Source organism: Solanum lycopersicum, chromosome 10 (assembly GCF_036512215.1).
Source record: "Solanum lycopersicum chromosome 10, SLM_r2.1".
Lineage (NCBI taxonomy): Eukaryota > Viridiplantae > Streptophyta > Magnoliopsida > Solanales > Solanaceae > Solanum > Solanum lycopersicum.
Window position 1 is genome coordinate 34,233,927 of NC_090809.1, and position 72,089 is coordinate 34,306,015.

The 72,089-nt window shown below is 34.3% G+C and overlaps 2 protein-coding genes across 2 annotated transcripts; both read left to right on the forward strand.

Moving 5' to 3' along the window:
• Positions 1–26,738: 26,738 nt before the first annotated feature.
• LOC104649786 (uncharacterized) lies at positions 26,739–27,266 on the forward strand. Its single transcript, XM_010329329.1, has 2 exons — positions 26,739–27,035; positions 27,144–27,266. Exons 1-2 carry the CDS (start codon positions 26,739–26,741, stop codon positions 27,264–27,266), a joined length of 420 nt encoding a protein of 139 aa, XP_010327631.1.
• A 911-nt stretch (positions 27,267–28,177) lies between these two features.
• Positions 28,178–28,910, forward strand: LOC138338805 (uncharacterized). Its single transcript, XM_069289891.1, has 2 exons — positions 28,178–28,511; positions 28,726–28,910. The coding sequence occupies exons 1-2, from the start codon at positions 28,178–28,180 to the stop codon at positions 28,908–28,910; spliced, it is 519 nt and encodes a 172-aa protein (XP_069145992.1).
• Positions 28,911–72,089: the final 43,179 nt, after the last annotated feature.

Genomic DNA, 72,089 nt, shown 5'->3' on the forward strand with positions numbered 1-72,089 from the left:
AAACATGCTCAAGCATGAATTTGAGGGAATCCTTTTAGAGAACAACTCTAAAGAATGAAAAAAGTGTAAAAGAAGTGAGATAAGTCGTAAATTTTGCAGCCTCCTAATTATATATGTGGCATGATTCACAATGATAACTAGGACTCTTAATCCACAACTTTACAGACTCTTTAGGAAACCTAATCACTGTGCTATGATACAAAGTTTGCCATGCCTAGATCTACACCCTGGACGTGGCCGAACCTCGAACATCATTGCTGGCCGCGAGTGGACCCTTGGTATCGCTTACTTACTTAGCAGAAGACTTTAAAATAAAATTATATAACTCAAGAAATATTTCAAAATTTAATAACTTAGCCAAAATGGAATCTTATGTTTTAAACATATACATTTGAAATGAATAAGACAAAAGAAATACTACTATATGTCAATGAATCCTCTAAAATAAAGATGGATGTTGGGATATGGCCTCATCCTAAAAACATAAATCTAAACAAAAGAATGATAAAAGAAGCCCTTGGGAATTAAAGGACACTCACTAACTTCTTCGATGCTAATCCTTTGATCAACGGTCTGCCGAATGTAAATCCTAGTTACATGCATCTAAATCAGGAGAAGATACATGCCATGTTTCATGAATACATTGAATGTACGGGTGTGTTAGTTAGAATTCTAAAAAAACTTAAGCTTTAATTGGAGTAAGAAGGAAACACTTATATTGATTTTTCTCAACTCATGGTAACTCAACTCAATATAAAGAAGTAAGACAAATGCGGTGTGTATATATATATATACATACAAAATATTAAAGCAACTTAAATCAATCTTGGTTCATTTATCATAAAGCAATAACAAACTTAAGTTTACTTATTAAAAGAATCGTAACTTCTGTGAGACATTCTCTGAACGTCAACCACAATTATGAGCCAAAAAAAATGATACAACGTTTTACCTCACGCTGTTGAGGCCCATTCTATACCTTTATATTGGTATAGGACCATTCTTAACTTCATGGATCCACTAGCTTAACCGAAGTCATTATCTTAAAAGTATGATCCTTTAATTCCCATAAGGACCATACGGTTAAAGGAGACTTGATGAACTCACATCTGAATATCGGTGGTCAATAGTAGCCCGAAAAATGCTTAGCACATATGTATTAAAAACAACTTCTATCTCTAGGTTAAAATAATTTCTTAACAATCAACAATATAAGCTCTTTAGTAATGAATATGCCCTTTTCTTGCTTTAATATCTTTTGGGAAATCATAGTTTCCTCTTATCTTAAAAGTGGAAAACATTTATAAATTCCTAGGAAATACTTAGTGCCCTTAAAGATTTTGAGAAATAAACTCAACTCTTTGTTCTTTACTTAGGTTGAAACTTAAGTGTTAAAACAACTTTTAGGGAATCCGTAGTTCCCTTATAAAATTTTCAAAAACGAACTCAACTTTTTGTTCTTTACATAAGTTGACACTTGAATCATAAAACAACTCTAAGGGAAACCTTATAACTTTTGAGAAATGAACCAAACACTTTGCTCTTTACTTAATTTAGTAGTTTACTCTGAAAAAAAAAGTTGAAACGTTGATAAAGACTCCTTAAAACTTTTAAGAACTTCGCTCTTATTGCTTCTTAACCTCTAGATTTGACTCTTAAGTTCCTTTACTTTGATAATAAAATTACATTAATTTTTTTATAGATTAAAAGTTCATGATCTCGTGTTTATGAATGAATTCATGATGTTTCGATGTACTTGATAGTGTTGGAATTAACAAAGAAACATAGGTTTATCACTTATGAACTACTACAAAAAGGTGAGGGAAGAATGTAAAGAACTAGCGTCCCTGGCATTGAAAAAGGCACGGGCGCCAACCCTCAAAGTTCTGATAAATTTCTTTGGCACTTTGGATGGCCCAACTTGCCAGAGGCCACAACTAAGAGGAAATTTTGTGGTGCTCTAGCAGCTTCGGCTCCTTAGATCATTCCCAGAAAATCATATGCATATTTGTTCGTTTTTCGTTTATAGACCCTCTAAACTTCCAATGTTCATACCTAAAAAATATAGTATAGCTAGTAATATCAATGCCCAATACATTTAACTTGAAAGCCAAGAAAAAAATACGAATAAAAATCAACACTAGGCATTAGACAACTCAACCAACATGAATTCGACAATGTTCTTCGAAACATCACATATAAATATGTAAACAACTCACCAATAAATGAATTAGAACAATTTTGGTTCTTGGGTGAACAGAACCAACACTAAAATATCTCAAATACCATTACAGGGATCACCCCCCACCAATTCAACATTCAAAGCATCACTTTTTCTGCAAATACTTCAATTGTCTCTACCTTCCTCTTGTTTTTTCTCTTCTCCAAGCCCTAAAAGTATTACTTACCTTTTGAAACTGAACTCAAATTTGTTTTTACCCCAATAAATCCCTAAAAAATGAATTACTTAAATTAGGTTAGGGAAATATAACTCTTCCCTTCCCAAATCCTGATTGATCTTTCCCTACTCTAACAACCAACTTTAAGAAGAAATACCCACTAATATGATATCAATATCACACAAAATCGGCAGCTCGGAAAGATTATTATATGGGATTTACAACCATATCTCAAACTACTCCGAACTCATTCTGATCTAGGATCTATGGTCGTTTGCAGATGACAAAAATTCACTCTCCTAACTTAGACAACATTCCAATTTTTTTTTATTCTTTCTAAAAAAAAATATTTCCAGAATTTAACCTATTTTCTAGTAGTTTGTAGTTGCGAGATGTTAAATTATAGAAGATACACGTGATAATTGTTCTGTTAAATAAAAGAAGTCATATGTGTTCAATTCCTTATAAAAAGACTTTAGTAGAAGTAGAAATTTTAAAGGACTGATGGAAACGTTAGATTTAATAAAAGAGTTCGAGCTAGACAAGATATAGATTGTACTTAGTCTCAACATAGTGTATATGTTGAAGATTTTGGACCAAACTCTCTCTTTTCAATTTATGCTAGCTAGTCTTTTTCCATTGAGGCGTCTTCTTGTGTTCAGCTAATGGGACTTGCATTTGTTCACAATAGAAAACATGGTACTTGTGACTTCTAGGTTATGATATTGTTTCCCTTCTACGTAGTTCTAATCAGCAACGAACTACTTTATAAACATTCATCAAATTGTTCATAGGTAAATTTTATAATAATTTGTGAATAAATACTATTAGAAATGGATTTTATTGTTTAGCAAAAAAATTTATTGATCGCTAATTTCAAATTTTATGTGTTATTATGTGAAATAGAAATTAGAAGAGACTGAAGTTGCTGCAATAGATGGTTTGCACTTGGCCAAATTACTTTTTAATGTACCTTGATTAGTGTCAGCACTATGATGCAACACAATGTAATATAGATCATGTCAAACTAGTTTTCCTTTTCCTCCACCAGTCCTTTTGCTAGCTCTGTTTCTGCTGAAGTTTTTTCTATAAACATGGAGACCTTGGTTTCTTTTATTTTTTACAGTGTTATATATCAGAACTCTCTTCTATAATACATCGGGAAAGGTTGTGTCTTATAATTCTAGGATTTACTCCATTTCCTTTTAGGGAGTCTTTAGTGTCACATCCAAAGAATAACTTTCTGAATTTTAGAAAAGTCAAATCGTTCAATAAATCAATCTTTTGGTTCTTAAATTTATATATATCATTAACCTTTACTTATCCACGGTATTATAAGATGGTGGTCCCAGTTGGATTTTCATCGCAAGTGACATCGTCTCTCCAACACATTTTAATTTTAAAACTATCAAAATTCATCTCACTTAAGTTCCACATCATGGAATTTTTTGTACATGCAAAACATGTAACACAAAGTTAAGTGAAATCCAATGAGTTTATCAAGTTCAAAATATGATAGATTAAGATGTAACCCAATCAAAACATTTCTCAAGTGATCTTATCTTCTAATTTTTCTTACATATTTGCTTTTCTAAGTTTGAGATACTTGGCAGGACCACAAGTTGATGGTAATTTCTATCAGTCAGAGAATTAGTAGTTGTTGAGATATAAAATATTAACCATATCTTAATATGTAATATTTATTGTAGAATAAATATTTAATCAGTTTTAATAGATCATATATTCTTTTATGGTGTCTATTTACTTTTATCGTACATGATTTAGTATAACACCTCTACAAAAAAATAGATTAAACTAGAGCCTAATATGAGTTTCATGATGTTTTAAAGTTCTAGATTTTTTTATAGAAGTGTTTATGGGCAGTATTTAATGTTTTGTGAGGTTTGGAGATTAAATGTCCAAGAACGTCCATGACATTTGAAGGTTTTTCCTATTAACGTGCTTTTGTTTCAAAGTTTGTCTTGGCATGTTTTATGTGTTGTTTTGTGTTAAAATTAATGTGAGAGGTTTTTAACATATAAACGAGAGTATTTGAGGTTGAAATGTCCGGGAGAAAATCCCCGAGGACGTAACACAGTGTCCTTGATGATGACACAAGCCTTGGGCTAGCATGCTGCCGAGCCAGCCCCGTTTTTGTTCACGAATCAAGTAGGTCCACGTCACGGACTGGGGTTTACAAGGTACTAAAATTACTCCACGTCGCATGGATAATGCAGACTCTACTGTCTTTTAATTTATTATTTGAAATATTATTGGAGCAGTTCCGCGTTGTGGACTTGTTTCACTGTGGTAATTAAAAAAATTTAAGTTTAGTCTGACTTGGTTAAAGTGTCCTCAAAGTTAGGGGTCTTTTGGTATTTTAGGGTTTAGTTATTGGCGGTTATTAGACATTTTAACCCCAATTCTCTCTTCAAATATAAACCCTCAAGTCCGAAACAAACCCTCTCCATATCTTCTTTACAAAAACCTCTAATGATGAAGCTTTGAAGCTCCAAGGAAGAACACAATTTTGTGTATGTTTTTCTCCATCAATCTTGTGGGGTTTTAATAGTTATAATTATGGATTTTTATCCTTATATTTTCTTCCATTCAAGGAGTCAATTTCAATGATTTAGAAAATGAGTTCTTCTATAAAATATTTTTAACCAATGAATTATGATTGAATTTATTTTATTTGAATATTTTGGATTAAAAATGCATGATCCCTTGAAAATCATGATTTCCTTATTTTGCCTATATTATGACATATTTTATAAGGTCGGAATTATATCAATTTCTTATGTAAGTTGTATTGGTCTATTGAATTATGAAAGAATTATGTTAGAATAGAGTGTAGGCTGTCCTTAATTGATGAATTTGTATTGTATTAATTTGGTTTCATTGTTTATTGAGGTTACTGGGTTATATTAGTGATCAGGCTATGGGTAAGAGCCTTGGTATTTTATGTCGATTGATTTGCTATGGACTGAAGTTGTGTGTTTGGGTTGGTGGTATGTTCACCTAACTCTCTCTATATTGTGTAGTATATATCTTTAATTAAAATGATTATTGGTATGGTCCACTTTTAGTGGCAGTAATTATGTTCTATACTTGTGAATTATCTGGCCTCGCCGACATTACTCTATGAATTATGATATTATAATATGATAACTTAATTAAGTGAAGAGTGTTAAGGTCTTCACAACTTATGTCTATATGTTAAATCAAAGCATGAGTTCTTTTAAAGGGTGCCATATGATCATGCTATGCTAGACTGTGGCATTGTATGTATATGTTAGTTGTTTAGGAGTGACTGCGCTTAGTCGACTATATGAACGTTATGATGAGTCTAGTTAATGATTCTATAGAAGTGTGTAGGATGAATTTCAAAAATATTTAGTTCTTCATATCTGCTTCTTGAATGAGATACTATATGTGATAATGTAAAGTGAAGTGTGTCTTGTCTAGGTAGACCTATGTCCCTTACTTAACACATGAATGAATATGAATTCTTCACATAGTAGGTTCGAAAACCCTTTGTAATGAAATTTTTGTACGAAATGAATATTATCATGAATATAAAAAAGAAGAGTATTTTTGTGGAACCTCTTAGAATGAAGTTTATGATATCTTTGAAGTTGAAAGTCGTAATGGTATCTTTCTTATGTGAATGATGGACTTAGGAATGGTTGACTGGAAAGGCATGAAATCATACTGAGGGATGTCATTGAGCTATCCTATCGTAAGGCAACCCTAGGGTATCACATTGGTAGGGTGTAATGTGATTTTTTTAAAACTAGATATCGAACCTTTTCATATACTCCTTTATTGAATTATTCTATGAGAACAAAGACTAGCACCAAATGAGTATGGTTTGGGGAGTACCTATATTTAAACGTGAGGGTGGAATTTAAAGAAATCCTTCATATTCCTTAACCATGTGCTTACATGGGATATGTCTTCGTTCTACAATTGGCAAGTTGAACACCCTCTATCAGAGGAGGTTTATGACTCCGAATTCCTTGATTAACTAACAATGTCTATGTCGTTTATTGCCTAATCTCATCATGTGGGAAACATGCTACTGTCGGATAAAACCTATGACGTCTATGTAGTTTAATGGAACGATATCTAGACATTGCACGACTAGGATTTGAAGACATTAGCGTGCAAGTGCCCTAGGTCTTCTTAAAGACCATTATATGAATGTCCTTATGTTTTGAATGTTTTATAAATATCTTAAGTAAAGGACTTGAAAAGGTATCTATCTATTGTAGCTTTAAGGATATTTTAGGAAGGCTTGGAGAGGGTGTACGGAAGTTCTCCTTATGTCTTACTTAGGAAAATCTTACAGTAATTCTAGGTAGGGTGTTTGATTAATGAAATGGGAAAAATATTATCTTAGGTAGTCAAAAGGATTTTTTTGGTGTGTGTGAAGGGATTGTATAGGTTTGCTTCATTACTCACCTATGTGAACGTTATAATCACCTTTGGTAGGAGGGTCTCATGTTAAATATTTTTATGTATTCTTGATGTTCTCTTGTGATATGTGGCTTTTATGTGTCGTTGGTGTGATATGTGGTTCTTATATATTAGGATATGAAGTTTTATTTGAAAAAGCATATTTGAAACAAATATATGTTTCGTATGATTTTATACATTATGTCATACCTAGTACATGTATTTGCATTAATTCCATACTTTTTGTCCATCTCTAAAGGTGTGTATGTAATGTGAGAGGTATTTTGCATCAAGCTTCGAATCTATTAATCGTTCAAGCAAAGTTGAAGTATGTTCTAAGTAAAAGACTAAGTAATTCTATATTTCGTATTGTATAGGCCATGTCCTATTGTTTTATGAAAGACATTTAATGATATTTACTATGAAAATTATTAATTCGTTACTTGTTTTCATACATATATGCAATGAATTATGTCTAAGGTCTTGTACAAGACTTTCGAGAGGTCAACTACGCCCTGTATCGACTTAAGAGTGCAATAACTTCTAAGGGTTACTTTGGGTCGTTACAAACTTTGTATTAGAGCATAGGTTATGAATGTTTTCTTAGAAATCAAAATATCTCATAAAACTTTTTTTAGTAGAGTCTTGTTCATCTACATGACTTGCGACACATGTATGGGCGAGAGGCTATTAGACGATACAGTTTCCCTTCTTCATCTACTATTGTGTTGTGCCATAGAGTAAATGTTATCAGTGTCCTTTGAAATTCTTTTCTTTGACTTCATAGTAGGATGAATACTAGTAGGATAGCCACTAGAATGATTGAAAATGGAATGGTGAATGAGGAAACTCGTCTCGAAGTTGAAGATGTTAAGCATGTTTTTCATGGTGTTGAAGGTGCTCATGGTGTTCAAGACTGTAATGGAGGTTAATGTAATGCGGTTCCTGTGGTTTCCCCGGAAATGACTAATGAGGAGATTAGATAGGCTCTACTTTTTTTAGCCCAAGCCGTCACTACTCCTGTTATTAGAGGTGTTGAACCTTGAGTAAATGTTAGGGAGAGTACCATGATATCTAGGTTGATACATTTTGTGAGGATGAATCCTCCTATCTTACTTGTCTCAAAGGTGGGAGAGAATCCCCAAGAGTTTTCAAATGGCGTCTATGAGGTGTTGAGTTCCATGGAGGTGACTTCTAGGGAGAAGACAAAGTAAGATTCGAACCAATTGAGGGAGATTTCTCAATTATGGTACACTCAGTTGAAAGATAATAGGCTTGTTGAGTCTGATCCAATAGAGTGGAAGAAGTTTAAGGAGGGTTTTTTAGGAAAGTACTGTCCCTATGAGAGTAGGAAGGTAAAGGTTGAAGAATTCATTAATCTCAAGCAAGACAATATAGTTTTAAGGAGTACTCCTTGAAGTTCACTATGTTGTCGGTATGCTCCATCATTGAATTCTAACACTAGGGATGAGATGAGTACGTGTGTGACCGGTGTTTTTGACCTTGCGAATAAAGAGTGTCACAAAACCATGCTCCGTAATGACATGAACCTGTCTAGGCTCATGGTGTATTCTCAATATATTGAGGAATCCAAACATAGTAGGATATCATGGAATTTGAAGAGGAGTGGATTCAATGAGAAAAACCAATCTAGGTTCAAGAAGACGGCTCCAAACAATAATGGAACTAGTTCTCCTAAGGTCAAGGGTGAAGGTGGTAGTAATTTTGAGGTGTTAAGCCTACTTGTGTTACTTGTGGGAAGAAGCACCTTGGGATAAGTGTCTAGTTTGTACCGAAAATTGCTTTGGTTGCGGGAAGGATGGACATAAGGTGAGGGATTTCCCTAATTTTGCATCTAGAGGTTTACAAGCTAAGCAAGATCCTCCTAGTGCTCCAGAAGATGGTGCTCCAAAGAGGAATCTTTTTTTTGCACTCCGTGCTAGAGGATCAAATCCTGATGATTATGATCATGTTAGTAATTTCATGTATTTTTCTCTTTAAGTTTTATGAGGTCATTTTAAGTGTGGTAGTATGGTTATTAGTAGGGTATTATTGTTGTCTCTTCTGTTCTATTCAACTCAAGCTTGACAGTTAGAAAGTCATAGTATGTTGCATGGTGTGTAGGAGTCTTGTTTGAATTGAATTTAATTGATTCCCTTTCTTTGTGTATGTAATAAAACTATAATTATGTTGTAAATTGAGTTCATGTGGTTTTATCTATCATATTATCATACTTTCATCAATAAATTCCTAAAAGTTACATTTTAAAAAAATGAGTCTAAATTCACTGTAGGTTGGTAGATTATTGTCAAGAATTTCCAATTTTTGCTAAATTGTGCTCTTCATGAAAATAGTTATACTGTTTATGCAATTTATGTATATAATCTTGATAATGAATGTAGGAGGAGTTCTTGATACATGAAATGAAGAATTTGAATCGTATTGCCTAATGAGTAGTAAAATTATTTCTATCCTCTTGTTGTGTTTTGTATCTTTTAAATTATGTGGAATAGGTTTTCTTCCAAGTTGTGTGATATGTATGGTGTGTTATGGTTATGTGTTTTTAGTATTGAGTTTCTTATCTCATGAAAGTGCCTAAACGTTAGCAAGTGTCATTCGATGACTAATGTTGTCCAAGTGGGGAGATTATAACGTCTCTAAAACCAAACTAGGTTAAATTAGAGCATAACATGTTTTTAATGATGTTTTAAAGTTATAAAATTTTTAATAATATTATTTATATGCAGTAAATAAATTTTTGTGAAGTTTGGAGATCGAAACGTCCATGACGTTCGCATGTTTTGCCTTTAAATGTGCTTGTGAGTCCTAGTGTGTCATGGCATGTTATAGTATTTTTTTAGTTCAAATAGAAGTGAAATGTTTCTAACATGCATAACAGAGTAAATATGGTAGAAACGTTTGGGCATAACTCCCCCAGAACCTACAAAAGGATCCATGACGAGGACCCAAGCATTGGGATAGCAAGCATCCCAAGGCAGCCACATTTTAGTTCATGGATCAAGTTGGTTTGCGTCGTGGACATGAGGTGTTCAAGAGACAAAATTTGCTCCGCTTTGCATACACAACGTGGACACTAGTGTCTAAGAATTTATTTTTGGACATAGACGGGAGCAGCTCCGTGCGCAGAGTTATTTTTCCGACGGTAATTTCTGACATTTAAGTTGAGTTTAACTTGGTTAAAGGGTCATATAAGTTTAGGGGTATATCGGGTATTTTAGAGATTCATTAATGGTGGTTATTAGACTTTTATAAACCCCAATTTACCCTTCAACCAAAAGCCTCAAATCCAAAATAGAACCTCTCCATCTCTACTCTCCAAAAACCTCTATTCGTAAAGCTTTGATGCTCCAAGGAAGAAGACAATTTTATTCAATTTTTTTCTCAATCAATGTTGTGTTCTTTTTATAACAATTAAGGTATCGCCTTTCATAGATGGTTTCTTTTCCATTTAAGGGGTATATTTCAATGATTACAAAAATGATCAAAAAGATGAATTATCTTTTTTTGTGATCTAGACATGGGTTCTTCCATAAAATATTTTTAATCAATAAATTATGATTCAATTGATTTTAATTTGATGATTTTTGATCAAAAAATCCATTAAACTATGTAAATCATGATTTCCTTATTTTTACAATAATTTGGGTGATTTGATCATGTCTCAATCGTATTGATTTCTTATTTAGATTGTAATGGGCTATTAAATTATGAAAGAATTATGTTTGAATATTGTGTAGACTCTCCTTAATTGATGAATTTGTATTTTATTACTTTTTATTCATTGTATATAGAGATTGTTGGGTTGAACTGGCGATCATGACAATGGGTAACAACCTTGGTATATTTAGTTGATTAATTTGGATATGGATTGAAGTTGTGAGATTGGATTGGTGGTAAGTTAACATTACTTTATTTATATTGTGTACCAAAGGTCTTGAATTATGATAAAAATTATTATGGTCCACTCATGGTTGCAATGCTTATGTGCTATACTTTTGAATTTTATGGCCTCGTTGACATTACTTTATGAACTATGATATTATCATGTATACACATGAATATGTTAGTAGTGTGGATGACCTATGTGTATATGTGAAGTCAAATCATGAATTCTTTTAAAGGATATTATGTGATCATGATAGGCTCTATTATGTGCTTGTATGTATATGTTGTATGTTCAGGTATCAATCCTCTTAGTTGACAATATGAACATTATGATGAGTCAGTTCATGGTTTTATAGAAGTGTGTAGGATGAGTTGCAAGTATATGTAGTTGTTCCTATGTGATTCTTGAATGAGATACTATATGTGATAATGTAATGTGTAGTTTGTCTTGTCTAAGTAGACATATTACCCTTACTTGATAGATGAATGAACATGAATCCATGACTTTGAAGGTTAGAAAACCCAAGGTGATGAATGTGTATGTACCGAATGAGTATGATCTTTAATATAACAAAAAAAGTCATAATGTGGAACCTTTTAGAATTAAGGTTATGATATCCTTGAATTTTTGAAGTCCTAATGGTATCCTTATTGACTGAATGATGGACATAGGGCTGGTTAAATGAAACAACATGAAATTATATTTAGGGATGCCATTGAGCTATCCTATTAATCATTGTAAACCAACCCTAGGGTACAACTTTTGTGAGGTGTAATGTAATTGTTATGAACAAGATATGAAACCTATTCATATACTCCTTTATTGAATAAAGCCACAAGAACATAGGCTAGCACCGAGTGAGTATTGTTTGGGGAGTAGCTCTACTTAAAGGAGAGGCTAGAGTACAAAGAAACCCTTCATATTCCTTAACCACGTGCCTTCATGGGATGTGTCTTAGTTCTACCATAGGAAAGTAGAACACCCTCACTCGTAGATGGTTTATGACATTGGAATCGATGATTAGCTAACATGGTCTATGTCGTTTATATCCTATTATCATCATCTGGGATACATGCTAGTGTCGGATAAGTACTATGAAGTTTTGGTAGTAGAATGGGAAGCTATCTACACATTGACCGACTAGGCTTTGAACACATTAGTGTGTGAGTGACCTAGGTCTTATTCAAGACCATTATGTGAATTTCCTTAAGTGTTGAATGTCTTATAAATGACTTAATAAATTTGATGACTTATGTAAAGGTAAGTTAATTTAAAAAGTATCTATCTAGGGTAGATTTGAGGATGTCAAGGTAGGCTTGGAGAGGGTGTATGGGAGCTCTCTTCTTGTCTTACTTAGTTGAGTCTTAAAGTAATTCTTGGTAGGGACTTTTACTAATGAAATAGGAATAATATTATCATAGGTAGTCAAAAGGATCTTTTTGGTGTGTGTGAAGGAATTGTATGGGCTGCTGATTCATAACTCACCAAAGTGAAATTTGGAATCACCTTTGGTAGTAGGGTCTCATGTGATATGTTTTGATGTGTTCTTGAAATTCTCTTTTGATATGTCTCTTGCATTAGATGTTCGTGTGATATGTGGTTCTTATATATTAGGATATGAAGTTTTACTCAAAAAGAGCATATTTTATACAATTGTCTGTGTCTCATGATTTTTGGAATTATGTCATACCTTGTACTTGTGTTTGTACTAATTCCATACCTTTTGTCTCTCTCTAAATGTGTTACTAGTAGGTGAGAGGTGTTTTCAAGAAAACATGGTATCTAGTAAATGTTTAAGCAAAGTTGAAATATGTCCTCACTAGACTCGAGGGCATAACTATTTTGGAGTTCTTTTATTACAATAATTCTACTAAACTAAGTAATTCTATTCTTTGTATTGTATGAGCCGTGTCCCAAGTATTCTTGAGTCTAATATTGGTATATGTTGAGAGTTAGTATTTTGCTATGGTTTTATATGAAAGGCGCTTTAAGATATTTACCGTGCAATGTTTTAATTTTGCACTACTTTTCATACATATATAAATTATGTCTAAGGACTTATACAAGACCTTCGTGAGGTCAAGTACGACGTGTATCGATACAAGAGTGCAATAATTTCTAGGGGGTAGTTTGGGTACATTATTTAATAGAGTTTTAGCTTATACGCAGAGGATTAAATCTTGTCCTATAAGTATGAAGTTCTATGTTCGCAATATAGGAAATATTATGCATGCAAGCAGTTCGACTGTAGCACAAGATTATATATAATATCTAGACAATAGGAAAGGAATTGTTCCAACATTATGTGCAGGAGCATTTTTTTATGTATTGAATAGGAAAAACTAGAGATAGTTGTTTTAAGATGACTTACTAAATCATTTTCTCTAAACTTTAGCTATTTTGCAGGCCCACTAGTTATTGGCCATTTTATCAGTCAGAGAATCAGTAGTTTTTGGTATATAGTGTGTAGAGTTTTAGATTATACATAAAGAGTTAAATCATCGGTTCTTTAATGTGTAAAGTTTTTGTTCACAATAAAGGATTGAAATATAGTTGAAACTTCTTGTTCTAGCGCATTTTGTATGTATTGAGCGGTATATAGTGGCGATAGATGTTTTAAACTGATTGACAAAAACATATTATCTATATTATTCTAAGTCCTTATATTCTTAATCCTGATATAACTAGATGATCAATATGTGTGTGTATGTGTGTGCGCGCATATATATACAAATATGGATGTATGTATATAATTATAATTTAGATTTGTTAAAAAAAGAGTGATTCTGAGACTTGTAAATATCCATGATAGATAGGATGATAATAATTTATATTAGTCAATTGTCGATGAAATTCATGTTTTATAATAGAGATCAATAGATTTGTAATTTTTAGAAGCATATAAGTTGTTATCAAGTCAAACTTTTCCATACGATTAATGCTTTATAGAAAATTAATCGTTTAATTAAATTTGTCAGTAATTTAATGTAGTGATTACTTTGTTTAATCATAACATGGAGTATAACATATGTATTTAATGGAGAATTTAAAAATATAAAATAGTGGAGTGAAATTACGATTGTGAAATGATTTGTTATTTATAATGGTAAGAATAATTCATAATAATTATTTGGATTTAGATCGATATTGGGAAGCCTCGATAAATTTAATATGGGGTCTATACAATGCCCATATTTAACTAGAACTCACAATCCAATTTCTATGGAGAAAAAAGGAGTCTAGCATGTGTGTTTCTCTCAAAAAGAAAACAATCGTGTATATTTCTAGTGGAAGAAAATAGACTTTATTTTGTTTTCCTTTTTTATTAGGGAAGAAATCTCTGAAGGTATGGTTTTTTTTAACCTAAAAATATTGAATATTTTTAATCGTATTTGCCAACCCAATTATTGAAAGGATGAATGTGAATTTGAGATCATTGTAGAAGCTAACATAGCCGTCGTGTATCTTGTGGATTCACTTGATGATTTGTCTAACTTTGGAATTCACTTGAAGGAAGATTTATTTAACTGGAGAATTCACATGAATATATCTGTTCACTTTTCAAGTGGTATTTCTTAAATGTAATTTCAACAAGTTTATGTGTTCTAGAATAATAGTATATGATGTAGCAAAAATGATTTTTTTAATCTATTATTTATTTACTCAGTAAGATTGGGTTATCCTTCCGCTGTGCATGTGATTTTCTCACAATTGACATCAAGAGGATAGTTTTAATCTAAATATATAACCTTATGTAATGACTCATCATTTTATAATTTAAATTAAGTATAAACATAAGAGGGAAGGATCTAGCGTTTTGGAGAGGTTAGTGAAAGACCCCGGAATTTCCTATATCTTACCTTAGAAGCCCCTAAAATGCCTTTGAATTCTCTAGACTAAAAGAGAGTTCTGGAAGAGTGACTAGATATTTTCTTCGAAAGCCATAGAATTCTCTTGACTAGAACGTGGACAAAAGTGAAAATAAGTAGGGACTTCTAAATTAAATACTATTTATTCTTTAGCCATTAGGAAGTATTATATATAGAAGGGCATATCATTCGTTAATCGTCACTCAACATGTAAAGCTTTCTTCAAGTTTTACAAATCCTTCTTCAAAACTTCTCAAATCATTCTAAGTATCTCTTTGTATTCATTTAGTGATCTAAGTGTTAAAGGCTTGCTTTAGGTTACATGTTTATGTGAAAATGGTAAGTTGTCAAGCACCGTATAGAGCATTAGTAAATACTCTATGTCTTTGACAATTTGGTATCAGAGTGAGGGTTTGTACTATGGGAGTGACTAACACAGGAGACGTAAGTGTTTCTACAACCACCAATGTCACGTTGGATGGTTGAAAGAAGAACTGCAATTGAAAAATCACCAAGAGCGCAATGATGAAATGTGGCTCGACCCCATGCCAAGAGAGGCTCTAACATCTCATCAATCTTTAACCACTATAGTAAGTGATGCTAAACTTAAAAGGGAAGACATTGACATCACCGGTAGAGAGTATTGAGTTCAAGGATTGATGTGTTAGGTAGGCCATGAAAATATTAGGTTGGCGCTTTAATGTGGCCTAGTAAAAGAGAAAGACTCTTGAATACATTATCTTGAAGGATACCGACAACATACGCAAAGAGTTGGAGGGACACCAACGGGCTGAGTTTTAGATGAATGAGGCCATAAATTCATTGGTTTTTTCCGTCATGGACGCATTGAGAATAGTCAATACCATGAAGGCTAAGATGAAAACACTCAAGAAGGGTGTTAAAGTTTTAGGATCGTCGTCGTTCCATCGAGAAAGGGAGGCCAAGGTCAAGGCTCCAAAGACACCTATGTTCAAAGGCGTTGATGACACAAATGAGTTGGAGAACTTCTTATGCCAATTGGAGAATTAATTCAAGTGTAAGAGAGTGAGGAGAAATGAAAACATGATTAACACTGCTTTGTTGTATAATTCAAATGTTGTCATGCGATAGTGTAGGTATAAGTAGTCGTAAATGGGAAAGGGGGTTTGGATAATAAGCACATAGGAGCTATTCTAAGAGGAGTTATAGAAGTGTTTTCTTCTCAAACAACGTCATCTATGCGGTAAAGCACAAGTTTAGAGAATTGAATCAAATAGGAAGCAAACACACAAAGGAAGAAGTGTTTACCACCCTCACGCTTCAAATTTCTCCGCTCAAGACTTGGACGGAGTTGGAACGGAGACATGTAAGGTGTAACAATGAATTCATCAAGCAGGGCGAATCATTGAATGGATTTAGATATGAGAAGACCGAGAGAGCAAGAGGAGAAGACAAGAGAAGTAGTCGTGCCCATGGAAGGGAAGATCGTGCAATGTCAAGGAGTATTAAATACATCCAAAGAAGAATGATAGTGACATTCAAAACAAGTTGGAAGACATAGTATACAAAGAAAAATAGTTTCTACATATCAAGTAGGGAGCTTGGCTATATAAGGTGCCCTGATAAAAATATCATTAGTTCATTCATGTCGGAGACGAACGTGTAAGATGCATAAGATCAAGGAAAATACGTATTGATGAAAAAATTTGGCTTATTAAGACTTCACGGAGCAATAAAAAAAACTAGGGAAATCAAAAAAATGTGACATGCGATATGTTGACATCAAGAATAATACACGTTATGGAAGACACTAGTGCAAAGGCCAATATGATGAACAAGGCAACAACGAAAAGTTGGGGCTAAGTTACAGTCTATGTATAACTAACCTAAGGAAGGTCAAATTCATCACTGAGTCGTGTGAGCGGATTCATTCATTGAGTAATGTTACATCGCGCAACTAGAAATGACTAGAAAAGAGTTAAAATCAGAAAATACTTGTTTGTTGAAATAATAAGAAAAAATGGAATATTTTTCAAATTTTAAAATGCAATTTCAGTTAAATATAATTACATATATCATTAAAAAGCATTTAGAATTATCTTTTCAATGTCGCAAAGTTTGCGTGATTCCGATTTGGAATGAGTGAGTTATTCCATTAGAAAGTTGGGCTATTGGATTAAGGAAATATCCAATCTCGGGATTTTAAAGGATATTTTAGTATTTTCACTACACTTTTAATTTAATACATTTTTAGAAGTTTAGTAACAGTAAAGAGTGAATTAATTAAGTTATTAAAGCTGGAATTTTTTCACGCTTGTGCTAAGTAGAAACGAGAGGAGAAGAGAAGAGAAGAAAAAAAAGGGCAAGGTTCGCCAAGGTCGTTGAACTTAACTGGTCGATTTCGTAGGGGTGATACCTAAAAAGTTATGTGGGTCTATCTCAACGTTGGGTTTAGTCAACCATGTGCCAAACATGTTTTATTCAACGATAGTTTGTTCTAAAAGCATCGAATTTTAAATGTTCTTTAATATAATCTCATGAATTGCTTTCATTCTTGAACATTAGTTGAGATTTAGGTGTAATTTGATCATATAAGTGTTGTTATTGGATTAATTGAGTTAGATCCTTGTATAGAAGATGTGGGTACCTGAAATCTAAGTGAAATTGAGAAAAACAAACTATAATTAACAATTTATTGTTAGAAAAAGAGTTGTGAAATTCGCCTAGTGTAACTTGCGCATAGTCAGGCATGCTGCACCACATCTACGCAAAAGGGCCTGGGGTGGCATGACTACAGTGCTTCAGAATATAACCTCAAAATTTGAGGCCAAGCGCTGGGGCGCCCAGGACGCACCCGAATTGATGGTTTTCCCTAGTTATTGTAATTTAGTACGATTTAGACTTTCTAAAGTGTTTAAGAGTTTCTTATGATTCTGAATACTCTCATTGACTTCTAATCATATATAAATTATCCAGAAACATGATTACAACATTTAAATTAAATTAAACGAAATTTAAGAGCCATGTAATAATGTTTCTTGAGGCCATTAATGAAGACTTGTCCAAATACTTTAAAAATTTATTTTAAGACTCAAAGATTAGGTAGAGTAAAGATTAAAGAGAAGAACAAAGATCATTTAACGTTTCATAAGTTTTTCAAAAATGTTTAATGTTCTCTTAGAACTTATGTTTGAGTTCATTTCAAAATAAAGTGAAGTACTTTCTTCAAAATAGTATGTGGGGACTATGCATTGATGTACTGTCATTTATGGAAATTTAAATGAATTTTACTTGAGAGTTGTGTGTGTCTATAGCCTTTTTGTAGTAGTTCTAACAAGTTTTATGTTTTGTTTTGCATGAAAGATGTCCATGTTGAAAATGCATAAGGTAATTGAAAATAATGCAGAATGTGATGTTTGAAGGTTATCGGCAGCCCGTCGTCTAATCGATGGAACGTAGGTGGTGACCGTTGATGTTCCAGCGTGGAACAACGAGCATAAACACGGAAGAGCACCAATAGTCTGTAGAATGTTCGACACACAGTACTACTGGCCCATCATTTTACTTGAGAGAAGGTGCTATCTAGTGGACAAAATTAATTCAAAACGTGGATTGATGAAGATAGCCGACGGTCCATTTTGTGTGTTCGTCGATTCAAGACCCATTTCTGGACAAAACGTTCCTTATTTCAATTTCTCTATCTTTAGGAATATGTTTTTTATAAATAGGTGATTAAAACCTTATTTTTTGGGTTAAATTAGCTACTCTTGTTATTTTTCTATTTTTTTGGATATTGGGTTGTTGCAAACTTGGGCAATTAATCAATTTCTGTATATTGTTTGAAGCTATTTTATTGCAATTTCAAGTAAAATTTGTGGTTACTTCTTATTCTTGAGTAAGTTCATGATTTCTTTATTCAATATTATGAATTGTTATCTTGCTACCATGGTTATCTAAATTTACAACTAGGGTTGTAGGTACCATGGCTAATTAACATAGTAATCCAACAAATTAAGTGATTCTTAAGTAGTGATTTTTGCATGTATTGGTAATTATATCGCTTAGAAGTCTTTTGAACGATTGCACGCGTTAGAAGTCACCTTGATTCTACTAGTCAGACCAAGGAGGTTGGAAATGAAAAAATAATTATCAACATAGATTTAAGTGACACGATCTAATAGGTTAGTGTCGATTGGTGTGAAGTAAATAACTAAGGTATATGTTGATTATGAGGTAAAGGTAAGGGTTAAAAGATTATACACATGTACTAGATGTCATACCAAGGATTTAGAGATACATAACTTACAACTTTACATTTAAAACACTAGGAAAAAATAGCTATTTCAAGGAATACGACGTTATGAACCTGTGGGTAACAAATAAACCCTAGTTATTCTCATAACTTCATAAAAACTCAACATCTACTTTCATTCACTTAGTAACATAGAATTTTTAAGAAACTTGGTTCATAACCCCCACTTTAATTACAAATAGACGTAATTGTGAATTAAAGTTAAATCTAGTCCATTTCCCTCGTGGGATCAGCCCCAACCTACTCGTTAGGTTCTCTACTTTATTACGACCGCTTATAGTTCATTAAGGAGGTTCAATATGAGTGTATCAAATGTTTGCGCCAGTGCCATGGAATCTTTCTTTTAGATTAACTTTAGTTACTTTATTGAAATTTAGTCAACAATTTCCTGATTTTACTTTTTATTTTTGTTTTTATTTCTTTCAGGCCTAGCTCTAGTGTATGCCAAGTATACAGAGATGTGTAGTAGAACTCATTCCATTTGATCCCTAAATTAAATAAACATTTAGAAGAATGGAAAATCAAGAGGCGCCAGCCAACCCTAGCAAAGGAATTCAAGGTGATGGGGTAATCATCAACCTCCATTCCCGGTTGAAGAACACAACCAAGTTCGTGTTGATAATCAATTGGATAATGCTTTGAGGATGTAGCCTCAATCCCAACAGTTTTAGGATAACTATAAGGGTAATGCGAACGTTGCAGATTCTTATGGACATCTTACTCTACCCCTTCTGCCACCTAGACACACATTCGGGGTGACGAGTATCTTGATGTAGATGCTCAGCACTAGGGGTTTATTCTTGAGACATCAATTACAAGACCCACATGCTCATATAGCAAAAATGAGGTCTTTGTGCAAAAGTTGTGTGGGTAGAAAAGACATAGATATGGACATCATTGGGTTTCATGTGTTTCCTTTATCACTCACAGGATATTTCGCTACATGGTTCATCCAACAACCGAATAACTCTTTTCATACTTGGGATCAGTTGAGAGATATGTTCTTTGCAAGGTACTATCAACTGTCCAAGAAGAACAACGACAAATATAAGTGTCAAATCCCGAAAATACACCCTAGAAAATAGGGGAATCTCGGATTCCAACAAGCGTACTTAATCTCTCAAAGTTCTTGTACAATCCCTTACATATAATTCATCGGATAAACATATTGTAAAGTAGTGGAGAATTAAAACTTTTTACAAACACACTTCATAGTCTTTAAAATCACATTCATATAATGTCATAGGAAATACTAAGTCTCAATCTCATCATCTTAAGACACAAGAATACATGGGACACGGATCATACACAATACGTAAGTAGAAATACTTAGTCTATTACAATACTTAAAAAAGAAATATAAAAGACATATATGCCCTCGAGTCAATTGAGAACATACTTAAACATGTCTTGAACGGTTTTATGGTTGAAGTCTTAACTTCCCAAAAACTCCTCACCTGCCAAGAAATATAGAGATAGATAAAAGCATTGTTTTGTACAGTCACATGTATTAATTATTACATAATGCATATAAATCATCAAAACAAACTTTTATTATTACAAATATGAATCTTTTATTTTAAAAATCATATTATAATCATAAGAACATAATTTAACAACATAGAAACACATAAAAAAGCATTTAAATCAAATATAATCATTTTAAATGATACTTACTTCACTGCTACAGTGAAACGTTCACTGTACAGTGAAGTTAGTTGTCATAAGCTTAGACACATTCTAATGTGTAATCATTCACTTAAAGTTTAAGTAAGAACCATTTAATCAACTCAAAGAGAGACCCCCTATACAACCTCTCTAGGCATGCCTAAATTATCCTCAAGACTATTTATAATGAGTCACGTACGCATTTACAAGACATCAAAGCATAAATTTAAGATTCTTTTACAAAATGTAACTTCAACTCTCACTTCAGTGAGTTGTGACGTGACTGCACATACAATCCATTAGATACACACTCAGGAGTTCCTATACACTACCTATGACAGGGTCATTCTCACCATGTGTATCAACATATAGGTAGTATGAAATTCTCCTTCCAAAGGCTATAAAAAGACCTACTTAACTAAATCATGAATGTAACGTCCATGATTGACCTCTTGAAGATTACATACCTAATCCTTAAGAGTACATTTGATTACATCATGTCCATAAAATAAACCAACTTCCCTAACTGAAGTCATCCTAAAGGTTTTAATAGATAAGACATGAAGAGATCATCCCTTATGCCCTCTTCTTGCATTAGATAAGGAATCCTTACGTTACTTTTGATTAGGAACACATTCATTTAGATATTCATAACATTATTCATTATTTCATTAAGAGTCTCCTACATCACATAATGGTCAATAAATTAATAGTCTTTGACAAGATCTAGGAACTCCATGAAACAACTTCAAAGACTATTGTAAAATATGTAGATAGCATCCCATACCACCACCTAAGCCTCATAAACTTCTCTAATGCTAATAGGTATTCCGTATGATGGAATAGACCATAACCAACATAGACCATGGTAGAAAGACATGGAAATCCAAAGATCTCGTCTACTCCAAAGACGTTGTTCAACTTGCTAATGGTAAAACATAAACACATGCCATGTAGGCACATGCTTAAGGAATTTAAAGGGCATGCTTTGTAATCTACTCTTACTCTTTAACTACAACTACTTTTTTTACCATACTCACTTGGTGCTAGCCTTTGTTCTCATAGAGTAATTAATGCATAAGGTTCACATAAAAGGGTTCCATAACATGTTAATAACCCAATCACATAAACTTCTCTAATGCTAATAGGTATTCCGCATGATGGAATAGACCATAACCAACATAGACCATGGTAGAAAGACATAAAAATCCAAAGATCTCTTCTACTCCAAAGAGGTTGTTCAACTTGCCAATGGTAAAACATAAACACATGCCATGTAGGCACATGCTTAAGGAATTTGAAGGGCATGCTTTGTAATATACTCTTACTCTTTAACTACAAGTAATTTCCTTACCGTACTCACTCGGTACTAGCCTTTGTTCTCATAGAGTAATTAATATATAAGGTTCACACAAAAGGGTTCCATAACAAGTTCATTACCCAATTACATTAACCTATAAAGAATGTTCCCCTAGGGCTACCTCACAATGGTGACATGAAGATCATGATTACATTCTTAAGGATTAATACGATGTCATTCCAGCAAATTAAAGTCTTTCTTTACTTTCAAGGATACCATTACTGCTTAGAACTTCATCATTCACAACCTTACCACTAGGTTCAAATTTTCACATAAATGACCTTATTAACATCATTTAAGGTGACATGTCATTAATAAATTAATTACTAAGAAACTTTAGCATCCTAAGTCAATACATCACATATTGATAATCATACATACATTAAGTAAATGAGACAATTCAACCAAGACAACGTACAACATACTTCACTTTAACTCATAATACATGTCATTCTAAAAACACATAAACATAACCATATCACTTTCAAGTAATCTTATCCACTATCATACTATCAACAGTGTGACCAATACAAACTCATATAGTCAATTATGAATTACCAAGGATCAACCCTAAGACTATACATATAAGCCACATTAAAGTCTAACATGATCCCCTACAGAAAATCAATAAAACACATATACATCCATATTACTTAACATGTTGATAGATTTCATCATACATCACATAATCAAATACAGGATTAATCACATTACTTCAAGTATTTCCCACAAGGCCATGATAATCCTATTCCATAAAGTAACTCCGACAAGGCCACGACAATTACAAGTAAAACACATAACATTGCCACCATAAGTGGACCATACCAATCAAATCATAGTTTAAGTATAAACAACAACAAAATAAAGGAAATAGACAAGCCTACCACCACTAAATCCTTAAAACCTCAATTCGATGCTAAATCATCCAATTCAATCATCCATGAACATAAGTTCAACATAAAGAATATAATTATCTATGAATTAGGTTAATTTAATGTAAATTAATCAATCTAATACAATCCAGAATTCAATTTACTACTATTATTACATAAACAAATAGACCACATAAAACTACAAAAGAATTCATACACATTAGAACATTATCAAGTTCCCCACAACTTAGTTAAAAACTAGAGTTCATCAACTTTATGGGTTCATAGGTAATCGAGGTAAAAATAATCAATACAATAACAATTTTATACATAATAAATGTTTAAAAACAATTGATGAATGAACCCATGGTAGAATCATGAAAATGGACAATTCAACTTTGAAAACTTTAGAAAACACCTTGAGAATTAGGATACTTGATGAAGAGTGTCTGAAGCATCAAAATACATACCTTGATGAAGCTAATACTTCACCTTTATTAAGAATTTCCACTAAATTCATCACATAAAGCTCTTCTTTGACTTTAGACTTCAATGGAGTCTTGGGAAATTTCTAAGAGATTTGGGGTTTTGATTTGTTAGAATGAAATCTTAAATGTGTTAAAGACTTACATACACACTTAAAACACCATAAATACCCCTAAAAAAGGGGAAATACTCTTATTTGTAAGTGCGGTGAAATTATCATTTTACCTCTCACTTAACGGTGATGCTGCATGTAAGGACCAACAGACCGTCCTGTTTATCCGTTGTCTGGGATATAGGCTGGTTGTTGACCTTCTCTATCCCATGTCTATGTCTCAATCAATTACACCCTACCAACGGGTCGTCGACTGAACCACCCGGCGTCGATTGCAAACCGTTGGTTGGTAGTCTTTGACTGCCTTTGGATCAATTTTGTGTCCTTCCGCAAGGACACTTGGATGGTCCTTGGGGATGTATTCCCGGACGTTTCCAACCCAAATATGACATTATACGAGTTTTTAACACCAATGACATGAATTTTATCTAAAACAAACACGTAAAACCCGACGAATGATGCCCTGACTCAAAAGGTTATTTGAAGGAAACACTTTAGAACGTCACTGACGTTCTGGGACGTTTGACCTCCAAACTTCATAAAACTCGACATACTTCCTACCCATCCTATTATAACTCATTTAAGTACCTTAAAACTTCAATAATCACATATAAACCCATAGAACCACATATTATCGACATTGTTGGCATAGTCGTTGAACGTCTTGGTCGTCCTTTGACTTTTCTTTATCAAATAAACTGAACTCTTCGACACTGCCTCATTATCACATCATATACCTATTTAGGAGCTTTAAAAATCACAACGAACATGCTAGGATATAACCTAAGTCATTTTTGAGATCATACAATAAGGTGAATAACTTTTTGGCACTACTAGGAAAGTCAAAAGTAGCTCTTTTGACCAATTTACTGTATTTATGACAGGCATTCCAAACCATTGTATTGTTGAGAGTCATGGAAAAATTACTTATACAAGGTGAATGATGACAACAACAAAGCAGTACTCGATACTATTATGGGTGGCTCCAATGGGGAATGTATCTATGCTGAGATTCAAGATAAGTTGGAGAAGATATCTCTCTACAACAAGGCTTGGAGAACTAGAATGTCAAAGAATAGGATAAACACCTTTTCTCTACTAGCTACAAACAACCCAACAAAAAGATAAGATTCATGAAGAGTTCGCACTCATAATACCGGAGCTTCGGTTGGTCTTGAAACATGTAAGCCGAGGTGTAGAGAAGTTTAATGCGACAAAATATTTGACTAATAAAACACCTCCAGTAGATGATTTCTATTATGATGAGGATGCCTATGTAGTGAATAATTAGACGGTGGTTTCCGATCTAACCCCCAAAGCTCCAATTAAGAAAATGTGTCAAGGTCAAGATAAACAAGGTCAAAACTATGGTAACTACAACTGACAGAGTCAATATATCCGATATGGGAACTACAACCAGCGAAAAAAAACTTCAACCATAAAAATATGGTAACATGAATGATAGAAGTGGGCTATATGTTCCCCCACAAAATAAGGAAATTGCTCCAATGGATAGTGGAAGTAGTGTGGCGCGAAATAACGATATGCAGTAGAAGATGATGAGGACATTCGATGTGAGATATCATAATGTCAATGATATGAGAGGTGACATATATAAAATTAGACAAAAGGTAAATATACATGCGGTCTCGATAAAAGATCTTGAGCTACAGATGGCTGAGTTGTATATTAGAGGATACTCATAAAGTGGTCGACATACTTAGACCTTCACTACATTTCCCTTAGAGATTAGGGAAGAAGATAGAAGATGGTAAATACCGATGATTTATCACTATCATTAAATAACTTTTCATCAATGTCCCTTAGAAAGAAGCTTTGGTACATATGCTCGGTTATGCTATGTTTATGAAGGACATGATTATGATGAAGAGACATGTGAGCTTTAAACATGATTATAGAATGCAACGTTGTAGTGTTATATCTACAAGATTTCTTGTGCAGAAGAATGAACATACTCGCGCCTTAACTATTTCATATAGGATGGGGTTGCTACACATTGCTAAGGAACTATCTGATCTTTGGTGAGAGTATAAGTCCCGTTTCTCTATCCATTAATAAGAAGTTAGGCTTGGGTGAACCAAAGCCTACTATGATGCGGTTTCTTATAGGCGATTGAACTGTGAAGAGGCCCATCGCTATACTCCGTAATATGCTTTTCAAAGCGGAGTCATTCATATTTCAGAACAATTTTGTGATTATTGACATTGAAGTTGCCTTTGACTTCCCCATTATTCTAGGAAGACCATTACTTGCAAGTGGGCATGCATTAGTAGACATGGAAAACGGGCTGATGAAATTTAGGTTGAACAATGAATAATCAATATTCAATATATGTAGGTCCGTGAAGTAGATTCAAATGGAATCTACTATATCCTATACTTTTTAGAGTGTATCTAAGGTACAAATTGAAGAGAGACTAGGTGTGAAGGCACTAGCGGCAATTATCATGAACTTTAACGCTGATGGTATCGAATAGATGGGTTTTTTGTGGCTTTACTTGAACGAAATGAATATCGGTCAAAGTTGAAAAAATTGGAGTTGGATAAGAAACATTGCGAGGCTCCACCTACAAAACAATCTATTTAAAAGGCACCAAAATTAGTCCATAGGTTTGTACCACCTCATCATAGGTATATGTTGTTTGGTAGAGGTAACACTTTGATGGTGAAAATTGAAGAAAATTTAAATTGACAACAATTCAAGTGCTTAGTTGCAGTATTGAAGAGGTGCAAAGAAGGCATTTGTTGGACAATTCACGACATCATTGGGATTCCCACCGATATTTGTTCCCGCGAAATACAACTCATGCCCGATCAGAAACAAAGTATTTATCATTAATGAAAGTTTAATACACCTATTCAAGATCTACTGAAAGAGGATATCGTCAAGCTGTTTGATGTTAGGGTTATCTATCTTATTACGAACAACAGTTGGGTGTGTCCTAGTCAGTACATGCCTAAAAAGGGTGGGATGACAATAGTACCTATTTAGAGGAACGAGCTTGTTCCCAAAAGGGACAATGATTGGATGAAGAGTTTGCATGAACAACTGGAAGTTGAATGCGTGGACAAAAAAGGACAATTTTTCCATGCTCTTCATGGATCAGACTCTAGAAAGACTCATTGGCAAAGGTTTGTACTGCTTTCTTCATGGGTATTCGGTCTACAATTAGATTTCTATCGCTCCATAAGATCAATTCAAGACAACCATCACTTTTTATTACAGGACCTCAGCATTAAAAAAGATGTCATTAGGGTTATGTCATGTATCGGCGACCTTCCAGCGTTTTATGATGTCGATATTCACTGATAAGGTGGAGGTCACTATTGAAGTGTTCATGGAGGATTTTTCTCTCATTGAAAATTCTTTTGATGTGTGTTTGATTAATTTCGTTGAGGAACTCAAAAGATATGAGTATTTAAATGTTGTGCTAAATTGGGAGAAATGTAACTTTATGGTGAAAGAAGGCATCGTGTTGGACCATCGCATCTCCAAGAAATTTATAGAGGTTTATCGAGCAAAATTTGAAGTAATTGAGAGGCTTCCTCCACCAAACTTTGTCAAGGGTGTGAGAAGTTTTCTTGGGGATGTTTGTTTTTATAGAAGGTGTAATAAGGATTTTTAAAAAATTACACATCCATTGTGGAAACTTGTTGAGAAAGAATGTAAGTTCTATTTCGATGAATCCTTTTTGAAGACATTTGGAGAGTTGAAAGAGAAGTTAGTATCTGCAACCATCAGTATTTCACCAAATTGGAGTGAGCCTTTTGAACTGATGTGTGATTCAAGTGGTGTTGCACTTGGTGTGTTATTGGGATAGAGAAGGGATAAAATCCTTCACCACATCTACTATGCCGTAAAGACCTGAACGACGCATAAAAGAACTACACGTTAACTGAAGAAGAACTTGTTGCAGTAATATTTGTATTCGAGAAATTTCACTCCTATTATCATTGAATGATGGTCATAATGCATAACGACCATTCTACCTTGCGTATCTAGTTCGCGAGAAAGAATGCTAAGCCAAGGCTTATAAGATGGGTACTATTGCTGCGATAACATGATTTTGAGATTAAAGATATAAAGGGGAATGATAATAAAGTTCCCAACCTTTTGTTAGATTTTACGATGAACCTATGTGTTAATTGGGAGAAAAGGATGAAATTGATTATGAATTACCATATGAACATTCATTGGTCGCGTCTCAGGATTTAATGTAGTTGTTCGCAAACATTCTGAATTATCTCGCTAGTGATGTAGTTCAGTAAGACTTGACCTTCCAGCAAAATGTTCATGCATGATGGGAATTAGTTCTTCTTGGATGAGCCTTACTTATACCGGAGTTGTTTTGATGGGATTATTTAGTCATTGTGTACCTCAGGTTAAGATGCTGAGTGTTTTTGATGCATGTCACTCCTCTCCTGTGGGTGGGCACAATAGTTGTATCCGGAATGCACATATGATATTACATTGTGGGTATTACTAGACAACCATTCACATAAATGTTCACGATTTTTCCTTATCAATTGATCAGTGCCAACGAGATGGAGAAATTTTGAAATGAAAAAAACTACCCTTGAATCCTATTATTGTGATTGATCTATGTGATGTATGGGGAATTGACTTTATAGGGCCATTTGTGAGTTCTCATTGGATGAAGTACATTCTGGTGGCGGTGTACGATTTCTCGAAATGGGTAGAAGAAGTTGTGCATTCTAAGAATGAAAGAAAATGTGTCACCGCATTCTTGAAAATGAATATCTTCTCCTTATTTGTCCACCTAGGGACATTATTACTGATGGTGGGTCTCGCTTGTGTAAAAAAAATTTCAAAGGGCTACTAGAGAAATATGGTGTTTTCCATGATGTTGATAGTCCTTACCATCCAACGACTTGCGGGCAAGTTGAGGTGTCCAATCATGAGATGAAGCAAATTCTGGCAAAAACGGTGAATGCTTATAGAACGGATTGGTCAAGTAGGCTACATGATGATCTTCAAGACTACGACACTAGTATATGGAAAGGTTTGACACTTGCTAATCGAGCTAGAGCACAAGGCGATATTGGCAATGAAAAAATAGAAGTTTGATTGGACTAAAGCGGCAGAAAAAAAACTAATTAGGTGGAATGACATTGATGACATTCTCCTAAAGGCCTACAAAAGTTCATCAATCTACACATAGAAGATGAAGAATTATCACGACCAAAGGATTGAAAGGCGAAAATTTGTAGTAGGTGATTTTGTGCTTCTATTCAACTCTAGGATATGCTTGTTTGCAGTAAATTTGACGTCCAAGTGGACAGGTACATTCCTTATCACTAATGTATTCCCACAAGGATTGGATGAGTTGGAGAATAAGGAAGGTGAAAAGTTCACCGTTAATGGGCAAGGAATAAAGATCAATATGGGCCATGCGAAGAGTGTGCATGAAGTTATTGAGGCCTATATTCTTGATGAAGTCTGATTAGTCAGGGCCCTGTGTCGTGCCGCAATGTTAAATCAAGTGATTCTTGGAATTCAATTGAAGGTGTACCCTCTAGCCAACGATAGGTTTTTATTTTCCTTGTAGAAATAGTCATAGTTTTTATCCCTTTTCTTTTCATCATTTCATTGATTTTTATGCGTTAATATTCTCTAGAGACTAGAATAGGGTCCATTTTACAAAATATTCCAGCGAAAAACAAAAAGAATGGCCTAATTGGTGTAACATGTGCAGAAGGCAAAAGATAAAATCTTTTTTAGAAAAATGGTCTTGTGCAGAAGTCGACGGACCGTGGATTGTGTGTGTAGATCCTCGGTATATTCCCAATTTGTCCTATGTCTTGAATTGATCGACAGTCCAATAGATGAACAATCGACAAGGTCTCCTAGGTTAAAACATGCTAGTGACCCGACCCGACCAGGATAGTAATATTCAATGACATAATTTTTCAAATTCACTCCCTCTTCCATTTTCATTAAAGTTTGGTTACATAATTAATTATTTTCTTTATTTCCTTCCTATTTCATTCATAATCAATCTCTTCAAAACTCAAATCACCCCATAGGCGTATCTAACATCGTCGTCCTCTTAGAGGACTTAGAATAGTCTCTTAGCTTACATCATTATATTCATAGGTCAAAATGCAGAAAATTCAAAACATTTCATTACATCTACTTTGAGGCTTACATAGACCTCTACATACCCATAATATTCATATATGGTCTACATAGACACTTCATACAGTAAGATTACATAGTCTTCTACTTTTATTTCACATAGATATAAAAAATATAACATAGTCTAAAATGGATGTCTCATATCATAAACATCCAACAATAGTATAACAATTTGGGCCTAGCCCATACATAAATGTAATACAACCGCATATAGGCTATACAATGTTTAGTATCCAAATAAAGACGAAAGAACATAAGACTTTTAAAAACTAGAACAACTTTATAAACTTGATAGTGGCATTACCCTCAAAAAGAAAGGACCTACCAAAATCGGAAGATTGAGAGTTCCAGGTCTTCTTCCAAGTCGTCTCAAAGTGCTTTCAACAACTAGAAGCTAATTTTTTAGGAAAAAGGGAGAAAATAGGGTTATTACAGCACTTGTACTAAGTATGAAACCATATATACACATATCATGAAATAATGCTAAAAAGACCATTTCATTAAAATATGCTATTTCACCTTTAAAAAGCCTTATGCACATTCAAGACGGTCATACAATTCAATAAAACATATTCATTAATTCTAAGGCATGTGTCTCATAAGAGAAACAAATAATGATTCTAATCAAGTCAACATGTATATAACATAATTGAACACATAGTAAAAGCAACTCTATCAAAAGTTATATTAGCAACAACAATTAATTAGAGTTCATCACAACATACGAAAAGTAAGAGATTATCCAGGAACCTCTATTAAGTTAACAAGTAAAATGAGTAAGAAAAGCCCCATAAGTTTTCTCAATCAAGTAACTCAAGAAGACCCATAACCAATGTCAAACTTAACATATTATGTCATTAAAAGTACATATCATCATACTTAATAAATAGAGAACAACACATGTTCATAAGTTAAACCAATAATCATGTAGAATAATCTATGTGCAACATTATCATGTACAAAATACGTACAATAATAAGCATATTCATATATAAGAACCTTCTAAAACTTCCTTCAAGGCAAACTAGTTAAAGGTATAGGTAGAGTCACATACCCTTTCCTAAGCAATGTCAAACCTCTTAAGTCACCTTAGTTTGTTTGAACTTAATTACTTCATTTTAGTTTAAGGAACACGTGCCTTAACCAACATAGACCACCAGAGAAAAATGTGGAATCCGATGTTGTAAAACCTTACACAGATGAAAGGTTGTCTACCGGCCAAAGTAAAACCAAACATTAATGTAGCTTTCTACGTGGATTCACTAGCTAGTCTTCCTATGGGGCAATATAGTTCAAGAACTAACAGATAGGTATGAACACTCTACATTAAACTTGGTAATTTGAGCCTCATCTCATGGGAATCCATACGATGAGTATCCCGCATAGGGGAGTCAATACCTCATGTTAAACTATTGGGTGAATCTTCCTCTACGGAAAGTCAACACCTCCCATTCTCAAGTTCACTAGGTGCTAAGCAAAGATCCTTTTGAAATGCCTTTAATCTGTTAAATAATACTTATTTTTTAATGTAGGTCATAGGGTCTATAACTTGTATAATCTACACCATCATTATAGACCAATAATAATTGTATGAGGATACCTTTCATTACAAATCAATATAGATGAGGTTAGAAAATTTACATAATCATATCCTGATAACGAACATTCTTAAGTTATCACAATCATTATAGCAATTACATCTTAGCCAACACCACAAAAATAAAAGTCTAGATATTTAAATTCAATATTATACCAATGATATCAATCGTAATACAAGGTATACTTTATCATCACTTATATCATAATTAACCACAATTGAAGTAAAGTCTAGGGATCACAAGACTTAAAATCTCTCCATCATAATACATAATCAAGGTCTTACCATCAACCTTTCACTAGGGTGTAATATAAACATACAACAATAACCAATTATAATAACAAAATCAATTGAAACAATACATCACAATCCACCACTTACTCATAGCTTATTACAAGAGACTTAGGTAAAAGTCATAATCATGATCAATTATTCAAGAACTATAATGATACGACTATAATCCATCCAAATATATTCATAACTATCATAATTACATGATATAGTAGTAATTAAACCAGTAACAAATTCAATTGAACCAACATTACAAATTTATATCAAGAAAACAATCTAAGGTTAAGGGGAATAGGTCACTTTCTACAAACTAAACCAATCCATCAAGAAATAACAAAATTGAGTTATAATAAATGTACATTTATCCATAATATCAAAAATATATCATAAACTAAACAATTTGAAAGATCAATTACGACATTGGAAAATATCTACTTGAAATTTATACTTTTGAAATCAATTTGATAAAACCCTTTGGAGAAAAAAGTCTCAAAGGTGAAAGGAATACCATACGTTATTGTTTGATGAAGACTGATGAAGAAATCTTGGTGATTGCAGCCCTAAAGAGAATGAGTCAATAAGCCTGCTAAGATCTAATTCCTTCAACTCGATCAATTCTTGATCAAGGTGTTGTTTGGACTTTACCTCAGCCACAAATGATGCCTCGGAGTTACTATGGACCATGAAACCACCATTCGATGAATCTTCCAACCTAACACCAAATCTGGATAACCTATTGAAATCATTCCATAGGACATTCTTGGCTTACTATATATGAGACAGACTACCCCAGTTAAGACGACTTAAAGCATCCATAACCACGTTGGCCTTCCCAGGGTTATAGGTAACACTCATGTCGTAATCTTTAATTAATTACAACCACCTTCTTAGTCGTAGATTCAACTACTTTTGATTAAACACATATTGTAGACCCTTATGGTCAATATACACATAAACATGAAAACCAAACAAGTAATGCCTCCATATTTTCAAGGAAAACACCACGGCCGCTAACACAAGATCATGAGTTGGATAGTTCCTCTCATGCACCTTATGTTGTCTAGAAGCATAGACCAATACTTTCTTATGTTGCATAATCACACACCCTAAACCCACTCGAGATGCATCACAATATACAACAAATCCTTTTGTACCCTCCGGTAGATTCAGCATCAGAGCGAAACTAAGTCTATGTTTCAGGATATTGAAGCTTCTCTCAATGCCTCCGACTACTCAAATTTCTTATTATTTTGGGTTAAAGTAGTCAAGGGAGATGCAATGTAACATTCCTGAAAAACTTATATCTAGTGAATAGTCTAATAGGTCTTTTAGAATCCATACTAGGGATACATAGGGATTCCAATGCCCAATATTGAGAAATATTGGGAATAGTGTAGAAAATTTGCAAAGGGGTACTAGCCAATTTCTATATAATACCCAAGAAGAAATTATTGGGCGTATTAGAAAATATTGGCTTAAAGGGTTTTATCCATATATATAAGTATTAATGAGCTTATTTAGGAAATGTATCTGCAATGAAGACCCTAAGCTAAAATTAAGAAATTTATCAGTTGCAAACGCATCTTGTACTAGACATCCAAGTTTCAGGTATAGTACCATAAGTACATAACCATTTAAAATGATCATGTCGTGTGAGCAGTACCCAATGACATATTGAGGGTCCTTGGGACAATAAGTGAACATTCCCAGAGTAACCATAAAAAATAGTTTGTTAGGAGAGTACAACCAACATATGTTAATGAACACGTGCAAGACATGTGAAGAAGCGGCCAAAGGAGGGGACCACCCTAACCGAATTCGGTAATGGTAGTTAGGGGGAAACGTTCACAAGGGACAACTCCATGTGTGGCCTAACTTCCTAACCAATTCTAGACAATAACCTAATTCAACAACTAGATAATTATACAAGGACCAAACAAAATAAAATAATTAGTGAACCCGACAACCTAAGAATAAACGGGTAACACTAACCTAGTAACTAGTTAAAGAGACAACCCGAGTACCTAACCTAGGATGGTCCAAAAGGCTGGTTATTGTCCTAAAAACTTAGGGATACTTTAATAATTACAATAGTATAATTAATTAATTAGGTTAGAAACTTCATTAAGACAATCACAAGAAAGGGATAATCTAGTAGCTAACCCTTGATGGTCCAAACAGTTAGTTACGGTCTTAACAACTTAAGGGTACTTTAGTAATTACCTTAGATCACCTAATTAATTAAATTATCAATTTATTTTATTTATTTAAATGGTAATAACTAAATCCTTTCACTAACTTAGGATAATTCAACAAATATCCTAGTACTTAACATAGGATAGTCCTTAAGGGTTTATTATAGTGCCAATGACTTAGGGGAACATTAGTATATACCCTAGGTCCCTAGTTTAATTAAATTTTGGATTTAATTAGTTAATATAAAGTCAAAATGTTTACCAAAACCATAGTCAACATCAACTTCAAGATTTGACTAAGTGTTATGTTCTCCTATGTTTAGTAAACTTAAGAGGTTCGTTTTGATAATTGGTTAATTAGTTTTTTAATTAACTTATTAAACCTATGTTTTATAATATAAGATCACTTCAAAAACCTGAAATTCACAATTAAAATATTTGGAAAGAAAATTCAGGAAAGAGGAAGTAACGAAGAACGCTAAAATAGAAAAAGGGCAATGACGTTCTTAGGCGATTTCGAGGTAAATTCATGGTTTCGTTCGAGGTTGTTTTCATATATTCAGTTCTACTAAAGATATGTATTTCTCTCTCTGACTTATTTATCCAACAGAACTTTCTTTCCAACTATTCAAAGATCTTCAAATCTAGGGTTGTTCGAATGTTCTCGTCGAACTCGTTTGTCCCTAGTATCCTTTTCGATTCCATGTTTAATAGGTTAGACATCATGTTGTTTGTATGTGTTTCGGGCTGATATTATTTGTAATGTTCTTGAAATATGATTGTCGATTAATATATGAATTTGTGATTGTATAATGTTAATACTATCATGAAAATTATGAATCAGTAATATGCTACGTTACGTCTGTGATTGTGTTAAGTGATTTCTTTTTTTTGGTTGAATGTTGACTTGATGTTTTTTTGACGTTATGAAATTGTGAAAGTCATCAAATGTTAATATGATTCAGTCCAATATGTCTTATAAACGTTACCCTAATGTCATGAAATAAGATCGTCTTAAAAGATCTCTATAAAATCATAACTTGAACGAATTTGAAATCTTATTCCAATAAAATTTGCTAAAACATGTTGGTCGACAAGAATGCATTTCAATGGATAAGGGCTTATGCTAATAATTTAAAGATTGTATAAGGGTTCATACATATTCTATTTAAATACGAACATCCGTCAGATTGGATTATGTCAATAAAAATGGCTTAATGGTTTAACATCCCAAATGTTTAATTAATACTAATAATATGTGAATTATTGTGTAGTAAGAATATCAAGTATATTATAAGCACTTATAAAGTAAATCAATGAATCCACAACAATAGGCAATGTAATTCATTGGGACAAATCCCAACATGTTTTACAAGAATGAACTATGAACATGTGTAACTTATTAAAAGAAGTGCTCATCGTCCATTAACTATAAAATTAAACTACTGCACTAAGTAAGGAAGTAACGTGAGTTATAACATAATTAAAGGGGTCAAAATTAAGTAAGTGATCAGAATGGGGTGTTAAAGAAAGTCAGAAAGGTATTACTCACACCTAAGTTTATATGTTAGATGTAACTAACAAATGAAGGTGTTAGAGCGTGTGAGACTAGTCTCATTAAGACCTAAGGATGATGAGTAAGGACAATTCACATTTATCAATTTAAAGTAAATATGATATGTAAGGACAATTCACATTAATCAATGTAATGTAAGGATGATATGTCAGTACAATTAACATTTCATCAATGTAATGTAAGAATGAAAATACATCGAAAGAGTAGGTAACTCAATCTAGAAGCAATCTTCCATAATTCTTGAGTAAACTTTAAAAGATAAAGAAGATAATGAAAGTGAGCATAACACCGATAGACTAGTTATGAGCATGTTCTTTTAGGGGTATGTCTAATGCTACGAGGCTACAACAGAGGTGGATAAGTAGTCTCATTATGTCCCTAGTCCTTGAACTATGCCTAGTCAAAATAGGAACTAGCCAATGATTTCTACCTAAGAAAGATAGGCATGTACGGTTTCACCTTGGCCGGTGCTTCCACCCGATTTCGGTATTGGGCAGACATATGACTTCATGTTTAGCTCACAATTTCTATGTTGTTTAATGCTCACGATATGTTCGTTTTTCAATATAGCTATGATCCATTACTTTTTGGTGTAAAGTGAACACTCGAGATGGATTCGCTCTAGCCGGGGATCTCCCCTTTTTGGTGTTGGACGGACACCGGATTCAATGAGTATCTCACAGTGTCTAATATTTATTTTTACCGGTGAGTCACCTCGTTTTAGTGTGAGGGATACACTAGATTTCATGTTAATCTGGCATGATCTTATTCCTAATGATGTTACTATGAATGTGAGAATGATGATATGATGGAACATATATTTAAGGTGACCAATGATGAAGATCTTAAGAATGTCAACTGTCAATATAACACTCATGAAGTTTCAGCAAATAATAGGCAAAGCCAAATAAGATTGGCTGATAATTATTTATTATATAATGCCAATAAAGGAAATAGAAAGCAATGTTAATTAGACATCTTATAACTTTCCTAAGATGAAATTAATGAAATAAATGGCATGACTATAGTTTTTCTTCTGAAACGTAAGAAATGTATAGTATAAAAAATTACTCACTATAAGGTAAGGATATCATTCCTTACTATTTGGATTACTTAATTGATTCATTGATGGTATGGGAATACAATGAATCATTGCATTTGCTAGTGAAACATAGGACCAAAGGAATTATTAAACTACACAACAAGAAGAAGAAAAACACTGAAAATAAAACAAAGTAAAGATCAATGAGCTCTAGGGTTGGGGGTTAGAAAATTTTCAAATCGTCGCCTGAGTGGTTCTAAAATTATATTGATGATACTAATGACTTGTAATAATATAGAAAATGAGTTGTGTTCTTTGAATACATTAAAATACATCATATTTATACCCCAATTCACAATTAATGAATTAGGAAAGTCTAATGACTAGACATTCCAGAAATGACATGTTGCTTAGGAAGAGCTTTAATTGATCATGCATATCTTTATGTGTATGTGTGCATACACCCATACTTAGTACAAGTGGTGTACTGAACACCAACTATTTACTATTTTTATAGGTGCAAGTAAGAGGACAGATTGACAAAACTTGCAGCGGTATGGACATCAATGTTCTCCAGACCATTTGGTAGGTCCTCTTTATTTTGAGGATGCTACAGGTTTAGTCTAGCCTTAGTTTTAGCATAGTAAGTGGAGGTTGTCCCTAGCGTTTCTTTCGTACTATTTTCAAAGCTTTGTAATAAGGCATATTTTGAAAACTATTTATGATATATTTATCTTCTATTTCGAATTGACTCTTACAATTGATGGTTGTTTCCTTATGTTGAGCTTAGTATATGATTATACTCTGTAAGTAGTATACGAAGACTATGTATACTTCATAGGTTGATAAAGTTAAAAATTTTCTGCAAAATTTAACTAGATAAATGTGATGATTGAAAGATGAGGCTTGTCTGTGAATTTTTATATGACAACAACGCCTGTGGTATTTCAGATTCTAGAATCCGGGTCGTTACAAATTTGGTATCAGAGTATGATGTTAAACTAACTAGGAACTAAAACTATAAACAACCATGTTACGTAATTTCTAGCTTATGGTTGTGAAATACATCACAATCATTACTTAGAGACTATGCAATGATAGGAAATGTTCCCTTCCTCTACTCTTTATCGTGCTAACTAGATCTTTGACACTTTGTGTCATTAAAAGTATCTAACTTCCTTCTTGTGTGAATGCGTAGAATAATACACACAAGAATTAGGATGACCAAGTTTTCTAATTTTCCATACTCAATATCTCCCCTTTCCAAGAAGGGTAAATGATTGACATGCCCAGCGTGACTAAAAGATGTGTAGTAACTGTGGTCGTTCGCATTGAGATGAGTACATAATTGATTCTAAATGCATGCCACGGGTGTTAGTGAAGAGGAGGACGCTGAGATGGCGGCATATACGCTCAAGGATAGGGCTCAGGTATGGATTGGCTCACTAAAAGTTATGCTACTATAGACCGTCGAAAAAGGGTTGTGAGGTTTCAGTTTCCAAATAAATTGGGTTAAACGGGAAGGGAGTGGTTCAAATCCAATAGACCAAATAATTTCAAATCTTAAAAGCTAATAAGATTATATCTAAGGGGGATTTATACCACTTAGTTTGAGTCAATGTCTTAGATCAAGAAGTCCCTTCCATTTATTTAGTGTCAATAGTTAATGAGTTCCCTGAAATATTTCCGAATAATCTACCAAGAGTCCCTCCTTAATGTAAGATCAACTTTTGTGTTTATTTAGATCACAACCCTAAGCCAATTTCTATTACCCCATAGAGGATGGAACCTGCTGAACGCAAAGAGCTAGAGTTGCAATTAAAAGATTTACTATATAAGGGCTTCATCTAGCCGAGCAAATTCCCATGGGGTGCTCCAGTGTTGTTCGTTATAAAATAGGATGCAAACCTTAGAAGGTGTATCGATTATCGACAAATAAATAGTCACTATAAAGAACAAGTATCCTCCTACTAGAATCGATGACCTCTTTTACAACCTCCGAGGTTAATGTTTCTTTTCCAAGATAGACCTTCGATCAGGCTACAATCAACTTAGAGTGAGGCAAGAAGATGTCCCTAAGACTTCTTTTCGTACGAAATATGGACCTTATTAATGTAGTCTTCCTTTAGTACCTTGATTCCTTCGTCATAGTATTCATAGATGACATTCTCATTTACTCTAAGTCCAGAGAAGAGCATGAGGTACACTGAAGAAAGACATTGAAGTACTCAAAGAACATTAATTGTATGCAAACTTCAGCAAATGTGAGTATTTGTTGAGATCACTTACCTTTCTTGGTCATATTGTTAATGACCAAGGTGTTAAGTTGATCCGAAAAAAGTTTCAGTACACGTGTGAAGCTTAGCACTTCTTTTAATCCACAAATAGAAGGGCAAGTAGAACGTACCATTAAGACTCTTGAAGACATGTTGAGATCATGTGCTATTGACTTTAAGGGGAATTAGGATAGATTGTGTACTGCTACAGTCGTCAAAAATCCAATGGTGATAACAGAAAGAGTACCCTTGAGTTTGAAGTATGTAATCAAATCTACTTTAAGTTATCACCCATGAAAGGGGTAAGGAGATTTGGTAACGAAAAGAACATAAATACGGGTTATATAAGTCATTATGAGATCTTTCAGCGAGTAGCAAATGTTGCCTACGAACTAATGTTACCACAACATTTAGCTTCGTCCATCTAGTGTGGCACGTTTCAATGCTAGAAAAGTGTCTAGGTGATCAAACATTTATCCTACTCGACTAAAGGTTATAAGTCTATGGGAATCCTTCCCTAAGAATAGGTTCCCGTTGCAATTTTATATCGTCAATTGAAGCGAATGCAGAACGGGGAATTTCTCACCGTGAAGGTGTTATGGAGGAACACCCTTTTCAGGGGTAAGTGGGGAGGCCGAGGCCGATATACGATCCGTTACCCTCATTCATTCATTTCTTAAGGCCACTAATCTCATATAGCTTATAATAGCACCATGCGAGTTAAAACACAGTTATGTTTGCATTTCATATGCTGTTGGGTGTAGCATAGACATGTTTTTTCCGTATTGCATGATTTGTGATGTGTATTAAGTTAGGTGTGATTGAAAAAAGAAGTTCCAAAATCTCAAATATGAATCTTCAAATAAGCTTGAGTAATATGTAACATCCACAGAAAGTGTAAATCATATATTCACATAGAGTAAAGTTTCAAGCATGTTAAAGTATTTTCGAAAAATCAACATCTTTGTTTAAATGATATGTAGTGTCATTCGGGGACGAATGTTTTTAGGAGGGGGGGATAATGTAACATTTTTGAAAATTTTATATAAAGTGAAGAGCCCATTAGGTCTTTAAGAATGTGTATTGGGGATACCTATGCATTCCATTGCCCAGTATTGAGAAATATAAGGCACATTATAGAAAATTGTCTAAGGGGTAATAGTCAATTTCTATATAATACACAATAAACAAAATATTGGGCATATTAAAAAGTATTGACTTGAAGTGTGTTAACCGTATATCTAAGTATTAATGAGCTCTTTTAGGATAGGTACCTGCAATGAAGACCATAGGCTAAAATTTAGAAATTCATCAATTGCAAACAGATTAGGTACTAGACAACCATGTGTCAAGCCTAGTACCCTAAGTACATAACCATTTATACTGATCATGTAGATTGAGAAGTTCCCAAGGACATAGTGAAGGTCCTTCGAACAACAAGTGAACATTACCAAAGGAACCATAAATAATAGTAAGTTAGGAAAGTACAACTAACACATATTCAATAACATGTTCAATACATGTGAAGAAGCGGCCAAAGGAGGGGACAAGCCTAACCAAATTCGGTTAGAGTAGTTAGGGGGAAAAAAGGCACAAGGGACCACTCCATGTAGGGCCTAATTTACTAAAAATTCTACACTATAACATACTTCCCTAACTATGTAACTAGCCTAGTACAAAACGAATCAACTTATTAGTGCACGCGACAACCTAAGGCTTAAGCGGATGATACTAACCTAGTAACTACTTAATGTTTCAACCTAATACCCAACCTAGGGTGGTCCAAAAGGTTGGTTTTGGTCAAAAAAAATATAGTAATACTTTAGAAATTACTCTAAGCTACTTAATTTACTATTTTATCAACTTAAATAATTAATTTAAAGGGGAAAAACAGAAATCAAAAATTCAGATTTCGGTTAAGACAAGAAAGGGACAACCGAGTACCTAACCTTGGATTGTCCAAAGATTATGTTAAGGTCTTAACGAGTTAAGGGTACTTGATTAATTACCTTAGGTCACATAATTAATTAAATTATCAATTTAAACAATTTATTAAAATTGTACAAAACGAAATTCTTTCACTAACATAGTATAATTCAAAAATATCGTAGTACTTAACCTAGGATGGTCTTTAAGGGTTGATTATAGTCCCGATGAGCTAGGGATCCTTTATTACTTACCCTAGGTCCCTAAGTTTATTAAATTAAGGATTTAATTAATTAATATAATGTGAAACTGTTGACCGAAATGATAGTCAACACAAATTTACGTATTTGACTAAGTATTATGTTCTCTTATATTTAGTCGACTTAGGAGGGGCTTTTTTGTAATTGGTCAATAAGTTTATTACATTTATTTATTATAACAAAGTTTTATCATTCAATAATAGTTCCTAAACACTTGGAACGAAAACACAAGAAAAAGGCAGTTATGAAGAACGCTAAAATGGAAAAAAGGCAAAGACGTTCTTAGGAGATTTCAAGGTATATTAAAGGTTTCGTTCGAGGTGGCCTTTGTAGGTTATGTTCTTCTTAGGGTATGGGTTTCTCTCCAAAACTTTTTTCTCCAAGAGACTTTCTTTTCAATGATTCAAAGATCTTGAAAACTAGGGTTGCTCCCCTGTTCTCGTCGAACTCCTTTGTCCCTAGTATCCTTTTTGATTCCTTATTGAATAGGTTAGAGATCATTTTCTTGGTATGTGGTTCTGGATGATCTTATTTTTAATGTTCTTGAAATATGAATGTGGATTAATCTATGATGTTTTGATTGTATAAAATTAATACTATCATGAAAATTAGGAATGGATGATACAATAAGTTACGTGTGTGATTGTGTTAAGTGATTTAGGTGTTTTGGCTGAATGTTGACTTGTTGTTGTTATGACGTAGTGACGATGTTAAAGTCATCAAATTTTAATATGTTGATGTCCAATTTGTCTTAAAAACGTCACCCTATAGTCATTAACTTAGATAGGCTTAAAAGATCGCTATGAAATCACAACTTGAATTAATTGGCTATCTAAATCCAATAAAATTGGCTAAAACTATTTGGACAAAACGAATGCATGTTAAATGCTAAGGGATTATGTAAATTATTTAAACATAGTCTAATGGTTCATACATGTTCAATTTAATTATGAACCTCTGTAAAATTAGCTTATACCAATAAAAATGGCTTATTGGTTTAACATCCCAAATCATGAGACAATACTAATCAATATGCCAATTCTTGTGTAGTAAGAGTATAAAGTATATTATTAGCACTTCTAAAGTAACTAAATGAATCCCTATCTATAGGCATGTCATTCATTGGGACAACTCCCAACATTCCGTAAAAGATTGACCAATGAACATGTGTAACTTATTGAAAGAAGTTCGTATCATCCGTATATGATGAAATGAAGCTACTACACTAAAGTAATGAAGTAACGTGCTTTATAACATAATTAAAGGGGTCTTAATTAAGTAAATTACCAGAATAGGGTGTTAATAAAAGTAAGACAAGTCATACTCACAGCTAAGTTAATATGCTAAAAGTATACTGACGAATGAAGGTGTTACAACATGTGAGACTAGTCTCATTAACACCTAAGGATGATATGTAATGACAATTAACATTCATCAATGTAAAGTAAGGATGATATGTAAGGATAATTCAAATTCATAATGTAAAGTAATGATTATATATAAGGATAATTAACATTGAATCAATGTAAAGTAAGAATGCCAAGTCATTAAAAGAGTAAGTAAATCTCAATCTAGAAGCAAGCTTCCATAATTTTTGAGTCAATTCTATAAGATAAAGTAGATAATGAAAGTGAGCATAGCAGTGATAGACTAGGTATGAGCATGTGCTTGCACATGTAAGTCTCTAGCCAGCGGTTTCACCTAAGCGAGCTAGGCATGTAAGGTTTCACCTTGGCCGGTGATTCTACCCCTTTTCAATGTGGGGCAGACACAAGATTTCATATTTAGCACACATGATCTATGTCGCTTAATGCTCACGATATGTTCTTGATTCACTATAGTCGTGATTCACTCTTTTTTGTGTGGAGTGAACACTTCATATGGATTCGCCTTAGAAGGCGATCACCCCTTTTCGGTGTGGGTTAAACACCAGATTCCATGAGTACCTCACATGGTCTACGATTTATTTTTACCGGTGAATCACCTCTTTTTAGTTTTGGGGAGGCACTAGATTTAATGTTAAACTCGCATGATCTTATTCCTAATGATGTCACTACTAAAGTGAGAATGATGATGTTGATGGAATGTATGTTAAAGATGAGCAAATAATGGACAAAGACAAAATAAAATTGGCTTATAATGATTCCTTATATGATCCCAATAAAGGGAAGTACAAAGCAATGTTATTTACACCCCTAATATCAATGTAATGAAATAAATGGCATGACCAATATAGGTGTCTTATAAAACGTAAGAAATGTATAGTATAAAGAATGACTCACTCTAAGGTAGGGAAATAATTCCTTAGTCATTGGATTACTTACTTGATTTATTGTGGGCATGAGACTACATTGAATTATTTAACTCCTATGTAAAAATTGGGCACAAAGAAATTATTGAACTACACAACAACAACAAGAAAAAGACTTAAAATAAAACTAAGTAAAGATCAGTGAGCTCTCGGGTTGGGGGATAGCTAATTTTCAAATCATCCCCTGAGAGGTTATAAAATTATGTTGATGATAATAATTTTTTTTGTAATCATATAGAATACGAGTTGTGTTCTTTGAATGCATTAAATACATCATATTCATACTACAATTTACAATTAATGAATTACGAAAGTCTAATGACTAGACTTTCAAGAAATGGCATGTTACGTAGGAATAACTTGGATTAATCATGCGTAGCTTTATGGGTATGTGTGCATACACCCATACTTAGTAAAAGTTGTGTACTAAACCCCTACTATTTACTATTTTTAATAGGAGCAAGTTAGAGGAGAAATTGACGACACTTGCAGTGGTTTGGACATCAGCGTTCTCCTGACCATTTGGTAGGTCCTCTTTATTTCAAGGATGTTACAATTTTAGTCTAGCCTTAGTTTTTAATCTAGATAAGGGATGTTGTCCCTAGCGTTTCTTTCATACTGTCATTTTGAAGGTTTGTAATAAGACCGTAGTTGGCAAACTATTTATAATATATTCATCTTCTATTTCCAATTGACTCTTCTGATAGATTGTTGTTTATTTATGTTGAACTTAGTATATGAAGAAACAATGTATCTACTAGATGAAGTCTCTGTATACTTCACACGTTTAAAAAGTTATAAATTTTCCACAAAATTTAACTAGATGAATGTAATGAATACATGATGAGGCTTGTCTGCGACCTCTGAAAGGTCAACTACACCGGTGGTGATTCAGATTCCATAATCTGGGTCATTACATGCAATGGATGAGAAACCATCCACAAACCATAAATAATAACAAGCTAGACCCAACAAACTTGTAATGTAGGATGGAGTCAATGGTCAAAGACAAGAAAAGCCACCAACCTCAACCATTTTCTATACTTGACAAATATATGATTTTCCTTAAGCACTTGTAATACCACCCTCAAATGGTCCATAAATTCACCCTCTCTTTTTTAATATACACAGTTATCGTCGATTAATACAATGAAAAATGAATGTATGTATCTTTGAAACACCCTATTCATGAGATCCATAAATGACGCTTGAGAATAAGTGTGACCAAAGGACATTACTAAGAACCTATAATGACCATATCAATTCTGAAATGCCATGTTTAGTATATCCTCCCCTCTTACCCTAAGTTGGTAATACCCTGATCTCAAGTCAATCTTCGAAAAGTAGTGTAACAACCAATCTAGTCGTTTTGAACAGCAGATTTCATTTCTGGAAAGAACTGGCCAATATTACGGACACCACGACGGACCGTCATAGGCACGACGATCCGTCACAGATGTCTCGTTTCAATATACTTAGGAATTCTGGAATTGGGTACTGAAAATCGACTCTCTGAACTTCGTAACGGACTTGCAGGATGGACCGTCACAGGTGTGACAGACCGTCACAGTGTCCTTGTTGAAAATAAAGTCCTGGCCCTCACGACGACCCGCGTGACGGACAGTCGCAGTCACGACGGCCCGTCACAGGTTGCATAATCCCAGTCAGAATCGGATTTATTTACACGTTTTAAGGGACGTTTTGGACTATTCTTTCCTTAATTATAGATTTCGTGGGTTTACATTACTAACTCAAAATTCTTGACGGATAAAAGAGGTAACTTTGGGTTAATTAGTGGGGTATTATTGTCATCTTTTACACTTAATTATATGTTAATTAGGGTAAAAGAAAGAGGGTTTGAATAAGAAAAAGAGAAAAGAAAAGAGAGGGATAGATTGATCGATTGAGAGAGAGAGTCGAACGAGGAAGAAGAATATCAAAGCTTGGGAAATTGCTTGTTGATTCAAATTCTTCGGTGGAGGTAGGTTACGGTTTCTCTTACGATACTTGTAGTGAACTCTTAATAGTGAATGGTATGTATTGGTGGTATTGTAAACCTTTCTATATGCTTAATTGTATTCTTGCATGAATATGATTATGTGATTTTTATAAAACAAGCATGATGAAAACCATTGAATCCCAAATCTTGAAAGAAACTTTAATCTACTTATTAATGATAATGTCTTGGTATAAAAGAAGGCTTCATGAATTAAAGTAATGGGATTGATGATGCCTTGGTACAGAGAAGGCTTGACGAACAGTTAGAATGAGATTAGTGGATCGGAATGTCACGTTCCGACACCTAGTATTAGTGGATCAGAGTGTCACGTTCCGACACATAGTATTGGTGGATCGGAGTGTCACGTTCCGACACATATAGGGGATCGGAGTGTCACGTTCCGACACATATAAGAGATTGGAGTGTCACGTTCCGACATATATAGGGGATCGGAGTGTCACCTTCCGACACATATAGGGGATCGGAGTGTCATGTACGTCCGACACATAGTGGTAGGGGATCGGAGTGTCACGTACCGACACAAGAGGAAGAAATATAATGAATCGTGAAAGATGATAATATACTCAATATAATAAACTTAATTCCCAAATGAGCATGGTATTGAGGCTTGAGCCCTCATGGATGAACTTAATGGTACTTATTGATGGTTATAGTACTTGTTGTTGTTACATGTTGAGTCTATAGTTGATTTATGATATTAACTGATATATACTTTTTTCTATTTTGAGTTGGCCGATGATATCTACTCAGTACTGTGGTTGTACTGACCCCCTACTTTTATGTTTTCTTCTTTGTTATTTGTGGAAATGCAGCAAATGTTCTGTCAACTTCAACTCAACAGTAGATCTAGCCAGTCTTCACTACCTTCGGAAATTCAGGGTGAGCTAATGCGTCTAGCTTGGACTGGATCATCGTCTTCAAGTCTTGATGCCTTGAACTTCTGGCATGGACTAGCTTTTATGTATTTTTAGTTCTTAGACATTCTTAGTTTAGTAATTTGAAATAGATGTTCTTGTGATGATGACTTCCAAATTTTGGGGATAATGATAAGTTTGAGTTATAGAAGTTTATTATTGATTTTACTTATGAGTTTAATTCTTCCGCATTATTTTCTGTTGATATATGTTGAAATGATAAGGTTTAGATTTGGTTGGTTCGCTCACATAGGAGGTTAAATGTGGGTGCTAGTCGCGGCTCGGTTTTGGGTCGTGACAAACTTGGTATCAGAGCATTAGGTTCGTTGGTCTCATCACACAAGAACAGGTCTAGTAGAGTCTTAAGGAACGGTAGGGGGACGCCTTTACTTTTCCTTGAGAGGCTATAGGACTTTAGGAAAATTTCACTCTTTCATTCTTTCTTTCGTGCTACTACTTGAGTCCAATTGGTATCTAGGCGATACGAATTGGTATCTAACCATCTTCACTCTCTTTCGCAGATGGTTAGAACTAGAGCAACGACTACGCCAACACCAACACCGGCCAGACAAGAAACAAATGAGCCAGCCACTGGGGCTGTGGCTCGAGGAAGAACAATGGCAAGAGGCCATGGTAGAGGTCGTGGGAGGACGTCCTCTAGAGGAAGAGGACGAGCACCTAGCCCATCTGATACAAGGGCAGTGACTCCTCCACCGACTGAGGAAGTAATAAGAGAAGGGGAGGATGGGGAAAATGAACAAGTGCAGAATGAGGGATTGCCACCCCAACCTACCCCAGAGATGATCAATCAGGTTCTTGCCTATCTCAGTGGTTTGTCTGATCAAGGTCAGGCACCTCCAGTGTTTTCCGCACCAACACTTCCAGTTTCAGAGGTACAACATGCAGCCACTGTTGCTCCTCGTATGGATGCCTCATTGGACATAGGCACGTTTCCACGTCTGACTACTGGGCCTATGATGACAAGTGATCAGCATGAACTTTTCAGTATGTTCTTGAAATTGAAACCTCCAGTCTTCAAGGGTGCTGAATCGGAGGATGCTTATGATTTTCTGGTTGATTGTCATGAGCTACTACACAAGATGGGGATAGTAGAACGGTTTGGCGTTGAGTTCGTAAGCTATCAGTTTCAAGGGAACGCCAAAATGTGGTGGCGATCACATGTCGAGTGTCAACCAACAGAGGCCACACCAATGACTTGGTCATCCTTCTCTACCCTTTTTATGGAGAAGTATATGCCAAGGACTTTGAAAGATAGGAAAAGGGATGAGTTCTTGAGTCTCGAGCAAGGTAGGATGACGGTTAACGCATATGAGGCTATGTTTCGTGCTTTATCAAGGTATGACACCCAACTTTGTTTCAGTCCACAAGAGCAGATTCGCCATTTTGTGAAGGGGTTGAGATCAGAGTTGCGGATTTCGGCCTTACAGGTAGCGGCAACGGAAAAATCCTTCCAAGAGGTGGTAGACTTTGTGGTAGAAGTGGAAGGAGTGAAGCCAGACGACTTCACCACAACAACGACATCAAAAAGGTTTCGAAAAGGGGGTGAGTTTAATGGTTCTTACACTAGAGGACAGGGTTCAGGAAGTTACTCAACCCGACCAATTCAGTCTTCACTACAGACTGTAGTTGGGGGACCACCTCTGACAGGTCAACACTTTTCCGAGAGACCTATGCTTGACTCCAAAGAGTGTTATAGATGTGGGGAGATTGGACATATTAGGAAGGATTGTCCCAGACAAAGTTATAGACCCCCAATAGCTAGAGGTAGAGGTGGTCATGGTAGAGACCGTTATTCTGGAGGACGTGGTGGTCGAGGTAATGGTGGTCACCAAAACGGCAGAGGTGATGGGCAAACTGGAGCCACTACATCACAACATGGTAGGGGCAACGGACAGACAAATGATAGGGCCCATTGTTATGCTTTCCCTGGGAGATCTGAAGCGGAGACATCTGATGCTGTCATCACAGGTAATCTTTCGGTTTGTGATTGCATGGCTTCTGTATTGTTTGATCTCGGATCCGCATTTTCTTATGTATCTTCCTCATTTGCTAATGGTCTTAAATTACATTGTGAATTACTTGACATGCCTATTCGTGTTTCTACTCCGGTGGGTGAGTCTTTGATAGTTGAAAAAGTATACAGGTCTTGTTTGGTGAACTTTGTGGGGAGTAACACTTATGTAGACTTGGTTATCCTAGAAATGGTTGATTTTGATGTAATTCTGGGTATGACTTGGCTTTCTCTGAATTTTGCAATCTTGGATTGTAATGCTAAGACTGTGACGTTAGCCAAGCCTGGGACAGATCCGTTAGTGTGGGAGGGTGACTACACTTCTAATCCGGTGCGTATCATCTCCTTTCTTCATGCAAAGAAAATGGTTAGTAAAGGGTGTTTAGATTTTTTGGCTCATCTCAAGGATTACACTACTCAAGTACCCTCGATTGATTCGGTTTCGGTAGTCCGTGAGTTTTTGGATGTGTTCCCTGCAGATCTTCCTGGTATGCCACCAGATAGGGATATTGACTTCTGCATCGATCTTGAACCGGGCACTCGCCCCATTTCTATACCCCCTTATAGAATGGCTCCCGTGGAGTTAAGAGAGTTAAAGGCAAAACTTCAAGAGTTATTGAACAAAGGCTTCATTAGACCAAGTGCATCCCCTTGGGGTGCTCCGGTTTTGTTTGTGAAGAAGAAGTATGGGAGTTTTCGAATGTGTATTGACTACAGACAACTAAACAAGGTAACGATAAAGAACAAGTATCCTATTCCTCGCATTGATGACTTGTTCGATCAGTTACAAGTTGCTTGTGTCTTCTCTAAGATTGACTTGAGATCCGATTATTATCAATTGAAAATACGGGCAACGGATGTGCCAAAGACTGCTTTTCGAACTAGGTATGGGCATTATGAATTTGTGGTGATGTCCTTTGGTCAAACGAATGCCCCTGCTGCGTTCATGAGCTTGATGAATGGGATTTTTAAGCCATACCTGGATCTGTTTGTGATTGTGTTTATTGATGATATACTGATTTATTCTAAAAGTAAGAAGGAACATGAGGAGCATTTGAAGATTGTTTTGGAAATGTTGAGGGAGAAAAAGCTTTATGCCAAGTTCTCTAAGTGTGAGTTTTGGCTAGATGCAGTGTCCTTCTTGGGGCACGTGGTTTCGATGGAGGGGGTGATGGTAGATCCTTCTAAGATTGATACAGTGAAGAATTGGGTAAGACCCACTAATGTGTCAGAAATAAGGAGCTTTGTTGGGTTAGCTAGCTACTACCGCCGATTTGTCAAGGGATTGTCTTCTATTGCTTCCCAATTGACGAACTTGATTAAGCAGAATGTTCCATTTGTATGGTCGGATGAGTGCGAAGAAAGCTTTCATAAACTCAAGGCTTTTTTGACTACCGCACCTATCCTCACCTTACCGGTAGAGGGTAAGAACTTTATTATTTATTGTGATGCATCGTATTCGGGTTTGGGTGCAGTGCTAAGGCAAGAGAAGAATTTGATTGCTTATGCTTCAAGATAATTAAAAGTGCATGAACGTAACTATCCGACCCACGATTTGGAATTGGCTTCGGTAGTGTTTGCATTAAAGCAATGGAGACACTATTTATATGGGGTTAAGTGTGAGGTCTACACGGATCATCGTAGCCTTCAGTATGTCTTTACTCAGAAGGATTTGAACTTGAGATAGAGGAGATGGATGGAGCTACTAAAGGACTACGATATCACTATCTTGTATCATCCGGGGAAGGCGAATGTTGTAGCGCATGCTTTAAGTAGAAAGGCGGGAAGCATGGGAAGTCTAGCTCACTTGCAAGCTTCTAGATGCCCATTGGCTAGAGAGGTCCAGACCCTAGCTAATGACTTGATGAGATTAGAAGTAAATGAGAAGGAAGGATTGTTGGCTTCTGTGGAGGCAAGATCTTCATTTCTTGACAAGATTAACGGAAGGCAGTTTGATGATGAGAAACTGCGCAGAATCCAAGATAAGGTATTGCAAGGAGAGGCTAAAGAGGCAACAATCGATGAGGAAGGTGTGTTGAGGATTAAGGGAAGGGTATGTGTACCCCGCATCGATGATTTGATCAACACTATTTTGGCAGAGGCTCATAGTTCAAGGTATTCTATACATCCGAGTGCAACCAAGATGTATCGCGACCTAAAGCAACACTTTTGGTGGAGTAGAATGAAGCGCGATATTGTTGACTTTATTTTCAAATGTCCAAACTGTCAACAAGTAAAGCATGAACACCACAGGCCCGGAGGAACGCTTCAGAGAATGTCCATTCCTGAATGGAAGTGGGAGAGAATCGCAATGGACTTTGTGGTTGGTGTTCCAAAGATAATGGATAAGTATGACTCCATTTGGGTGATTGTTGATAGGTTAACTAAGTCTGCTCATTTTATTCCGGTCAAGGTAACTTACAATGCAGAGAAGTTAGCAAAAATCTACATCTCAGAAATCGTTCGACTGCATAGAGTTCCACTATCCATCATATCAGATAGAGGTACGCAGTTTACTTCTAAGTTTTGGAAAACATTGCATGCGGAATTGGGTACTAGGTTGGACCATAGTACTGCGTTCCATCCTCAAATTGATGGTCAGTCCGATAGAACGATTCAAGTGTTGGAAGATATGCTTCGTGCATGTGTGATAGAGTTTGGTGGCCATTGGGATAACTTCTTACCTTTGGCAGAGTTTTCGTACAATAATAGCTATCACTCCAGTATTGATATGGCCCCATTTGAAGCATTGTATGGGAGGAGGTGTAGATCTCCCGTTGGTTGGTTAGATGCATTTGAGGTTAGACCTTGGGGTACTAACCTCTTGAGGGATTCGTTAGATATGGTGAAGGGCATTTAAGAAAAGCTTCTAGCGGCGCAAAGTAGACAAAAGGAGTATGCAGATCGAAAGGTTAGAGACTTGGAGTTCATGAAGGGTGAACATGTCTTGTTGAAGGTTTCACCCATGAAAGGGGTGATGCGGTTTGGCAAAAGAGGTAAGCTAAGTCCAAGGTATATTGGACCATTTGAAGTACTAAAGCGAGCAGGTGAGGTGGATTATGAGTTATCCTTACCTCCAGGGCTGTCCGGAGTGCATCCGGTGTTTCATGTGTCCATGTTGAAAAGATACCATGGAGATGGAAACTATATCATCCGTTGGGATTCAGTTTTGCTTGATGAGAATTTGACTTATGAGGAGGAACCGGTTGCTATATTAGATAGAGAGGTTCGCAAGTTTAGGTCGAGAGAAATTGCATCCATCAAAGTTCAATGGATGAATCGACCGGTTGAAGAGGCTACTTGGGAGAAGGAGGCAGATATGCAAGAAAAATACCCACATCTATTTACAGATTCAGGTACTTCCTTCCGCCCTTGTTTTTCTTCTTTTGATCATTCGGGGACGAACGATGGGTAAATTGTTATCTATTGTAACGACCAGTCTAGTCGTTTTGAGCAGCAGATTTCATTTTTGAAAAGAACTGGCCAAGAATACGGACACCAAGACGGACCGTCATAGGCACGACGGTCCGTCACAGATGTCTCGTTTCAATATACTTAGGAATTCTGGAATTGGGTACTGAAAATCGACTCTCTGAACTTCGTCACGGACTTGCAGGACGGACCGTCACAGGTGTGACGGACCGTCACTGTGTCCTTGGTGAAAATAAAGTCCTGGCCCTCACGACGACCTGCGTGACGGACCGTCGCAGTCACGACGGCCCGTCACAGGTTGTGTAATCCCAGTCAGAATCGGATTTCTTTACACGTTTTAAGGGACGTTTTGGACTATTCTTTCCTTAATTATAGATTTCGTGGGTTTACATTAATAACTCAAAATTCTTGAGGGATAAAAGAGGTAACTTTGGGTTAATTAGTGGGGTATTATTGTCATCTTTTACACTTAATTATATGTTAATTGGGGTAAAAGAAAGAGGGTTTGAATAAGAAAAAGAGAAAAGAAAAGAGAGGGATAGATTGATCGATTGAGAGAGAGAGAGTCGAACGAGGAAGAAGAATATCAAAGCTTGGGAAATTGCTTGTTGATTCCAATTCTTCGGTGGAGGTAGGTTGTGGTTTCTCTTACGATACTCGTAGTGAACTCTTAATAGTGAATGGTATGTATTGGTGGTATTGTAAACCTGTCTATATGCTTAATTATATGCTTGCATGAATATGATTATGTGATTTTGATAAAACAAGCATGATGAAAACCATTGAATCCCAAATCTTGAAAGAAACTTTAATCTACTTATTAATGATAATGCCTTGGTATAAAAGAAGGCTTGATGAATTAAAGTAATGGGATTGATGATGCCTTGGTACAGAAAAGGATTGACGAAAAGTTAGAATGAGATTAGTGGATCGGAGTGTCACGTTCCGACACCTAGTATTAGTGGATCAGAGTGTCACGTTCCGACATATAGTATTAGTGGATTGGAGTGTCACGTTCCGACACATATAGGGGATCGGAGTGTCACGTTCCGAAACATATAGGGGATCAGAGTGTCACGTTCCGACACATATAGGGGATCGGAGTGTCACGTTCCGACACATATAGGGGATCGGAGTGTCACGTACCGACACATAGTGGTAGGGGATCGGAGAGTCACGTAACGACACAAGAGGAAGAAAGATAATGAATCGTGAAAGATGATAATATACTCAATATAATGAACTTAATTCCCAAATGAGCATGGTATTGAGGCTTGAGCCCTCATGGATGAACTTAATGGTACTTATTGATGGTTATAGTACTTGTTGTTGTTACATGTTGAGTTTATAGTTGATTTATGATATTAACTGATATATACTTTTTTCTATTTTGAGTTGGCCGATGATATCTACTCAGTACTGTGGTTGTACTGACCCCCTACTTTTATGTTTTCTTCTTTGTTATTTGTGGAAATGCAGCAAATGTTCCGTCAACTTCAACTCAACAGTAGATCTAGCCAGTCTTCACTACCTTCGGAAATTCAGGGTGAGCTAATGCGTCTAGCTTGGACTGGATCATCGTCTTCAAGTCTTGATGCCTCGAACTTCCGGCATGGACTAGCTTTTATGTATTTTTAGTTCTTAGACATTCTTAGTTTAGTAATTTGAAATAGATGTTCTTGTGATGATGACTTCCAGATTTTGGGGATAATGATAAGTTTGAGTTATAGAAGTTTATTATTGATTTTAATTATGAGTTTAAGTCTTCCGCATTATTTTCTGTTGATATATGTTGAAATGATAAGGTTTAGATTTGGTTGGTTCGCTCACATAGGAGGGTAAATGTGGGTGCCAGTCGCGGCTCGGTTTTGGGTCGTGACAAGTAGCTTGCCTCTTGAAGTTGATCAAACAAGTCATCAATACGACGGAGAGGATACTTGTTCTGAATAGTGACTTTATTGAGTTAATGATAATCGATGCACATTATAAGGGACTCATCCTTATTATTCACCAATAAATTAGACCACCCCATGGAGAAATATTAGGTCTAATGAAGCCTTTGTCTAGTACATCTTTGAGTTGAGCCTTCAACTCTTTCATTTCGGCTTGAGTCATCCAATAAGAAGAAATTGAAATGTAATTTGTATCCGGTAACTAGTAGATACCAAAATCAATTTTCCGTTTGCGAGTAATACCGAGAAGATCATTAAGAATTACATCTGGAAATTCCCGCACCACCCTTATTCAACAATCTATAGAAGCAAAGCAAGAATGAAACCAATCCATATCCAATACGACAACAAAATAAAAGATATCAAGTTCTACTACTACAACATATATTACTCTATTTGGCAACATTATAGGAAAATACCTATTTACCCTTTTTTCAACAACCAACTCACCAACTGGGGTAGACACCATAAAAAGGTCATTCAAGATATCAAGCAAAATTTCAAAATTTCTAGCTACTAGAGAAGTAAGAAATTATAATGTAGCACTAAGATCAAATAAATCATATAAATCATTGGAAAAGACTTTCAACATACCGGTCACCACATCGGAGGAAGTCTCTTACTCTCTCCTATAGTGTAGAGAATAAAAGTGATTCCTCTTCAGAGCGTCATTTGAACCACTTGGTTGAGTTTGATCACTAACCTTGTCTTGACCCTTGACATTAGGGCAATCCCTAACCCTGTTGCAACACTTTAAACAAAAAAATTATTTCCCATTCCAACACAGAATTCCCCTAAATGAGCTTTTAAAAAATTTGGAACAATTAGGATTCTTGTTCGCTGAACTACTATCCTTTCCCTTCTTATTCTTAGGATTAGACACCCTATCCTCATTTCTTAGGGAACATGGAAGGAACTTGATTTTACAACCTCTTTTTGAACCTAAGCTTGTCTTGGATATCAAGCCTACCATTTGAAGAACCACCATCAAAAGATCCTACCATCTTGGCATCTCTAGTCTTCTCTTAACCCTTGACTCTTCCACATGTTGAGCATGATCCATAAGAAGAGAAATGTTAATATTTTCATGTAGCATAGCTTAATGACATTCCCATCATAAAGTGATTTATTTCATCCATGGGATCGGAAACTATAGAAGGAGCACACTTGAAAATTTAGTGAATTTCAAGGAGTATTAGAGCACACTGATACCTCCTTGACGAAGGTTAATGAACTCGGCCACTTTAGCTTACCGCTTCTCCCTAAGAAAGAATCTATAAAGAAAAGTCTTCTTGAAAATTTCCCAAGAAACTGATCCACCTTTTAAAGGCCTATTGTCTATTCATTTGAAGTATCAAGTTTGGGCCACATCTTTGTGTTGGTACATACCTAACTCAGCCTTCTCACTAGTAGTCAACCCCATAGCATAAAGGATCTTGTATATTTAATCAATGAACTGTTGGGGGTCTTTCTCATGTTGGTACCCATGGAACGTAGGGGTATTGATCCTAATGAAATCCCTTAAACGGTAGGCCATAGTACCAACATGTTGGTTTTGTCGGGTTACAACCTCCTAGTTATCTTGGGCCGTCATGGATTTAACTTAGGTAGTGATGTCTTGTACTTGAGTAGTAATCGATTGGGCCATGTGGATAAGATCAGACCTTATGTCACAATTTATCAAAGGAGAAGAATTGATCAGAGCTTGATTATCATTAGGATTTTCTTCAAAAGGAGGGAGTTGATCACCACGGGGAGGAACTCCAGCATTCGAAATCTCTTCGTTTATTCTTTGTGTCGCATTCCTTCAAGTAATCATTACCTAATAACACAAGAAAAAGGATTAGATACAAAAATCATATAGAGTAAAAACTCTAGAGGCACTATATTAGACTTCCAAGCATCATATAGATTCTTATTCATAAATGTGGTCCGCGTCAAAATTATGAATAAAAATCTACATAGACGTGGTTTAGAGATATATCTAATCAAAGATATTTAACATGGCTCTAATACCAAGTTTGTCATATCCGGGGAGAACTCCCTTGAGGTAACTTGCGTCGTCGTCCTCTTTGAGGACCAAGACTAGCCTTTAACATACATCATTAAATTTATCGGTTAAAATATGGAAAATTTGAACTTTTCCTTACTTCAACTTTGAGGTTTACATAGACCTTTACATACACATAATATTCATATCGAGTATACATAAACCTCTTTTTATCGGAATATTACATAGTGTTCTACTTTTATTGAACATAAATATATATTTAGTCCTAGACAATACATCAATGTAATAGAGCCTCATATAGGTTATACAATGTCTAGTATACCAATAAAAAGGAAAGAACATAAGAGTCATAAAAATTTGAACAACTTCATAAACGTGATAGTGGCATTGCCCTCGGAAAGTGAGGACCTAACAAACTTTGATGATTGAGAGTTTTAAGTGTTCTTTAAAGTCATCTCAAAGGCCTTCAACTACCAAAATTAAAATATTGGAGACAATGGAGAAAATGGGGTTAGTTCACCACTTGCTTTAAGTATGAGACCATATACAAACATCTCATAAAATAATTATAAAAAAGGGATATTTCATTACAATATGTTTTTTTACCTTTAGAAAGCATTATGAACATTCAAGAAGACCATACCAATCAATAATGCATATTCATTAAGTCTAAAATATGTACATCACAACACAAACAATACAGTGTCTAGTAAAGGCAGCACGAATATGACATAATTGAACATATAGTCAAAGAAAAACTATCATCAAGTTATAATAGACAAAAGTATGAATTAGAGTTCAGTACAATATTACCAATGTAAGACATTTACACATTAACTCTATTAAGTCAACAAGTGCAATTACTAAGCAAAGTCCTATAACCTTACTCAATAAAGTAACTCAACAAGACCCATAATGAATGTCCAACATTACATAGTATGTCATTAAGAGTATATATCATCATACGTAAGCAATAGAGACCAATACATGTTCATAGTAAAACTAACAATAATGTATTATCATCAATATGCAAGAACATCATATACATAATTGGTACAAGAATAAGCATGTTCATATATTAGAACAACCTTCTAACGTTTCCTTCAAGGTAAACTAGTGCAAGACATAGGTAGAGTCTGATACCCCTCACTAAGCTAAGTCAAATATCTTAAGTGACCTTAGTTGGTGTATATTTATTACATTATTTTAGAGTTAGGGAGTACTTGCATTAACCGACATAGACCACAAAAGCTAAATGTGGAATTCGGTGTTGTAAAGCCTTACACTGATCGAAGGTGATTTGCCAGCCAAAGTAAGACCAAACATAAATGTAGCTATAATGGTGGATCCACTAGCTTGTATTCATATGTGGGCAACATAGTTCATGAACTAAGAAATAGGTATGAACCCTCTGCATGCCACTAAGAAATTTGAACCTCATCTCATGGGAATTCATAGGATGAGTAACCTTCCTTGGGGAGTCAACCCCTCATATGGACCCATTGGATGAATCTTCCTCGATGGAAAGTCAACACCTCCCATTGTCAAGTTAACTCGATACTAAGTTAAGTCCTTTTTGAAATTTCGTTAATGTTTGTATGAATCATCGTTGCTTGATGTAGTTCATAGAGTCTATCCCTTGTATAATCATATTTTTCGTCATCATAGATCAATAAAATTGCATGACTATAGTCCTTTCAATAAAAAATAATATACGTGAGCTTAGCACATATACATAATTATATCATGATAAGGCACATTGGTAAGTTATCACCATCCTTATAACATTTACATCTTGGCCAACACCTCACAAACTAAAGTCAAGACATTCAATTGTAGATCATACCAAACCTATCAATCTTAATACAGGGTATAGTTAAATAGAAAATGATCATATAAAACACAATTAACCACATTTGGAGTAAGGAATTGGAACCACAAAACTTACCAAGTATGCTTCATAATCCATCATCAAAGTCTTACCGTCAACATTTAACTTCACCAAGTAATGGTGTAATATCATCATCCAACAATAACGGATCATGATAACAAAACAAATTGAAAACATACATCAAAATCCATCACTAGTTCATATCTTAATACAAAAGACTTACGCCAAAGTCATAATGTAGATCAATTACTCAAGATGTAGCATCATAGAACTATAATTCGTCCTAATTTTTTCATAATTTATACAATAACATCATATAGAAGTACTTCAACTATTAACCAATTCAACTGAACAAACATTACATAATTCATATTTTAAATACAACCTAGGGTTACAGCGAATCGGTCATCTTCTCCAAGAAGGACCAATCGTTCAATAAACAACATGATTGTGTCATAATACATGTTTATATATAAAAAATCCATAAGAAATCATAAACAAAGAAATTTTACAACATCAATTTTTTTATTGGAAAAGACCCACTTGAATTTCATACTTTTGAAATCAATTTGATGGAACCCTTTGGGTAAATATGTCCAAAAGTTAAAAGGAATCCCATACCTTATTTTTTTTGTAAGTATTGATGGAGAAATATTGGTGATTTAATCCCTATAACAAACCTTCACCTTGACTTCTTTAATACCCTAAAATGATCTAAGGTTAACTAGAGTTTTATGATTGTTTCTTGAATTAATTTTGTAATAAAATTTGTTATATTAGTTTCCTTATGAAATGTATGAATTTTTGTTTTGTTTAAAGTTAAAACTTCCATGACGTTTGAATGATATGCCTTAGATAGTTCTTGTGTGTCATGATGTGTTTTACTGAGTTTTACGTGTTCTTTTTGCTTGAAATTGGTGTGAGATTTTCCTTAGACCTATAAATCTATGATTAGAGTTTAATGTATGGGTACGAACCCACCAAGTCCCCAAAAGGGGACCTGGATAAATGCTCAAGACTGCTTTGGTAGCGTCCACCAACGAGGGCAAAGGATGACTAGTCCAAGCACTAACTTGTTGATTTTCCCCGTCGATTTTACCTTCATGTTAGGCTAGCCAGGATCCAAATAAATCAATTTTTAAACCCACAAAACAACACCAATAGATCGTTGATGGACATACAGTCTGTTGGTTTCATAAATCGATTGTGGTCCTACAAAAGTTGTTGGACGCTACTTCCTTGGCTTAGGGTGTTTTGTAAATTTACCCCAAGTATTTAATGACACTAGGATGATATTTTTATATTATTTTAGTTATATTAGATTATTTTTAATTCCTATACATAGAAAATACCTCTTACTTAAAATATTCAAACTCTCATTCTAATGAAAAACTCTCTCAAGTTACCATTGGAGCTAAGACTGAAGGAATAATTAGGATGTCTTGTTGCAAAGTTTTATTCAACAAAATTAGTGGGTTTCCTTCTCATTGAGGTATGGTATCAATCTTTTAACTATCTTCCATTGAATTAGTAGCTTTTAATGAACTTTCAAAAAGGCTTTTAAAACCTAACTTCTTCTATCTTAACTCTAAATATGGGTCGTGCATGAAACGTTACTATCATTGAAAAATAATTTTTATAATGTTAGATGATGATTTTAATGCTAAAATTTCAATGGAAACATAATAAAGCTTTTTATCAAATCGTGGCGTAAGAAATGGGTGAAATGAGCTCTATTTTTTAGTCTTCGAGTTTTGCTTTACTTGTGTTGTTATTGAGGTTTAGCTACTGACCTAATGGATAATTTATGATGAATTGTTGAGTAAAATGTTATAGGTGATGGATGATTGGATTAAAGGGTAAATTGGTTATGTTTCTTAGCTTTAATTTCGAAATACTTTTAAGTTGTATGATCCACCTTCTTGGTGTTTGGGTTTACTTGAAATGTATGAATGTGAAGTTAATTGATTATTGTGAATGGGGCCATCAAGGCTTGTTATGTGAAGTATGATTATAATGATGTTATTCTTGTTAAATGTATTTTATGAAGCTATTATGTCAAGTAGGCTACAGAGTATGCTTAAATGAAGTATATGATTGTTTTATTTATTTCACAAAAAATAATTCAATAGACTCGTTATTGAGACTTGTTTATTTTTTAGAGTTGCCACTTAATTTTTTTTCAAGAAAAACTTGAGAAAACTTATTTTTCATTAGCTTAAAATAGTTAACTGTTGAAAATATTGAAGTGGTTTGGGGGTTCTTATAAATATTTTAAGAAGGTGCTTAAGGAATCTAGAATAACCATACTGCGGTTTAACGCAACTAACATTGTTTGGCTAAAACATAACTTAATGCAATTCTTTTCGAAATCCTTGAAATGCCAACTTACTATCTATATGAGATTTGACTTGTAAAATTAGTTTTATTGTTTTTTATACTTATTTTATTTGATTATGTTGTTAAAAGGAGGTGACGCTATGAGGGGATTTTAAATTTCCTAATTTAAAACTAGTAGTAGATATTGACAAGCAAATAGACGAAAAGTAAAAGGGTTGGAGAGAGAGAGTTGGGTCCAAATCTTGTTTCTGTTCACCTGGACTAGTTAGACCCATTTTGTTTTTGGTGCCTTTGTCCCATTTCAATGGTAGCTATCTAATAAGTCTAACAAAATTAAATAATAAGACAAGGGCCTACGCCCAGAATACAAATTCTTTGGAAATAAATTTGAGCTCTTATGGACGACTCTCTTTCTATTCTTCCACATCAATTCCTTTCACTTCAGGGCCTGTACGCCTTTAGGAAATTATTACTCTAGTTAAAAGGAGTAATCGAATAAGGGAATTTGTGCCTTTATAGATCTCTTGAAAGGCAAAGGGATGGAATGTATTCTCAACCAACTCAGGCATATTTCACATTCAAAGAAAATAGTAATAAGTGAGTAATGAATCATTACTTAAAGTTAGAGAGTATATGGTAAAGGAACAAATATAAAACAATTCTTCAATTTTAAACACTCTAAAGAGACTAGGAAAACCACATGAAGAAAAAAAAATTAAATCGACACATATGATATTTTAATGACATAAATACAATTAAAACAGTAGCCAAGATTTGAACAGGTGAAAAGAATGTGATCGACAAATTAATACTTTGCCCAAAGATATCAATTGATAGCAACTAAGCCATGGCTCCTTAATAACCACGAGATTTTTGAACAAGCCAATCACACTCAACGACTGCCAACAGTCACCATTAAATTAACTGCGAGCAACAAAAAGTCAATGGGTCAAAACATGGGTAAAGAAGAATAAGAACAAACAAACATAATTTGACAAAATGACAAATATAGATAAACTTATAAGTATATCTATTTATTTATATATGTGTGTGTGTGTTTTATATCAAGCCATAACACTAAAAAACTATGAACTCACAACGAGGAAATTAAAATTAGAGAGGGAATATTACCTTTTTAAGGCAGCGACTAAGATAAAATGCAAAACGAGCTAGAGAGACATCACCACTGACCTCAAGTCTCAAGAAGATTCGGGAGAGTGCTGAACGACTAAAGGAATGAAAAGAAAGAATCGAACCTAGCCTCTTTTGAGCATATTCTATATATGCTCTCTACTTTGTATCTAAAATCATATAAGTTGTTCTCCTTGTAAAATTCATCCCAACTCTTTCTAATTCTCTTTTTTCCCTTTTGTTTCTTGCCAAATTTCTTGCAACTCTATTTTTCCCTTTTGTTTCTTGCCAAATTTCTCCATCTTCATTCACAACTTTTTTTTCCCTTTCGATATCATGGTTGAGTAATCTACCTTAATATCTGCTTCTATTTTCGTGTCTATTCTTGAATTTTCGATTCTTTCTTGGTTTTTTTCCCTTTCACTGTCTCCAACCTCAAACCATGAGGAAGAAGAAGAAGAAGGTTATTATAGGAGAGAATAAGGGCTGGAAGAGGGGTGAACTGAGAACAGTAATTGATGGAATTTGATTTCAAACTTTAAATTCTCTCCAAAAAGTTGTCGTTGAATTTCTCTACAAAATTGTACAATTTCCTCAACCGATTTATTAGAAACCAAGGACGAACGAGCGAGGAGGTTACGAAATCTGGAAAATTCTTGTAAGGAGAGGACGACGTGAGAGTGATCTCGGTTCGTCAATTGTTGGACTGCTGGTGCATTGTTTCAGGCTTTGTTTGCTGCTTGTTCACGCGGAGAAGAAGAGTCACAGTGGTCATTTTGGCGGGATATTATTTCTGTCTGTATGTATTGTTATTTTTGGGGTGGGAATGCATCTGAGAATGGGTCCTTTAGTTGTAGGCTGGCTAAATTTTTTTTTTCTTTCTCTGAGAATTAAGCTGGGATGGGAATTTGACCAATAAATGGCCCAACTTTAGGTTTTGACAAAGTGAGTTAATTTATTTTTCTAATAATAAGATGAATATATTAATAAATAAGTTTGTTAATTTTAACGAAATAAAAAAATTATATTTATTAAAAAACAAATATTTTAAAGCATAAAATATTATATAACCGAAATGAATAGTAAAATATTTAAACAAAGTAAAATCTTTTTCAAGTGATTATCAAATAAACCTAAAATATACTAATTGTATATATAATTACGTAAAAATATATATTATCTAAAAATTACAAAAAGCGATAAGAAAATAACTTATAAACATTTTAACCTTTATAAAAGCTAACTATTTCAAAATCATATAAAATTATGAAACTCGGTAATTAATTTTCTATTGGGGCGGTCAAAATTGGGTGTTAACAATGATTATGTGAAGCATGTAAATTGTATGATGTGATGAATGAAGGTCTAAGTTTGTATAAAAGTTAAATGTAAATGAAATGATTGTTATGTGCAAGGTGTGCTCACATTCACACACACTTACACTTGAATGAATTAATTGAGAATATTTACTGAAAAGGGTAGGTTTGGGGTGAACACTCTTCATGAGTTGAGATGAAGTGTTTAGGAGCAACTTCACTACATCCTAAGAGCATTCTCAGATATGTCGGAGGAGGAATTCCCTTCATGAGTTTATATATCGTGTTCCCAAGTTTTCCTTAATCTATAGTATATAATGTTTAGATTTGTGGGGAGTTATGCCTAGCACTGATAGGATAGGAAGAAGGGGTGGTTATGCTTCGTGAGTTGAGATATTGTATTCCAACATACATCTTGAGATTCGTAGTCCTCGTTAGTAGAGAATGAGTTATATAATAGTAATCTCCTCATCCATTAACTATGCGCCCACATAGGTGTAACTCTTGGAAAACCATGTAAATGCTAAGACAATTACCTTACTCTAGGGAAGTGAGGATCCCTATTTTGATAGGGGTTAATGTCGAGATTTCATGTCCACCTCTCATGGTCTATGTCTGTTAAGCTAACCCCGCAAAAGTAATGAAAGCTCTGTTTCTTCTAAAAGAGTGTAATACATAGGGTAGGCAGTGGAATGGGATACTATTCATCCAATGAACTAGGTAAGCATTCTGAAAGGGGATTCATGGTGAGTTTTATATGAATTGAATGAACTACGTCTATTAAAATAACGTACTACATAAGGTAGGTGGTAGAATGGGACGCTACCTATCTATTGAACATAGTAGACCTTCCAAAAGGAGAGTGTTGGTGCTTAGCCTTCTAAGAGAGTGTACTTCTTAGGGTAGGTTGTTGAATTTGACGCCATCTACTTATTGCACTATTTCGACATTCCGAAAGGGAAGTGTTGGTGTCATATTTCATTGTTCTTCTAATGTGTTGTTATTGAATGGTGACTTGTTCTCCTGAATTTAGTAAGCCTATAATGGGTAGTCTTAAGAATCTCATTGGTGTTCATTGAAGGAGGTGTAGAGGACTTTCCATCATGTCTTACCTCAGAGAGTCTTAGGATAATCTTTGTTTGGGAAACTCCTAAAGAAATTAGTTTACTTCCTCTAAACAATACCTTGAGAGTTCACTATTTTGAAGTAATTTTGTTTTATCGTTATGATAATATGGTTTACTATAAATTGTTGGTAGTTCATTGTAAAGTTCCTCTTTTTGCTAAAATTATGGTTATCCTTCTCTAAGTGTTAAACGATGTTTCTTATGTTGTTTTGCTTCTAAGTTCATGAATGTTTTACTTATTTCACATGAAAGTCTATTTTTACTAAAATGTCCCTTTTTGCATTTCTTTCATATGCCATACTCAGTACATTATTTGTATTAAATCCATACTTTTGTATACTCTATTTGTATCGGTATAGAAGCAACAAGAAGTGAAGAAGTCAAAGCTTGAGAAACCTACTCTCTCATGATTTGGTATGTCCTCATTTATTTGTTAACATCATCTATCTTTCTTACTTTTGTTATTAAGACTTATTATGAATTTGTTTCATTGTAAATAGACATGTCCCTAAGATTTCATGTCGTGTCTTTAAGATTGGCTTATGACAATGAGACTTCTTTAGTAATTTATGAAAAATGTTTCCATTATTAAATTATCGTCAAAAGTTTTAATCCAACACTACTTTTAATGTCTTATATAATGGACGATAGTTAGAGGGATTTTACAAGACCACAAAGGGTCAAGTATGTCTTGTCATGACCCAAGGATTCTCTCTAACTTCTAGAGGGTCGGTGTGGGTTGTGACAAACTTGGTATCAGAGCATAATGTTAAAGGAAATAGTTTGGTGTCAAAAAGTTTCACAAGCCACATCTAGTACAGTCTTGATCATTTGTGTTAGTCATGACACATCCATGTACAAGAGGCTATAGGATGATAGAAGTTTAACTTTATTCTCTATTTTAATATTGTGCCTTATAGTTGATTTCTATAAGGTGTCATCTTTTAACCTCTTCTTTTTGTGTTTTTAGGAAGAGAATTCAATGATGTCAATCCCTAAAAGGTAGGAGAGAGGCGTAGATAATGATAGGATCCCTTAATGTGTTGGCCAACTTCCTATTATTGACCTAGAAGGAGAGAATGAGGTGGTTATCCTTCAAGAACCTCAAGTGCCTCTGGAACCTCAAGAGCCAAGGTGCCCAAATGTCCCCTATGCCTCAAGCTCCCTTTGTCGAGGGGGATATCACAAATGCGGAGTTGAGGGCTGCCCTATGGAATCTTAAAGAACTCATGACTTCTCAAAGTCATGGCGTTTATAATCACTTTGTTTCAAAAGCTAATCAAGTTATTCCGGCTTCTAGAATAAGGGATTTCATAAGGTGTATGGGCATTTCCATCATGTATTACCTTGGAGATTCTTAGGATAACTTTGGTTTGGGAAACTCCTACAAAAATGATTTCACTTCTTCTTTACAATACTTTTAGAGTTGACTCTTTTGGAGTCATTTTTGTTGGCAGTAATGATATAAAATTTTACTATAAATTGTGGATTTTCCATTGTAAAATGCCTCTTGTTGCTAAAATAATGGAATTCCATCTCTATGTGTTAAATGATATTTCTTATGTTTTATTGCTTATATATTCATGAATTTTTTACTTATTTCGCATGAAAGTCTATTTTTACTAAAATGTTTGTTTTTGCATATTTTGCATATGCGATACTTAGTACATTATTTATACTAAGCCTATACTTTTATATATTTTATTAGAATAGGTAAGAAAGTAAGAAGAAGTATACAAGGCGAATCTTCAGAAATCTTCTCTCTCAAGATTTGGTATGTCCACATACATTTGAGGACATAGTATATATTTCTTACTTTTGTTATTAAGACTTACTATATATTTCGTTCAATGTAAAGGACCTGTCCCTAAGATTTTATTTTGTGTCTTTAAGATTGGATTGTAACGATGAGACATCTTTAATATTCTTATGCAAAATGTTTCCTTTATTAAATTATTCATGAAAAGTTATAATTCTGCGCTACTTTTCATGGCTTATGTAATTGATAATAGTTAAAAGGATTGTACAAGACCCCAAATGGTCAAGTACGCCCTTTCATGACCCAAGTGTTCTCCCTAACTTCTAGGGAGTTCCTGAAGGACCTGACAATTTCTATGGAGTTCTTCTACTTGATAGAGAAATAAGATAGAAGGAAGAGAGTTTGGGGTTTGGGAATTATGAAAGCTTATGTTAGTTTAATTAGCTTAGATTCTTTATATAAGTTTTCAATTAACATAATTAGACCCCCCTACCCCTAATTTACCTCCTAACTAAGACAACTAATTATATGAATTAACTAAAAACGTGCAGCAAAACAGTTGCTCCACATACTAGACCACGATCAAATTATTGTGTGTCAGTTGACTAGAATTGTTCCTCTTCATTCTGCACACACGTCGATTAGTTCAGAAAATTTCCATATATAGGCTTCCCAAAAATTTTCTAAGTGTACATAGGATCGTGGGTTGCATCCACTGGTGGACATTGCTTTGGGCAGCCTTGGACCCCAAAATGCAAGGGTCCTCCAGGGACTTGGTTTGACCTTGGGGAGTCCTGCCTTGACGTTTCAAATACAAATAAATTTTAATACGCGTTACACACCATTCTACAAAAATCATCAATTTATGAATCTTAAAAGCTCTTCATAAAGGCTAAGGTACGTGACTACCTAATTGAACTAGTTTCCGAACATCATGGATGTTCTGTGACGCTGTGATTTCTAAACTTCCTAAATGACTTATTACATTCAAATTGACCTTAAAACAATGTGTACTCCTTTTGAGACTCATGCTTGGATCTATTACACATCTTAGACTTTCGAAGTGTTACATGTTTATTAAAGAGACATTCATAACATAAGGACATTAAAGTAATGCTCTTGGAGAAGACCTAGGGACTCACTAACTAACATCTTCAAGGCCTAATAGTGAACTGTCAAGATAGCGTTCCATACCACCACCTAAAATTCATAAAACTTCTCTAATTTAAGTACGTATTGTCAAACCATGGTTCTAGACCCTAGATGAGACCGGCGTCGTTAACCTCTCAGAGGTCACAGACAAGAATCTTCTTAGCTTTCATCACAATCATATAGTTAATTTGAGTGGAAAATTTAAAAATAATGAATTGTATTTGGACTTCATATAATTCTTGCATAAGAGTGATATACTAACATCTCAAAATAAACAACCATCTATTTATAGATTGACAAATTGAAATGTTGAATTCATAATATCATTAATAGTTGCCAAACCGAACTTAATACGAAAGCTTGAACAAATGTTTCAAAGAAAACAGTAGGGAAAACATCCACTAGCTATGTATAATCTACTAAAGCTATTGAATAAAGCGTAGGCATCCTCTAACTGAAGAGGACTTACCAAAGTCTAAAGGTACTAGTTCCAAATAGCTTCAACTCATCTTGAATCTTCTTCAAGGACTCGCACCTATAAAAATAGTAATTGTATATGGGTTAGTACACACTTTTACTAATTATGGGTGTATGCACATAAACACATAAGGACTATGCAAGATCAAGAAAAACTCTTCCTACAGCAACATGCAATTTTTGGAAAGTGAAGTCACTTTACATTCATAATTCGTTATTTATGAATCATGCTATCAGTAAGACATATTTTCATGCATTTAAAGCACACAACCAATTTTCAATATTAACATAAGACCATTGAATCATGAAAATAGTTTTAGAAAACTCGAACGAAATTTTATAATTTTACTCCCCTAAGATCGAGAGTTCCCTCTCCAAGACATAGTTTATTTTTCTGGATTTTCTTCTTTTTGTTTTGTTGTTCAATGATCTTTTTTGATCCTATGTTTTACTTATGAGTGAAATACATTGTAGTCCAATTACTACAATGAATCATGTAAGTAATACAAAACACTAAAGAAATGATTTGACTACTCTACTCACAAGTTATTCCTTTCATTCTTATTAAATTGAACATGACGTTGGTTATTCCATTATTTTATCAATTGCATAATATAAATATGCTGGGGAATATGTTCATACTCCAATTGATGAGTCATTATGTTTTGCTCCCTTTATTGGCATGAGCAAATAACTGTTAAAACTACCATACTTGTTAAATTGGGCCTAAATTCTTTATAAGCAAACCTTTATTAGTATCAATCAGTGATGGTTTGATATACTTATGATTTTGCTGACTTAGTTAACTTTGAATTTAAATTTCTTCTTCTTTTATCACATGTTTAGTTTGAACATGCTATATTTACTTGGGATATTCTTTTAAGACTTCCATTGGGATCTTTCTGTGCAGTGACTAAAAATGACATACATCATTACTTAGAAAAACTTCACCCTTTGGTCAACCTATCTGAACACGCTTTATCTTCCTAGTTCTTTCTTTACTTCTTTTTTACTTTGATAAATAAATATTTAAAATTTAACCGACATATATTATTTGAGCTAACATGAAATCCAGTGTCTTCCCCGCACTGAAATAGGTGGTTCACTGGAAAAAGTGAAACCGAATACTTCCTAGCTTCCTTAGGAGGATCCACTAGCTAGTAAGCTATGCTGGCGACATTTTCAAAAGACTAGAAGAATTTTGAGACCCTTATAAACCTTGGTGTTAGTCTCATATCATGAGGCTTACATTTGCTTGCACAATCTCATTACTGGTCAATCGGTGCTTACCTTGATTTATCTTACTTAAAAACCTTTAGAGTTAACTCACATATTATGGATGCTAGCTTCTATTTTGAAGTATTCTTAGCTAAATGGATGACTTGCCATCACTTTATATACAAACTAAATGTGAACTTAAATCTTTCATTATCATTATGGTGTGAATGAGACTTGTCTCACGATTTCTAACACCCTCTTATGTTTTGTATCTTTATCATATATGTATAGGTGCAAGTGATACTTATCTCACTTCCTTTAACACCTCATTCTATGTCAATTTCATAACTCATAATTTTTTAGTTCTTTCATTACTCAATGTATCTTGGTCAATTCTATTTGGTAGTCTTGTATCATTCTTTACAAAAGTTATAAGGACTTATTCAATGTTCTATTATGTTCACAAGTCCATTTAGATAAGGTAGGTTGGGACATTTCCCAATCATCAGTATACCCTAGATTATGATATAATTGAGTTACATCTTGTCCAGTCAATATTTAACATATATTTGTCCTTACAAGAAAGATCATAATTTAGATTGGCCATATAAGATTGATATGACTTAATCATTAGGAAATTCTATTACATATTTTTAAAATAATATACCTGGCCTATTTATTGGCATTAACCAAAGTTTTACTAAACAAATGTCATGATATTATTACTAGCAAAGTCAATTGACTTCAAGTATATACTATAGTAATCTCATCATTTTAAGCTAGCCAACTTTTCACATTTGATTAGCACATAGGAACAATTCAGTGATTAGTTTTGACAAGCTATAAAGTTTATAATTGGCATTGAAGATTCATTAACTAACTTTGATTGTCATTCTTAATTATTCTTGAAAAAATTGCATTCCAAACAATTACAAACATATCTATTGTAAAGCAAAAATAGTAATTGAAACCTTCATTTCTTTAAACAGTAAACTGAATTTCATAAATGACTTATAACAATTTCATCTTCACGAACACAATTCGGCATTAATCATACGAATCTAACCTATTGGTGTGATTGGACATTATCAAATCACAGAAACCTACACATAATTACTAGTTAGCACCACGTACCAACAACAGGATCGAGATTTGCATTATACATACTACTATCGGAAATAGGGAGAAGTAGGGAGATGAACATTAGATCATTTTATTAGGAACAACCCTAGTTTTAATTTTCTTGAATTCAAAATTCCTGAGAATTACATAAGTGTAACTGAGTGAAGATAAATGAAAACAAGATCAATGCCGCCTTGTTATATCATTTTATGATTGCCATGCTATGATGGAGGCGTAATAAGTCGGAAATAGGAAAGGGTCTTTTGAAAATAAAAACTTTGGAGCTTGTCACATCCGATGAGCACTTCCTAGAAATAACATGATGTATTCTACCTCTCTGAGGTCTTATATAATCCCATAGTTATCATTTATCGTATTGTCATAGGTAAATTTAGTGGAAAATTTAAAACATTCTTAGCCATAATATGCTACAATATTACTTCATATATATAAATATATATATATATAAATATATATATATATATAATATTCACCATAAATAGTTAAAGACTAGAATTTCTTTAACATCCATCGTAAAAAGTAGAAAAGAATGGAGATAGTAGAAGAATGCACTCAGAATGGCAACCATTTAAAAACATTCATTTAAAAGGGACATTTTCTTGAAATCATGCTTCATTTCTTTTTGTGAAAATCATTATAAAACATTTATAGAATAGAATATATATCATTGACATGCTTCATATAGACATATTCTAAGTCCAAGCGTCATATAAAATCACATATAGAATTTAAGCCATATTCGGGGTCACTCTATAGTGAGTTTTTTGTCTTAAGAATGAACTTTTCCACTTTACAATGAACTTCTTGTAACTCCTTAAACCTCCAAGTAATCCCTCTAGTGGCACTTGTTGGAATAGATAACCTTAAGGACACAAGGAATTAATCATACATCATACATAAGCCATCACCTACAATAATATAAGTATAGTACAACATAGACACATTTAAGTCAAAACCATAAGAACCTTACAGTAAACTCTTAGTCATTATGCACATATATTTATTTTACTTCACATAGAACCTTATGTGGCGTTACTCATAATACTAATCTAAATCTACTATTGCATTTTACATGTGAATCCTCATAAAATCCCACATACTTAGTAGACCTATCGTTAGACCACAAGCCTTACCATTCAATTCATTCATCAACAAATAAGTGAAAACAAGTTCATTCATGTCAACAACCTTCATCATAAAGTCATTATGACAAACATAGTACACATAAGAATAAGATCACATCATATAGACTCGGACCATGCACATTTTCATAACCAGTATACAAATAATTCATGCCATGCATAAAGACATATCCACAATAATTCACCTTAGATCCCCTTCCTAGAACCCCTTACGAAGCAACTTGTGCAATATCTAGGTGGGTTAATTGCTTCCACTATCCTAAGTAACCTCCCTTAGGTCATTCTAGTTTTGGTCTTAGTCTTTTACATCCATTGTAAATTTTACTTTAGGGAAACTATATCCATAACCGACATTAATATCATGGGTTCTACATGATATTTTGTGTTGTAGAGACATACAGTAATGCAAAGTGTTCTTACCTAGCCAGGATAGAACATTAACACATGGTACCATGCTAGGTGAATTAAATTGCTAGACCTTATGTGGAATGCATAATTTATAGAATTAAAAGATATACATGAACCTCTACATGATCATTAGCATTAGAGCCTCGTCTCATGAGAAAACATCGGTGAACCTTCCTCAAAAGGAAGCCACCACTATGTGGAACCAATGGTGAATCTTCCTCTAAGGGAAGTGAACACTCTATGAGAAACAAAATGGTGATTATTCCTCCAAGGAAGACAACACCTCTAAATGTCAAGATCACTCAGTGGTAAGCTAAGTTCCCTTTATTGAAACCTTTATTACTGTAATTCATAAAACATATGCTTACGATATTGATTCGTCATATGCTCATAGCATATTCAATCACCAATCAAGTTTAAGGGTACATATGAGCTCACCTTTAATGGCCTCTCTATTTACTAGATCCTCATACATGTGTGTGCGTACTTGTATGCGAGAAAACATTTCATATAACACATAAATGTCACACATGTTCGTTTATCAATGCACAAGTTTATAGGTATAACTATATGAACAATCCTTTCGTATAAACATAAAATGAGACTATGCACATTCATATTTCATCATATCATATACTTCATATTGTTGCATGTAAGTCATATTCATAACATGTTCATACAATCCTATGCGTGCACATGGAAGATCAACCAAGGAACTATCCTATCAAGGTACACATGTGCAATGCATAGACAAGGTCTTATACCCTTTCCCATACTAGTACACCTAGGAAGTCATCCCAATGAATAATACATCACAAAAAATTATAGGACCTCATCATAGGAAGAAACTACAAATAAACTTTGCATAACCACTTAAATGCTCATAAAATTAGCTACATAACGTAGATCATAGTTAAAAAAGGAAACTAGGCATAGGCTTCACGTAGGGTGCTTCATCAACAACACTTATTAATCGTATAATTGCATCAAAGTCCATGTTCACATCAAAAATATTTATTGGAAACAAAGTACACACCTCCACCATAAGTGGACCATACCACACAATATCATACAAGAGTAATTCTATCAACAATAGTATCGAATGGTGGAGAAGTAGAAGAGTAGAGCAATTCTTACAAATCCTTTAGACTTTGGTAATCATTGCTGATTAATACTATTTCATAAATAATTTAAGTATACATAAGTAGATAAAATATAATAATCATATACAAATTCATAGATAAGATATTACAAGACTATGCTACAAACTAGTACAATACATCACAGACATACTAGAAGGTTGAAGGACATAGACCATTGACCAATTTCACTTGAATGGATCATAGATAAGATTTAATCAATAATATCTTTCTAGGGCAGTAGTTAAATATACACTTAAAATGACGAAATCATGATTAAATCCCTACCAGATCAAGATACCAACATAGACACTAAACTATCAATTCAATAGAAAGTAGACAAAATCAGAAATCCTACTAATTCTTTAAAGCCTTTATCATCAATAACGAACATGGCAGGAAGTAAT

What these genes read in the sequence shown, in the direction of transcription:
- LOC104649786 (XM_010329329.1), top strand. Translation starts at nt 26,739, where the DNA reads ATGTCGATATTCACTGATAAGGTGGAGGTCACTATTGAAGTGTTCATG. An exon ending in TGAGAAGTTTTCTTGGGGAT is followed by an intron (nt 27,036 to 27,143) that starts GTTTGTTTTTAT and finishes TCCTTTTTGAAG; the next exon opens with ACATTTGGAGAGTTGAAAGA.
- LOC138338805 (XM_069289891.1), top strand. Translation starts at nt 28,178, where the DNA reads ATGTGTCACCGCATTCTTGAAAATGAATATCTTCTCCTTATTTGTCCA. An exon ending in TAGAGCACAAGGCGATATTG is followed by an intron (nt 28,512 to 28,725) that starts GCAATGAAAAAA and finishes GCTTGTTTGCAG; the next exon opens with TAAATTTGACGTCCAAGTGG.